The sequence below is a fragment of the Papaver somniferum genome, chromosome 9 (assembly GCF_003573695.1).
Source record: "Papaver somniferum cultivar HN1 chromosome 9, ASM357369v1, whole genome shotgun sequence".
In the NCBI taxonomy this organism is placed as follows: Eukaryota; Viridiplantae; Streptophyta; class Magnoliopsida; order Ranunculales; family Papaveraceae; genus Papaver; species Papaver somniferum.
Window position 1 is genome coordinate 194,331,964 of NC_039366.1, and position 72,089 is coordinate 194,404,052.

General features: G+C 38.2%; 1 protein-coding gene across 1 annotated transcript; it reads left to right on the forward strand.

The window, feature by feature from the left end:
* Positions 1-21,246: 21,246 nt before the first annotated feature.
* On the forward strand, positions 21,247-33,800 carry LOC113310274 (anaphase-promoting complex subunit 1-like). Its single transcript, XM_026558888.1, has 36 exons — positions 21,247-21,609; positions 21,703-21,766; positions 21,850-22,203; positions 22,557-22,662; positions 22,759-22,919; positions 23,318-23,505; positions 23,575-23,644; positions 24,107-24,277; positions 24,368-24,852; positions 25,260-25,719; positions 25,813-26,151; positions 26,231-26,314; positions 26,506-26,598; positions 26,739-26,798; positions 27,340-27,438; positions 27,521-27,661; positions 27,779-27,859; positions 28,312-28,383; positions 28,593-28,664; positions 28,989-29,082; positions 29,172-29,254; positions 29,440-29,496; positions 29,650-29,727; positions 29,828-29,949; positions 30,027-30,187; positions 30,441-30,517; positions 30,597-30,710; positions 30,789-30,890; positions 31,034-31,174; positions 31,321-31,494; positions 31,622-31,685; positions 31,791-31,930; positions 32,025-32,182; positions 32,538-32,616; positions 32,738-32,836; positions 33,012-33,800. Exons 1-36 carry the CDS (start codon positions 21,371-21,373, stop codon positions 33,396-33,398), a joined length of 5,469 nt encoding a protein of 1,822 aa, XP_026414673.1. The 5' UTR covers positions 21,247-21,370; the 3' UTR covers positions 33,399-33,800.
* The last annotated feature ends 38,289 nt before the right edge of the window (positions 33,801-72,089 follow it).

A 72,089-nucleotide genomic window follows, 5' to 3' on the forward strand; every position in this document is an offset into this window, starting at 1 on the left:
ATAATTGGATCAATATTCGATCAACTGAGCAAGTATTGCTCAATTCGACGAATTATTGATAAATTACTGAATATTGATAGTTGGATCAATATTCGAGCAACTGAGCAAGTATTGCTCAATTCGACAAATTAATTATTGGTGACGTGACCCAATAAAATATTAATTAAAATATTGATAGACTACCAAATATTATATAATTAATACAGATGTTGATTGTTGGGTCAACATAAATTTATTAGTGTTTGAACTTGCTCAGAATGATGATTTGTGGAGCGTTTGTTCAAAACCCTAATTTTTTGATCAATTGTTCGTCAATTGATGAATTGTTGAAAATAGGTCATGAGTGAGGGAGGAACCGACCACATGGGATGATGGACGACCATGTGGTGCCCAAGTGCTCGAGTCAGCGTGCACCAAGGTCCTTAGTTGACCGGTTGGTGAAAGAATGATGATAAAATGCAGGTTTCATCATTTATTAAAATAGTGCCCGTGTGAGCGTTAGGTGATAAAACCTAATTATGGAGAAGTGAGTGACCAACCAAGGGGTATGAAACCGTCCCTTGGTGGTCGTGGGACCACTAATGGTCGTTTGAGCAAATTCCAAGTTGTTGGAAAGAGTTTGGACCCAATATGAGCAATTGAGCAAATTAGGTCAAAATTATAAGAATGTGTGGGACCGGCTCCTTGCAAGCCTTAGGGACGGCCTTGGTCGGTCAAGGAAGCATGCCCGGGTTACCATAATTTTCGTGTCTCAGTCCTGAGAGTTTCGGTATTTTCTGGTGTGCGTTTGAGCAATATCTCGGATTTTCAGAAGAGTTTGATCTTTGACTGAAATTCTTTATTTTGCTCGAATGAGAAAGTAGGACTTTGCTCGTTTGATCAAAATTTGGAAAATAATAATGTTTTAATATTTGGCGTGAGTAGCCCGGTCGGTCATGTGACCATTTGAATTTTTGGCCTTTTCATGGTTTGAGCAATATTTGAGAAAATATGAAGAAACCATGATTTTTGCTCAAACGGAGGAGTTTCATGAGATGAGGGAAATAATAATTATGAAAACAAGGGATTGCAAGGTATTGGACCGGCCACGGCTAGGGCATGGCCGGACGGCTAGGTAGCTCGGTCCTACGACACCTTTCCCTATTTTATTATTTTTCATGAAACCGTGAAAATATGGAGAAACCGTGAGTTTTGTTCAAACAAGGAAAGTTGCTTGAATGAAGGAGTTTTCATGAGTTCATGAAAATAAATAAAATAAGAAAAATAAAAGAAAGAGGCATGGGGGACCGGCCACGACGACATGGCCGACCGGTGGGCCTGGTCCCTAGGCGCCTCTTTTCTACTTTTTATTATTATTTTCTCTCTCCTATTTTGTAGGATTCCTCATTTGTCCATATTTTCGAATGCTCGTTCGTGCATTTGGGTGCTCGTTCGTGCATCATTGTTGAGTACACTTGCACCATTTCATTGGGGCTTACTCGGTGATAGTCCAGATGCCCGATTATTGAGTAATTATTACTAATTCATGAAATTCAGCGGAGAATGATTCATGAAACAGAGCAATGATCATGAATTGTGCATCTATTACCAATCCATGAATCCAGCCAGGGAATTCAGGGAACAAGGCAATGAGATGAATTAGTTATCTATTACTAATCCATGGAGTCAGCCGAGGATTTAGGGAACAGAGTAATGAGATATAATAGATTATTTTCTAGGAATTCAGTGGAGAATGTCACGGTAGAATTAATCTATTGTAGAATCGAGATATGAGATATTTGAAGCATCATATTCGTTCTGAAAAGTGCATAGTCAAGGAACAATCGTGCAGCGTTGTTAACGTCCTGAAGGCGTTTAGCCCCCTCAACAAACAATTGTTTAGGAGAGCTGCCTGAATATACACACGGTCTCTCTACATAGTCAGGGAACAACGAGTGTCGCCGACGTCCTGAAGGCGTTAAGCCCTCTCAACAAACAATTATGTAGGAGGACCGCCCAATCGTTCTTCTATGTAGAGGTGGGTCTCTCTATGTAGTCAGGGAACAACGAGTGTCACCGACGTCCCGAAGGCGTTAAGCCTTCTCAACAAACAATTATGTGGGAGGACCGCCCAATCATGTTATTCTACATAGAGGTCATGATGAAATGCCCAACATCGAACGCTCAGCTAGTGGGAGGCCTTTCGAGAATCATATTCATCATGGCTCTGAGAGGAACTCGATCAGAGATCGTGAAACGGTTCACGAATCGTAAAATATGAACCGCCACATGCGTTCTTAAAGCCGGGTCAGAAACATGCAGTATCATGATTTTACGATTTTAACCTTTGTCGAAAATCCACCATCAACATTAAGTCCCCTGCTTAGTGAGGGGCAGTCATGTTCCGCAGTAAGCATTAGATGGTGATTTTCCAGTCGACGAGATAAGCAGTTGGACTCAGTCGTACAAAGGTATTTTCAGAATCCTCGATTTGTTCCAATGGTGTCATGTGCGAACAAATGCGCAGGTAAGGACCATGATAGCATGATAGAGCGTCATCCCGTGAGCACGGAGAGATGAGGCACTGCTGATTTGGTCGGTCGGACGTCCGTTTTTGGTCGGGTTAGCGTTTGCGGGCCCGATCCCAAAAAGAAAATCCATGTTTTATTAGGTTTTGGAAATAAAATTGATATAAAAGGGAAGAAGCCCTAAAAATTCTTTTTAATTAATTTTTTTGATTGACCGACCAAGCATCTCTTCTTCCTCACGTCCAAGCGAAGATTTTTTTTTTTTTGTGTACGCCGGAGCTTCCTATCACCGACTTCCGCCGGCCGATTTTCGGCGAACTCCGACGCCGACAAAAGGTACATGAAATTATTATTTTTTGTTTTTGCTGTGTGTTTTTCATGAGTTGTTCAAAAATAAAATTCCATGTATGTATGTATGCGTAGGTTTTATGAAAATTTGTTTTAGAAAACATACGCCCGTTCGTTCGTTAGTTTAAGAAACGAGCAATAATCCCTAATATGAAAGAGATACATGAATCCTTGAATATACATGATTTAGTTGCAGTAGATAAAATTTGTTTATGAGGTTTTATGAAAATCAAAATTTATTTTCAAAGCATGAACTTTCACACAAATACCTTTTAGAAACCTACGTCCGTTCGTAGTTAACGTAGTAAACAATGATCCCTAAAGTTAGAGAGATTTTTGAAAAGACCTGTACTTCATGATAAAATTTATTTATGAACTTTCAAAATTTTATTTGGAATATGTGGAGTTTTATAAAAATAGAAAAGACCATCGTTTCATAGATGAATGCTCGTTTGAGCAAAACAATTTCTTTTTTAAAATAACTCACTAAAAAAAAATTTTAGTGTGCGTGAGTTTAAAAAAGAATTTTGTTAAAGAAGCCAAATTTTGATTTTTTGAGTAATTTTTGAAAGCAAACAGTATTCCCATAAATTGTGATTTTATAGTGTATGTACACTCCGCAGAAAATCAGTGAATGTTCACATGAAGAGGTTATGTGAATTGTTCATAATTTCGTGAAAAGTCAGGTGTTGACTTTAAATAATGAATTTTGCTCGTCTTTGCAGGTTTGAAAGAGCGAGCAAGTTTTCGAAGTTTTACGTTATTATCACTAAGTTCGTGAAACCGTAAACAGGTAAGAGTTAAGGATTACCATTTTTGTAGACGCTGATGTGAGCATCATAATTATTCTGTTGCTTTAATTCCATTGTGTTGATGAAATTCGTGTATGGATGTCACAACAACTTCGCAAAGATGACTGATTCCCGTGGTAGCGCTTCCGAAGATGATATTTCTAGAGAGGAAACTTCCATAGAGGATGTTTCTACATACGCGTCTTCCAGAGATGATGATTCTTCCAGAAATGATGATTCTGGGACTTCCAAGGAGAAAAAGGAAACTACTTAAACCAAGAACATCCCGAATATTGATGATGAATTCTTCGTGTTTTTGTATAGACCCGAAAAGCGACCCTCAGGTTCCTCATTCCGGCTACTCATAAATCCCAAAAGTACTACTCAGAACAAGTTAGTATCTCCTCAAGCAATAATTAGGTTCTGTTTGAGTAGGAAACACTATTTGGGTTCACATGTGGAACTTAAGCTTTATCGAAATCCCCTGGCACATTTCTCTGGATGGGGAAGGCATATGTTGGGTCATAGTCATGTAAGGACCATGCTGGATCGTGCAGGTGACACGAGCTATTCAAGCTGCTTGGGATTTAGTCATTCATCACGACATACCAGGTATGGTGGCTTTGCTTGCTCGCTGGTGCGTTCCTACTCATACTTTCATATGCAAATGGGGAGAATTCACCATCACTTTAGAAGATGTAGTCGCTTTGTTGCATCTCCCAATTACTGGCAATTTCCCTGAAGAGCTCTAGGCAGAGGAGAATGTGATATCTGACGTGTTGGAAACTACAATGCATGAATTCAACAAGTCTCCCAAAACTTGCTATGCTCAATGGTTGAAACATTGGTGGACGATAGATGAGGTTCCTGAAGAACCTGTCGGTAGTCCCTTGACCATCGCTGCTTTTTTATGCTTGTGGATCTCTAAAGATATTTTTGAGGATAACGGACATTTGTGGAAACCATTTGTGATTCATTTTGCCATAAAGATAGCCAAAGGTGAAAAACTTCCTATAGGCAGTCTGTTTTTGGGTTCACTGTTTTCCAATTTAGACTCCTTAGTCATAGACTCCAGTATCTCCAACGGCTTCATGAAAATTGAAACATATGCTAATACTATGTTCCTCCAAGATTTGATGTGGGAGCACTTTGAGAAGTATTCACTGATTCCTCTTAGAATCTTGTAAGGGCCAAATGTCGACACTCGCCATGCTTTCCTTGAGAAAAATAATGTCAGGATCATGCGTTGGTCGACGAAGCAACCACAACATAGGATACGCCTCACCAGTGTTTTAGACATCGAGTCTGAGTTTGATTTTCGCCCTTGGGTGTCGTTTCCTCCGCTCTTCTCACAATTGATCACTTGAAGAAAATGTCATATTGAAGTCTGGTACCAGTCTGAGTGATGGAGAAAGATATTTTATACCGAGTCGCACTCCTGGCTATTTAATATCGGTAATGCACGGCAAGTTCCAGGTGGAAGAATATAATATTGACAGAGCAGCTCGACAAATGGGTCTTGATCAGTGTAACCCAGGTCATCGAATAAATAAGCCATCATTTCAATATCTAAAGGTTCATTTAGATTACACACATGTGGAAGGAAATAATTATTTGTTTCCTTGTTCTGACCTAGTTACTTACCCGACTCCGGGTTATGTAGACCTCTGGCGTCAGCAACTTGAGCGCTTGCATAAGTTTGCAATGGATGTTAAGTCTCTGGTACGAGAGTTTCCTCCTACTGATGTGATTTCTGATCGACCAAGGTTGAAGCATCTTTCTAGTGGTGAGAAAATAAAATCGCCTCCAGAATGTTCATAGGTTAGTATTTTTCTTACGATTTTGGTAAAGGCATGATGATCGCACCTTAATCGTTTCATTAACTTTATTGTAGGTTGGCCGTGCTGTGAGATCTCAGATTCATGTAGACTTCTCAGAAGTGCAAGAAAGTCCCTAGGGTGGAGAAAACAGAAGTAGGACGAATTATAGGATGATACCGAACAATGGGCAGTCCCCAGTCGCTTCTTTGGTAAGTTATCAATACCCTTTCTACCATGACTTTTTCTTTGACCGTATAATTAGGATCATGAAACTAATGCTTGTTGTTGTTCCAGAATTTTGCTCCATCAAGCATTGACGGTCTCCATCTTGCTCAGCCAACAACTCACGAATCCAGTAATGGAAATGAAGTTGATGTAAGTATTCCTTCGTATAATTAATCATGATACTTTTTGAATAAAATAATAATGATTGTTGTGGATATATCCAGGAGAAAATTGTCGTGGAAGATCAACACGGTCTTCGAATGGTGGTGAGAAAGAGAATCCTCAAGAATTGGGACCGAATGGAGAAAATGGTGCTCCCAATGCTAATGCCGACCATGTTAATCTTTCGAACGACTTGGAGACTCCTCAAGTAAGTATCCATTTTATATTCTCTTCATAAAATTATAATATTGCTGATTTGTTGATGAATAGATGAGAATCCTCATGAATAAGTGAAAAAATTTACTGAAATACGTCACCAGAAAATTCAGAACTCATCGTTTCAGCAAAAACGCCGTAAAATCTTCATCAGATGTCAGACTTTCGCGATCTTACCATGTATCCTTATGCCCAGGAAATTTACAAGATTTATCAGAGAAGCTTTTTAAGTTTTGAGCACGTTTAGGGGTCGAAATCAGTGAAACAGTAAACTTCCAGGAGACCTTCAGGAATTTTTCAACTGGCATGTAGTCCAATGTTTTGGCCACAACTCTTTACTCGTTTATCCAATTGATATGAAATTTTGATATGTTGTAGAAAACATCCATACGAAGAGAATGGTATATGACGCAACCTTATATTATTTAACAATTTCTCCCAGTTCATCGTCTTATACAGGGAGGTATAAAATCTCTTCAGACGAGCTTGTTGAAAACGTGGTTTATGACTTCTACACTATTTGCTCATGTCTTGGATGTATAATAAAGAGATTAGATAGTGTTAGTTCACTTACATGTTGGATTTTATGATTGACTTTGGTTCCCATGCATGAATTGCTCTAATTTTATGTAATCTTCGTATTAGGTACCAAATGCCGAAGTTGAGAATAATGGAGCGAATGATGATTCAAACCATATGGTGAATCGAGTTGATGATGTTACCATCTCTGCACCTCAATGACATGAGAATATTTCTACTGAAGTTATCGAGGAGAATGAAGCTCAAATCATCGTTACTTCAGAGATCGAAGCAACTGGACCCAGAATGGAAGAAACTGCTCAAGAGACTGCTCCCACAATTGCTGAAGCTGCTCCAATAATTGAGAACTGCATAATAGTGCATGAATATCCTAATGCACGGGTTATTTGTGATCCTCCATTCGGTGAGTCGCTCCCATATCACACATCCGTTGGTGTATTTAGTGTTCCCATAGGGTATGCTGATATGTACGAGAAGCTATGGAAGATGTATGGTCACATCGTCATTGAGAGAGATTATTTTCTGTGGCACATTTATGTTTTTTAATATAATATCTCCCTTTACTAACTTAAGGTATGAGAGACTAAATTCTAAGGAAAATACATCCAAGAGTTATATCTCAATTTCTCGAATCAATCTGCAATCGAACAGATAGAAATATGTGAGCCGAATTAATATGAGAAATAACTTGGACGGTACCAAAGACCAATATCCAAGTGTCAATCAATTTATAACCAAATGTTTGATTATCTAATTGATTGAACTACGCACAACCTGTGATATTTCAATTATATAAACAAATATAATGCGGAAAAGAAATAACACATGTTAGAGCACTGCTCGGTCGAACTCGCAAGTGTTGCTATCTCAAGCTTGTTGTCAAGTTTAGTTGCCAAAACTATAAGTTTTGATTTCTAGTCTAGTTAAAGCTAAGTCTCGGATTAGGATAGAGAGTGTAGTTGAGCTTTAGACTTCACGGAGCTCATCGATCAAAGACGAAGAACTACTAAGGGGAGCTTGTGGAACTTCATCAACAAAAGGTATGTGGAGACTTGAACTCATATATCACTCAAAAATCTATCTACTCTATATCCTATTTGAGACAAAAGTCGTATAGCTATACATACTTCGATTATACATATCTGATATTTCGAGCTGAGTTTAACTCGCTTACATATTTCTCGAAATATGTGTTGGTAAGCTTTGGCTTTAACCAAGTTCATCTTATATTCTTGAAGAAAGTCAAAAGATGATCATGTGAAAATCACCTGGTAACATCTTACATGATTTGTGTGAGATAGTCATTTGATGTAGACTCAGAATGTTCTGTATTGATTATTCGATAACTTGAAAATTGCTTTGAAGCTCATAGTTTGTGTGAGACAGCTATTGTCGTCTTCCGAGGATGTTTCAACGATTGAAATGGAGTTTAGAACGCTTAACCATGACTGGATAAAGCATAATATGCGTACTTGCATATATGTAATCCAAGTTCGGGAACCATAGTATGCATACCCATATACATACTAGTTGGTTTAGTGAAAGTCCGGGAACCTTGTACGCATACTGGAGTGAGGTTCAGTTCGGGAATTTCTGCTGAGTTTGGAAGGTATGCGTACCCGTTCGCATACTGGCGAACCCAAACCAAGTCCGGTCACTTAGGTATGCGTACCCGTCTGCATACTTGAGTAGGTTATGTTCTAAAATCGGTTTGTTCATGAACTAATACATTTATATAATAAGGAATGCAATCTTTTGCAAATCGTGGCTATAATGTTCATGAATTGATTCATGTGAATCAAAATCGATTTTGCTTCAATTGTTCCTTGCATACTTCTATGAGAATATAAACAATTGAACAACTCTAGAACTAGTTTCATTTGAGTCATTTGAACTAGTTATGGTTAAGATGATAAGCAGGTTGATATGAAAGTGTTCATATGGCTAACTTCCCTAAACTATTATTGATCCAACAAGGTGCACACGTTTAGGTACGGTTACTCATATCTAAATGAAGTCACTTTTAATTTGTGCGTAACAAGCTAAGTTCGAACTTACGGTTGAAAGATATTAGCTTGAGTCTAATCAGGTTTTCATCTAACGGTGAATATTGAATGCTTTGTTACCAAGGTAGCATTGATTTCTAACCCTGATTTGAAGACCATATAAGGGAGAACTCTATTAACTGGGAAACCTAATCCCCACACCTCCCGGTGTGATACTAGTTGCGACCAGAGTCGATTCTCCTATAACCTTAGGTTTTTCCAAAACCCTGTAAGTTGACGACTTGAAGACTTCATTGGTATTGTGAAGCCAGACCCAACTATTTTATCTGTAGTTGCGTATTCTGATCTTGCTGTTTTCTATCGTGATTGAGTACTATATTCTCTAAGATTTTCTCGAGATTTGATCTCCGATAGGCAAGATAAAAAGTAGTCATAAACATCTTCGTCTCATCGTTTATGATTCCACAATATCCTGTTTCGCTATCATACGATTAAGATTATTGTGAGGTGATTGATATTCTAGGATGTTCTTCGGGAATATAAGTCCGGTATATTAATTGGTTCATGTTCACCTTGATTTATCAAAATACGGAACAAAACTCATAGGTATATTTGTGGGAGACAGATTTATCTATACAATAGACTTTTCTGTATGAGACATATTGATTTATCAAGTCTTCGACTTTGGGTCATAGCAACTCTTAGTTCTGGGTGAGATCATCTAAGGTAATCAAGTGTTAGATTCATGTTGGGATTCAGAGACGTAAGGAACGCGACTGTACCTTGATCAGTGTGAGATTGGTTAGGGCTCAACTACATTCCAGTCCGAAGTTAACTTGGAGTAGGCTAGTGTCTGTGGCGGCTTAATACAGTATGTTGTTCAAATATGGATTAGGTTTTGAGGTTTTTCTGCATTTGCGATTTCTTCGTTAACAAAACTTCTGGTGTATGCGTTATTTATTTTCCGCATTATATTTTCTATATAATTGAAATATCACAGGTTGTGCGTAAGTTCAATCAATTGTGAAATCCAACATTTGGTTGTTGATTAAATTGATTGATATTTGGATATTAATTATCGATACCGTCCAAGTTATTTCTTATATTCAATCGGGATCGCAAATTCCTATTTATTTAATTGCGGATTGAATTGAGAAATAGAGATATAACTCTTTGATATACTTTTTTTTTTTAAGATTGAGTCTGACTGTCTAGTTGATTCTCTTGAAAGTATATTGGAGTTAGTCCATACAAATTGTTAAGCTAAATATTGGGTGTGGTTGTTTGACCCAGGCTTTTTCAATTGCTATCAGAGCAGGCAAACACATTTAAGACCTTATAAGTCAGTGTTTGTAGCGATCTGACTCTATGGATAGTGAAATCTCAATAAACGCTTCACCGGGATTTAATTATGATCTTAGAGAAAGTTCTGAAGAGCTGGTTATTCTCCAGAAGAAGTTGGATGAACAAATCCGGATCAACTATGATCTTATTGCAAAAATTGCAAAGTATAAGGATTTGAAATCTGTCAAAGTTCCTTTAATGGATTTGAATTATAACTCCTTTAATTCTTCTCTGAAGAATTGTCACAAATCAGGGGATAAGCGAGGTTTAGGCTTTGTGAAACCTGATGGGACTCAGAACTACTCAGATGAGATTAAAGATGTTGGTCCATGTATGTTCTATGATTCCCACAATCATTTTCAACATACATGTACATCCTTCAAGAAAAGTTTAAAGGTCGCGAGTAATCTTCATAAGAAAGTTGAACAACTGTTTACTTCTCTAAAAAGATTTACAATGCTAACAAGAAATCCAAAACGGGGTAGTAGTGTTAGTATGGGATCTTTTGCTCTAAAATCAACATCACCCTTTCAATGGTTTCTTGATAGTGGATGTAGCCGACTTATGACTGGAGATCTTTCGTGGTTTGTGAATTCAAGCGATTTTGAAGGAGGTCCTGTAACATTCGGAGATGGGAGTTGTTGCTACATAAGCAAGTAGGGTAGAATTAAACTTCCTGGCGTTCCTGAAATCCTTGATGTAGTATACGTTAAAGGTATGACTGCAAATCTTCTTTCTATTAGTCAAATTTGTGACAAAGGCCATAAATTTTTCTTCAATGCGAATGGATGTGACATTGTAGACAAAACTAGAAAAGTAATTTTTCAGGGAACTCGTGGTAAAAATAACTGTTATCTTCTTGATATTCACTTTAGTAATTGTTGCAATTTGACTAAGGTGGAATCTACACATCTTTGGCATGAGCGTTTGGTCACATGAATTATCGCCTTCTAACTAAGATCATTAGCAAAGAACTTGTTAGAGGTGTTCCCAAAATCAATGCAAAGATTGATGGTGTCTGTGGTGCCTGTCAAAAGGGTAAAAATATGAAAGTTCCACTTAAATCATCTCAAGACATTATCACTAAAGCTCCACCTGATTTAATTCATATGGATCTCTTTGGTCCTATTCAACAACCTACGGTTGCTGAGAAGAAGTATGCTTTAGTTATGGTAGATGATTACACCAGATTCACTTGGGTGGCATTTTTAGCTCATAAGATGAAACCCTTGGTGAATTCAAGATTATTGTTAATAGAATCCAGAATGAACAAGGTCGCAAGCTAAAGAAAATTAGAAGCGACCGTGGAACTGAATTCAAGGACACTAAGGTGTTTGAATTTTGTGACAAACTGGGGATTATTCAACAATACTCACCACCCATTACTCCCCAAGCTAATGGAGTTGCTGAAAGGAAGAATAGGAACATTCAGGAAATGTCCAGGGTAATGCTCCACAACAAAAGCCTACCGTTGAGGTTTTGGGGAGAAGCTGTGTTCACAACATGTTATTTGATCAACCGCGTTTAGCTACGGTCTAAAACCCCAAACACTCCTTATGAGTTGTGGTACAGTAGGAAGCCAACTTACATTATCCCAGAGTGTTTGGAAGTAAGTGCTACATTCTGAAAGATCGAGAACAGAAAGGGAAATTTGATTCTAAAAGCGATGAAGGCATCTTTCTTGGCTATGCTTCTGATAGTCTTTGTTTTCAAGTATTTAATCTCAGAACCCAAGTTATGATGGAATCTGCAAATTTCATCATTGATAATCTGAGCAATTTTCGTCATGATAGTCCTCCTACTGAATTGCCTCTAACCGAGACAATTGAGAAAGTCAAGGAAATCCCAGAGTCAGTTGAAGTTGTTCAAATAATTATTGATCCTGATATTTCCATTGACGAGGAGAAGAGCACTAATCAGGATATTCCTGTTGAACAAGAACGTGTTCCACCAAGACACCTCTGGGTTCAAAGGAATCATGATACTAACAGTATTATTGGAGGAAAAGATTCTACAGTTAAGAAAAGAGGGCAACTTATAAATATTTGCAATTTTGGTTGTTATCTTTCACAGGTAGAACCCAGAAATATTGATGAAGCTCTTAGCGATCCATTTTGGGTGAATGAAATGCATGAAGAGTTAAATCAATTTCAAAGACAAGATGTATGGGAGTTCGTACCTTGTCCCTCCAATATCAGTATTGTTGGTACCAAATGGATATTCAAGAACAAGTCTGATGAATTTGACATTATTATCAGAAACAAAGCTAGACTTGTCGCTCAAGGATATTCACAGATTGAGGGTATCGACTTTGACGAAACCTTTTCTCCTGTGGCACGCCTTGAGTCCATTCGGTTACTATTAGCTCATGCTTATTTTCTTAAGGTTAAGCTGTTTCAAATGGACATAAAATCCGCGTTCCTAAACCGAAATTTAATATAAGAGGTCAATGTTGCCCAACCAACGGGATTTGAAAATCTTGAATTCCCAGATCATGTCCTTAAACTCAAAAAGGCATTATATGGGTTAAAACAAGCACCTCGTGCCTAGTTCGAAAAACTAACGACTTCCCTACTCATAAAAGGTTTTTCGAGAGGTGGAGCTGATAAAACCTTGTTTACCAAGTGGAGTGGGAAAGATGTTGTTATTTCTCAAGTTTATGTAGACGATATCATCTATGGATCAACTTCTAAGAAACTTGCAAAAGATTTTCAAGTCTCTCTTGGTGAGGAGTTTGAAATGAGCAATGTTGGTGAATTAAAATTCTTTTTAGGATTACAGATTCAACAACATAAGGATGGAATTTACTTACCTCAAGAAAAATATGCTTAGGATCTTGTAACAAGGTTCGGTCTTGATAAGTCAACTCCAAAACTGACACCTATGCCTACTACTGGTAAACCGCATCAAGATGAGGAAGAAGTAAATGTGGATCAAAAGCTTTATCGATCTATCATTGGAAGCCTTTTATATCTTACATCTACTAGACCTGATATTGCTTTCAGTGTTGGTTGTTGTGCCAGATTTCAATCTAATCCAAAGGAATCTCATCTTGCAGCTGCAAAGAGGATCATGCGATATATCCAACACACTGTCGAGTATAGTCTATCCTATATTTTTGATACTAACACTGATCTTACTTCCTATTCAGATGCAGATTTGGCAGGATATGTGGAAGACAGAAAGTGTACTTCGGGGGGGGGGGGGGGGTTATTATGTTGGGTTGAATATTGTGTCTTGGCATAGAAAGAAACAAAACTCACAATCCCTGACTAAATGCGAAGCAGAATACATTGTTGCAGGTTCATGTTGTACTCAACTTCTATGGATGAAACAAATGCTTGCTGATTATAGAATTGACACTGGTGTAATGAAGATCTTTTGTGATAACTCAAGTGCGATTCTCATCACTGAGAATCCTGTTGATCACTCAAGAACTAAGCGCACATTGACATAAGGTACCATTTTATTAGAGATCTCTATGAAAATGGTATCATCAATATGGAATTTGTGTCTTCCGAACAACAATTGGCTGATATTCTCACCAAACCTTTATACACTGCTACGTTTCAAAACTTACGGCAGTCTATCGGTGTATTTTTGGTTCATTAGTTTTCTAGTTTTTTCCCCCTGGGATCATTCATATCTTTTGGGCAATCAAGGTTTAGAACGTCAGTGTAGTGTTGTTTCAATTTTGCATTTGTTTCTAAGTAGATAACAGTTCTGTTAGGTATCAAATTATTTTTATTTAAATCCTTCTTTTCTTGTGCACGTAAAGCCGCTCTTGTTGTTCTTTCGGGAATGACATTTTATGGGGGAGAGTTCTTTTTTTTGAACTTGTGTTTAATTGCCAAATCTTTGTGGGGAGTGCGGCTGTGGAATATTGTAGGAGTTTTCTTGTATCTTTATAAACTCCTTGATGAATACACTAGTTTCGATTATGTGAAAATCATTGAAACAAAGTTGATATGTTCTCTTTCGGTCATGAAGTATCTCTATGGAAATTTCATTAGGATCCCATTAGTTTCAATACCTTTGCCATTTTATTGGCAAAAAGGGGGAGAATTAATGTATAGTTCACACTACAAATATATATGTTTTATGGATCATTATGTAAGGGGGAGTGGTTTTCATGTGAGATGAAGTATTGACTAAGGGGGGTTGATACATATCACCATAATATTGTTGTCAAAGTTGTGATACAATTGGACTTTGATGCTGTGTAATAATACTATGACATTGTATAACAATGATTGAGAGCTATTGTTTTCTCATTGTTATAACTACGTATCTTCAACAACTATGATGCTGAGTTGAACACATTCAGAATCACATGAGTATTTGGAAGTGACGAAGATTTCGAATAATGTTGAAGAACCAAGGAAATCAAGCATTTGGATTGAGAGCTACAAAGTTTATTTATTTTGTATTCCATTTGTATTGATAGTTTTGTCATTAAAATTGACAAAGGGCAGATTGTTAGCGTACTGCTCGATCGAACTCGCAAGCGTTGCTATCTCGAGATTGTTGTCAAGTTTAGTTGCCAAAACTATAAGTCTTGATTTTTAGTCTACTTATAGCTAAGTCTCGGATTAGGATAGAAAGTATAGTTGAGATTTAGACTTCACGGCGTTCATCGATCAAAGACGAAGAACTATTAAGGGGAGCTTGTGTAACTTCATCAACAAAAGGTACGTGGAGACTTGAACTCATCTATCACTCAAAAGTCTATCTACTCTATCTCCTATTTGAGACAAAATTTGTATAGCTATATAGACTTCGATTATACACATTTGATATTTCGAGCTGAGTTTAACTCGCTTACATATTTCTCGAAATATGTGTTGGTAAGCTTTCGCTTTAACCAAGTTCATCTTACATTTTTGACGAAAGCCAAAAGGTGATCATGTGAAAATCACCTGGTAACATCTTACATGATTTGTGCGAGACAATCATTTGACGTAGACTCGAAATGTTTCTTATTGATCATTCGATCACTTGAAAATTACTTTGAAGCTAATAGTTTGTGTGAGACAGCTATTATCTTCTTCTATGAATGTTTCAATGATTGAAATGGGAGTTTAGAACAATTAACCATGATTGGATATAACACAGTATGCATACTTGCATATATGTAATCCAAGTCTGGGAACCATAGTATGCATACCCGTATGCGTACTGGTTGGTTTATTGAAAGTCCGGGAACCTTGTACGCATACTGGTACGCGTACTGGCGTGAGGTACAGTTCCTGGAATTTCTGCTGAGTTTTGAAGGTATGCGTACCAGTTCGCATACTGGAGAACTGGTACTAAGTCCGGCCACTTAGGTATGCGTACCAGTTTAGGTTGAGATGGATAAGGTTGATATGAAAGTGTTCATATGACTAACTTCCGTTAACTATTGTTGAGCAAACAAGGTGCACACGTTTAGGTCCGGTTAAGCTAAGTTCGATCTAACGGTTGAAAGATATTAGCTTGAGTCTAATCAGGTTTTCATCTAACGGTGAATATTGAATGCTTTGTTACCAAGGTAGCATTGATTGCTAACCCTGATTTGAAGACCATATAAGGGAGAACTCTATTAACTGGGAAACCTAATCTCCACACCTCCCGGTGTGATACTAGTTGCGACCAGAGTCGATTCTCCTTTAACCTTAGGTTTTTCCAAAACCCTGTAGGTTAACGACTTGAAGACTTCATTGAGATTGTGAAGCCAGACCCAACTATTTTCTCTGTAGTTGCGTGTTCTGATCTTGTTGTTTTCTATCGTGATTGAGTACTATCTTCTCTAAGATTTGCTCGAGATTTAATCTCCGACAGGCAAGGTAAAAAGTAGTCACAAACATCTTCGTATAATTTTTTGTAATTCCACAATATCTTTTTTCGCTACCATACGATTAAGATTATTGTGAGGTGATTGATATTTTTAGGCTGTTCTTCGGGAATATAAGTCCGGTATATCAATTGGTTCATGTTCACCTTGATTTATCAAAAGACGGAATAAAACTCATAGGTAAATTTGTGGGAGGCAGATGTATCTATACAATAGACTTTTCTGTGTGAGACATATTGGTTTATCAAGTCTCCGACTTTGATTCGTAGCAACTCTTAGTTGTGGGTGAGATCAGCTAAGGGAATCAAGTGCATAGAGTCCTGCCGGGATTCAGAGACGTAAGGAACGAGATTGTACCTTGATCAGTGTGAGACATTCCATTCCGAAGTTAACTTGGAGTAGGCTAGTTTATGTAGAGGCTTAATATAGCGTGGTGTTCAAATCTGGACTAGGTCCCGGGGTTTTTCTACATTTGCGGTTTCCTCATTAACAAAACTTCTGGTGACTGTGTTATTTATTTTCCGCATTATATTTTCTATATAATTGAAATATCACAGGCTGTGCGTAAGTTATGAATCCAACTTTTGGTTGTTGATTAAATTGATTGACACTTGGATATTGGTTTTTTATACCGTCCAAGTTATTTCTTATTCAACCGGGCTCGCAAATTCCTATTTATTTGATTGCGGATTGAATTGAGAAATATAGATATAACTCTTTGATATACTTTTCTTAAGATTGAGTATGATTGTCTAGTTGATTCTATTGAAAGTATATTGGAGTTAGTCCATACAAATTTCTAAGCGAAATATTGGGTGTGGTTGTTAGACCCCCGCTTTTTCAACACAAACACCAGAAATTTTGTTAACGAGGAAACCGCATATGCAGAAAAACCCCGGGACCTAGTCCAGATTTGAACACCATATTGTATTAAGCCTCTACAGACACTAGACTACTCCAAGTTAACTTCAGACTGGAATGTAGTTGAGCCCTAACCAATGTCACATTGATCAAGGTGCAATCGCGTTCCTTACGCCTCTGAATCCCAACAGGACTCTGTGCACTTGATTCCATTAGCTGATCTCACGCACAACTAAGAGTTGCTACGACCCAAAGTCGAAGACTTGATAAACCAATCTTCCTCACACAGAAAAGTCTATTGAATAGATAACTCTGTCTCCCATAGAAATACCTATGAGTTTTGTTCCGTCTTTTGATAAATCAAGGTGACTCAAGCTAATATCTTTCAACTGTAAGATCGAACTTAGATTGTTACACACAAATTAAAAGTGACTTCATTTAGATATGAGTAACCGTACCTAAACGTGTGCACCTTGTTGGATCAATAATAGTTAACCGAAGTTAGCCATATGAACACTTTCATATCAATCTGCTTATCATCTTAACCATAACTAGTTCAAATGAATCAAATGAAACTAGTTCTAGAGTTGTTCAATTGTTTATATTCTCATAGAAGTATACAAGACACAATTGAAGCAAAATCGATTTTTATTCACATGAATCAATTCATGAACATTATAGCCACGATTTGCAAAAGATTGCATTCCTTATTATATAAATGTATTAGTTCATGAACAAACCGATTTTAGAACATAACCTACTCAAGTATGCAGACGGGTACGCAAACCTAAGTGACCAGACTTGGTTTGGGTTCGCCAGTATGCGAACGGGTACGCATACTTTCCAAACTCAGCAGAAATTCCCAGAACTGAACCTCACCCCAGTACGCATACGGGTATGCATACTAAGTTCCCGGACTTTCATTAAACCAACCAATATGCATACGGGTATGCATACTATGGTTTCGGGACTTTTGGAATAACTCGCAACAGTTAGCATACAAGTACGCATACTGTGCTATATCCAATCATGGTTAATTGTTCTAAACTCCATTTCAATCATTGAAACATTCTTAGAAGAAGATAATAGATGCCTCACACAAACTATTAGCTTCAAAGCAATTTTCAAGTGATCGAATGATAAATAAGAAACATTATGAGTATACGTCAAATGACTGTCTCGCACAAATCATGTAAGATGTTACCAGGTGATTTTCACATAATCGCCTTTTGACTTTCGTCAAGAATATAAAATGAACTTGGTTAAAGCGAAAGCTTACCAACACATATTTTGAGAAATATGTAAGCGAGTTAAACTCAGCTCGAATATCAAATGTGTATAATCGAAGTCTATATAGCTATACGACTTTTGTCTCAAATAGGAGATATAGTAGGTAGACTTTTGAGTGATAGATTAGTCCAACTCTCCACATACATTTTGTTGGTGAAGTTCCACAATCTCCCTTTAGTAGTTCTTCGTATTCAATAGATGAATGCCGTGAATTCTAAAGCTCAACTACACTTTCTATCCTAATCCGAGACTTAGCTATAAGTAGACTAGAAATCAAGACTTATAGTTTTCGCAACTAAACTTGACAAACAAGCTTGAGATAGCAACGCTTGCGAGGTCAACCGAGCAGTACTCTAACACCCCATCAAACATGTTACACCATATTCGAGGAGTATTATTCGAAACTTCCTGAAATCATTAAGCCCTATGTGTTATCTACCGACGACGTGGATGCGGGTGGGAATTGTGGTTATCACGTTTCGTCAGAACAAATAGGCCATATAAGTTTGGCGGACGATGAGAACTTAACCCAATGCCAATATTTTAGAAAGATGATGGCCTTGCGCCTACAAGAAGACAAGGAATTTTACATATCGATGATGAAGGAATGAAAAACAAGAAAATACAAAGAAGTGAAATTTGATAAAATGGTTGCTAGAGTACAAGGGACAAAGGGGAATGGACCAATTACCCAAGCGTATTGGATGAGAATGCCTCTATGTGGTCATCTCTTGGCGGAAACGTGGAGTTGCGTTGTTCATTTATTTGGTAAGGGAACATATTTTACATACGCACCGAAATACACCATTTGGGATGAATCGCTTAAGGATCGGAGAATTGTTTTATTCAACCATAACAACATTCATAATATGGGTTTTAGACTATGTGAAGATTGTCCATTACCACCGGTGTGTAGGTTTCATGAGGACTCAGAGCTCACAAAGGAATGACTGAAAAAATACGAGCCCAACATGAGGCAGTGGGAGGAATTGGTCGTGCCGGATCAAAGGAAGGTTCTCCATGTGTTGGAATGAGTATTTTCCTTTTGTTAAGAACTTGAACTATCAGATGCTTATATTTTGTCGCTTTCATATATTCTATGTTGCAAACTGAACCAAGCTTAATTAATGAAAGTGATTTGTCTTTTTTGGGTAGTTAGATTCCTGAAATTTGTAACATAATTGGTCTTTTTATACGTTGTTAAAGTCCGATTTTGAAGGGTTTTTTTTCCTTTTCAGAATCGGTTTACAATGAAACTACTATAAACCGATTCTGAATTCAAATAGTAATCGGTTTACACTGGAGTTATTATAAACCGATTCTGAACAAAACTTGTCTGAGTTTCATTCAGAATCGGTCTATGTGGACGATAATTTAATCCGATTCTGGATAAAAAAAGTTACAGAAAAACAGACAATTTTTAATTCAATAATCGGACTACATATGGTCAAACATGATCCGATTGTGGACCATTCCCACTTTTCATAAACTCTTAAAATTTAAACTAGCACGGTTCTAGACTACCACATTGATCTTTTAACTGCATAAAATGAAAACTTTCTATTTCTTAGTGTGAGCTTCAACTATCAACGCGGCTTCGAAATGATAAAACGACTCTTTCCTCCACTCCATATAAGCATCCCGTGTCGCAAACCTGTCACCTCTGTGCCTAGCGAGAAACTCATTGTACTTGGTGCACAATTTTGTAACGTGAAGCGTCCTAGAACAAACGTGGGCTGCATTATATTGATAGCGTGGTGTTTTGCGCTTATCGCCCAACTTTGGAACGAAAGGACCCAAACCAACTTGAATCCAAAATATACTCTCATGTTGATGTTCTTCGGGAAGATCCTTGACTATGTAATAATTTTTAACCCATTCGGTCTATTCCTCAACATCCTTCAATCTTTCCCTTAGTTGGAATTGGTCTTCATCCCGTTTCTTTGCCTTGAGTATGTCTTCTTCTTTCGTCGCAGCAGTTGACGATGATATGGTAGTTCGTTTGCTTCTCTAATTATGTCTTCAGTTGAATTGGTAGTTGACGATGATAGAGTAGTTCGTTTGCATCTTCCAATTATGTGTTCGAATGAGTTGGTAGTCGATGATGATGAATTTGACATTTTCGAATGAAAAATGAACAATGCGAATAAATTTCTTTGAATAAGGTAGTGAATGACAGAGAATAGGCTATCCTATTTATATACACAAGGGACCAACGACAATAATTTTTTAAAAAATAAAGTCGTTAACGGTCACAATAGGATTATATAGACGCACGAATAGTCCGATTCTTTATTTCTCTACAATTTCGAACTTGAACCCAGAATCGGTTTATGTGAGCATTAGCGTAACCCGATTGCTTGTAACATCAACTACAATCGGACTAATCTAGTGCACACATAAATCGATTCTGAGTTGATTTTCAGAAAATTTGATGAGTGAATTCCAAAGATTTAGAGATGAATCATTGTTGAGTTCCTCTTAGAAGGAATGGATTTAACTCAATGACTTGAATTGTTTATTTTCGAGTTTTTTTTCAAAACCCAAAAAGAAATTAGAATTCAATTGTTGTTTGTGATTGATTAGGTTTTAGTTTTGATTTTGATGGAAATTGAAAAAAAGAAATTGAGTTTTGATTAATGATTTTTGTATTTGTTAATTAAGTGATTATGATTTCGTATTTGTATTTGTGTTAAAATAATTAAGGGTTTTTAGAGGTTAATTTAGCATTTTACTATCTTTTAGACACCCCATATCCTTCTCTTTAAGTTGGTTGAAAAAATTTATAGGACCCAAATATAGGCCCCAAACTAGCCGGACTAACTAATAACAAAAGAAATTAGGTGACTCTCCAAAAATTTCTATGGACTAACAATAAATTTGGAAACTTTTCCGAAATCATTTAAAATCACATTCAATTACCTCCCTGGTAGATTAGTTAATGATAATAATGTAATAAAACTAATACTCCCTCCGTCCAACTTTACTTGCCTAAATTGTGTTTTTTTTAACAAATTTGTACCAAACAATTAGTATATTTCCTATTAAAATTATCTAATTATCAGAAAAGAAACAAAAAATATGATATGAAAACTAATATTTTGAACAAATAATTTGAAAGATCGATGGTGTATGTGGAAATAATTTGAATTTCTTTCAAGTTTTTGCGAAATCCAAATTAAGCAAGTAAATTTGGTCGGAGGGGTAAAAGGAATGTATTAAGCCTCAATTATTTATGTTTCGGACGATTTAATCCTTTGCAACCCCAAGTGGTATGGAAAAGAAAAAAAAGAAGTTGCTAAAACCCAGTCAGTCATTAACTAGGGTTTAAACCCGTCTAAGAAATTTGCCCGCTCTTTCCCCCAAACTCAAAATCTCCAAAAGAGCGGGAGAGAGACGGAGAGAAAGTAAACTAGGGTTTGTTATCATGTCGATTAGAAGTAGGAATTTCACAGTTGTTGGTGAATTCAAACCATTTGGTTTGATAGCAGAAGCATTAGACGGAAAACAACCATTTGAAAGTGCCGCCAACAAACCAGAAAAGTACGATTACTTCCTTTTCAACCCTAAAATCACTCGTGAGAATGACAATTCATTCGATTACGATTCATCTGCTTCTTCTTCTTGTGATCAAAGTGATCACGAACTCTTCATTCGTGGAAATCGGTAAGTTTATATTTCCCAAGTAATTCCATTAATTTTCACATAATTTTGGTGTAATCAAAATTCGTTTTGATGGCGATTTTGTTATTATTATAGGATAATATGGAGCTCAGGTTCTCGTATTCAGAAGAGATATACATCTCCTTCTACCGTCTTAAAGGTAGTTGAGTTCTAGTTTAATCAGTACTTACTTTGAATTTGGGTGTGAAAATCTGTGCATTAATGAATTTGTTTGTAATTTAGGCATGTTGGTGTCGTTTGGGTGTCAATTCAGAATCAGTGCTATGTGTATTACAACGTGATACTTTGGCAATTTATAATACCTCTGGCGAAGTAGTGAGGGTTCCTCTCCCACATACAGTTGTGTCAATTTGGCCTGTTCCGTATGGGGTAATCCTTCAAAAAGGAACTGAGGGAAATCAACTACCTTATGTACCTTTTTCATCTTCTTCGAGTCCATTTGTTAGTGCACGTCCGAAAAGAGATCATGGGTATAGTCCACAATTGCATCCAAATACACGTAATTCATTTGATAAGGGACATATAACTAAGCAATCGTCGCATCTGGTTCTAAAAGATTTGCTGGAAGAACCTCAGGTACGAACTTTTAAATCCTCTTAGTGACATACTATTTTTCTTCTTCTCCTTTGTGAAAGACATTACTGGAATGTGTGGTAGATAGTCATTGTTTCCATACAGCGTACATCCACATCTATGAATAGCTTTCATGGCCTGTTGTTACACAGTTTGCGATATTTGTGTACACTAGATCTCAAAAGAGCCCAAGTTCCTCTTTGTGATCTTAAAACTCAAACTGCTCTTCTAACAATATATTGTTGTTACACTAGCTAACTGAACGCATGTCGCCTTTCAAACTGAGTTTTTTTTTATGTTTAAAGGTGTAACAATTTATTTGGTTTAAGTAAGTGTTGGGTACTTTACATTATCAGGCCACCTTTGTTGAAGAAAGGGGACATATGAACGTGATGAAAGATTTTGATGAAAGAACTATTTGGACTAGTGATGTTGTTCCTTTAATGGCAACATACCACAAAGGTTCGACATCCCTCTCCTCCCTCTATCTACTTATCAAAGCTAAGTTGAATTTGGTGGATGTTATTCAGATGCTTACCGTATTGATGCTTTGGACAGGAAAAATGCAACATTCCCTCTGGTCCATTGAAATTGTTGGTTCCAATCCTGGATCTGCCAGTGCAAATTCGTGTGAAGTGCTTCCCGACGGGATGTTAGTTAAACAATTCTTTTTCCGGAGAATATGGCAGGGAAAGGGTGCTCAGTTTGCTGCTAGTAAGGTGCTTGATTTAATTACAACGTGTTATTCCATTGGTAAAAGGATAGGAATATAATTTTGTATATATAATAATTGTCAGGTGAAGTCTTCTTTGATGCATGATTTCATTTTTGTATCACTTATATGCTCTTCAACGTGTATCCATCTGATCCCAATAGTTTCTAGATACTTGAGAAGTACATATCATTAGATGCGTTGACTGGTTATGTTTTGTGTCTTAACCTTGATAACTTATTTCTGTGTATGGATGCTGCAGAATGCAATTTCTTCTATCATGAAGTTGTGATGCTTTTATCTTTGGTTGTTATTATTTTGTTCTGTTCATTTTCCACTTGTTTTTAGATATTTAAAAGTTCGCCCTCTACATCTTGTATGGCCTTTTAATTTGATCTTCCTCAGGTTTTTCTGGCAACGGAAGTCGATGGGGTACCTATTATCTGTTTCCTTCTGCAACAACAAAAAATACTTCTCTGTTTACGACTCCAAACTGTAGAGATAAATAATGAAATTCTCTTTGATATCAAACCTGATATGAGCTGGAGTATCCCTGCAATTGATGCTGCTTGTGTGATTGTGACACGGCCAAGGTAATAAAACCTCTGTTTCTTTTCTAGTGCACCGTTCTTGCACATGCCCTCATTCAAGTTTTTCTGCAGAGTAAAAGATGGGTTGCTGCCATTTGGTGACATCATTGTCTTGGCTCCGGAAAACATCGTTCTTCTTTATGTAAGTTGTCTTTTTATTATGCTTATCTTGTTTGTAAATTATGTGGTTGAAAGCACGGTATTTATGGAAAGTTATGAAACTTAGATAGCATTGTTTCTCATTAAAGTTTGAAGGAAGTCATTTCGCACGAACAAATGTTCATCTAATTGCTTACATAAACATGTAGATATATTTGATACCATTTTTTCCCTTTAATATTCACCATTATGACAGTTGTGTTTTTGTTATTTTAAATGTTTAGCATGAGAGTTATTTTTACATTGGTGTCCATAGCAGCTGTTTCAACAAAAGCACTTCAAATGTTTAAATCATCCAATACAGATAATGTCGACATTCTTTGAAGACTCTTATCCTTAGGATTCCAACATATCTTATTGTGGTCATTTTATTATAGCTCGGATGATTGTTGCTTATACTTCTGTACAATAAATGATTGTGTCATTTCCATGTGTAAAACTGCAGTCTGGAAAGCAATGTCTGTGTATGTATTCACTACCATCTGGGCTGGGTAAAGGCATGCATTCATCTCATCCTAGCTCTTCAGCATCATCATCTTTTCGCAATGAGTTAAAAATTACAGGACTGGCTGAGGCTGTTGAAGGTCGAGTTAATGTAATTCTTAGTAATGGACAGGTGTGTTATTCCACTCCATTCTGTGGTTGGAAATCTGAATCACTGATGGGTATGTATTTGTAGATTGACTAGATCTGTAATAATCTGCAGGTGTTTAGATGTGCTTTAAGAAGAAGCCCTTCTTCTTCCTTGGCAAATGACTGCATCACGGCAATGGCACATGGGTTACATTCTAATTTCTATAATCACTTCCTGATTCTTCTTTGGGGCGATGGTGACTCTGCATATTTGTCAAATGCTGATTCTTGTGTCAATTCAGAGTGGGAGGCTTTTAGTAATATTATACTGCAAATGTGTAGAAAATTGAAGTTTATTCCTGAAAAGAGTTCTGGTGGTATGCTGCCTTCATCCTGGGAGTTTTTACTTAGCAGCAAATTTCACAAGAATTACTGCAACATTACTTCTTTAACTGGGACTTCTTCCTCAAAATATCTTGACTTTAAAGATAGTTCTAGACCAAACGTAGGGAATAAACAAATCCCCGAGAAGTCATTGTATGCACAGCTTCTGCTGGAGACGTTGGATGCCTTGCATGCTCTCTATGAGAGTTTGAAATTGGATAACCTTCGTAAAAGGTAAACTCTGGTTCAGTGTGTACTACTTTTGTGTGGTTGGCAAAGGTACTCCAGGCATTTGAGAAGCACACAACTATAGGAATAAAAACATGAAGCAACTAACTGAAATTTTAGAATTCAAAGCTTTTGTTCGTGTGTTGGTGCTAGCTGACTTCACATTTTCTTCATCAATTTCTCTTGGCGGTTTAGACCTTACTATCTGCAATATTTTCTCCATTTATTTTACCACACTACTAGCTAAATGTGGACATAATTGGCGGGACTCTTTATGAGTTGTTCCCTCAATGATTTTGTTTCTTCCTCTCATTTATCATTTATTTAATTAATTCTGGCACTTCTGGTAACTTAGGGCTCTTCTGCTATCCTTAGGCACATCTTTTGCTGAATATATATGCCTGTGGTTGCAGGGACTTAGGACTTCTGGTTGTTCTATTATCTGATGTAGCTGGTATTCTTGGTGAGGAAAGCTATGTAGACTACTACGTCCGTGATTTCCCTCACATGAGCCAAAAAGTGGGGACTGTCGAGACCCCTTGTTCACCTAGAACCCCTCCGAGCTTATTCAGATGGTTTGAGTGCTGTTTGCAGCGTGGTTGTCATTTGGCTAGCGTTAATGATCTTCCACCTTTAATCTGCAAAGATGGATGTTCCGTCGTGAGCTGGGCCAGAAAGATAGTTTCATTTTATAGCCTGTTATTAGGGGCTGAAAGGGTTGGCAAGAAGCTTTCGACTGGTGTTCATTGTGAAATTGCTACTGGAGCCTTCTGTACTTCTGAGGAGCTCACTATCTTGGCAATGGTTGCAGAAAAATTTGGGTTGCAACAACTAGACCTACTGCCTGCTGGTGTATCACTTCCTTTGCGACATGTGGGTTCCATTAGTCGTAATTCATAAACTGACCTTATGCATCTTCTAGTTAATCATCTAATTAAAGATACATCTCTTGTTTTGCATACATAGGCTCTGGACAAATGCAGAGAATCTCCCCCCACAGACTGGCCTGCAGCTGCTTATGTGCTTATTGGTCGAGAGGATTTAGCATTGTCATGTGCAGAACACTCAAGCAAATCCAAAGAGCTGGAATCCCAAACGAGCGTTAACTTAATTTCTGTTTCTACTCCGTACATGCTGCATTTACATCCGGTCACGACCCCTTCATCAGTTTCTGATGCAACGAGATTAGATGGTTTCACGATTGAAGATGCTGATTCTCTTGAGGGATCGACAGAAGATGGTATGGAGCATATCTTCAACTCTAGCACACAGCTGCGGTATGGGCGGGATCTGCGATTAAATGAGGTAACTGGAGCATTTTAGTCAGGCAATTTCTTTAGTTTGGCTGTAACTACATATTACATGTAACTTGTTGATTCCCCAGGTTAGGCGCCTTTTGTGCTCGGCAAGGCCTGTCTCGGTGCAAACGTCTGGGAGTCCTACTGCATCTGATCAAGACCAACAACAGGTAAATACTTTTAACTGACCTTGAAAATATTGTCATTGTGCTTGGGATCATTTACTTCTTGTAAAATGGTTAGGCTGTTAGATCAGAGACATGGGCATGTCTCTTCTTATTTCCATGAAGTTGTCATTATTTTGCAGTTTTTCTCATATATGTTCTTCAAATTTGTTTATTTTTGTTTTGTTACCTCGAAGGCTCAGCTATGGCAGCTCGCACAAAGGACTACTGCTATCCCATTCGGTCGTGGAGCATTTACTCTTGCTACAACCTGCACTCTTTTGACAGAGGTACCTCCATCTTGGTATTTGAAAATCATTATCAAGAAGAAATCTATGTCATTGTGAATTTTATAGTTTGCTTTAGTGTTAGAGGCTTTATGATGTATATATATGTTTTTTTGTTTCTAAACTTGTGTTGATATCTGTAGGCACTCGTGGTTCCAAAGCTTGTCTTGGCAGGTCGCTTGCCCGCTCAGCAAAATGCAACTGTACGTTCTTTCACATTTTCCATTTAATTATGACAGGCTTACATTTGGTCACGTAATTTAGCAGATACGATATATGTTAATGAGCGGAAAAGATTTGGCAGATAATAATATCAAGCATTTTATTGTTCCAAAAATCACCCTCTCAAGTAGATTATTAATTTTTTTAAAACTACTCTTTCAAGTAAACTTTTTAGTCTGCAATTATTAAATATGCTCCAATCTTTATACCGAGTTGAGAGGTTTTAATTATCTTTTCATGCTTCAGCTTCGACAAATAACCAAAATGTCATTTAAGTCCTGCAGATCATTGTATTATGTAAGGCTACATGATTGCCATCAAATCTTTACGGCTTTCCTGTGTTCTCTAGTTTCAGAATGTTACTAGACAATGCTGGCCTCTTAGTTTTATAGTTAGTCTATTGTATTTATTTTTACGGCTTTCCCGTGTTCTCTAGTTTCAGAATGTTACTAGACAATGCTGGCCTCTTAGTTTTATAGTTAGTCTATTGTATTTATATCAATCAGTTTTTCCCTCGAACAGGTAAATCTTGATCCAAGTATAAGAAATATACAGGAACTTAGAACTTGGCCCGAGTTTCATAATGCTGTTGCTGCTGGGTTAAGACTGTCACCTTTACAGGTTTGTCATTGTGTAATGTAATAAGAGATGTTTTGTAAATCGACGCTGGAACCACTAATGCATCTGGTACTGTTTTTGGCAGGGGAAAATCTCAAGAACATGGATAACATATAACAAACCCGAGGAGCCAAATGTTACCCACGCAGGACTGCTCCTTGCCATAGGATTGCATGGACAGTTGCGTGTTTTAACTGTCACTGACACTTATCAGTATTTCTCACAGGTGTAGTACTCCACTTAATTGTTTTGCCTTTAATTACAGATTCTAATATTTTCTGTTTTATTAAGAAATAAGTTCCATGCATAGAACATATAGAGTTTCTCATTTAAGAACTAACAGGAGCACGAAAGCACGACTGTAGGATTGATGCTTGGTTTGGCAGCATCCCATAGGGGAACTATGCAGCCAGCTGTATCTAAGGTAAAACTATGTTAAGCCTTTCGTATAGTCTCTTTATACTCGTGTTAATGTATGTTGGTTTCTATTCATAGCTTAATTGATAAGATTACTTCTCAGGAGAGTACATGATCTCTATATATTTTGCATCCTTACCTTTAGGGTATATTATTAAAAGTAGTCTTACTAATCCAGAAAAGGACTGCATGGATTCACATAAGTTTAAAGATTTACTGGATGGTAGAAGATGTGCCAGCATACAGATTTATAATTTTAGTGGTTTACGGTGTTTTGAAACTTGGTGCTCTTGATTGTTTTAAACTTTGGGCATATATTGGAATGGGTCCAAGGTGAAACTTTTAGTTCTCTTCCTAATATTTTAAACTTGCTCATGATTGATTCTAGAGCGGTCTTTTATGTTTCCAAGGTGAAAGTCCAGTTAATATTTTGCTGAACATGATACTGTCTCCTTGCAGGCTCTTTATTTTCATATTCCTTCTCGCCATCCATCTACCTTTCCAGAATTGGAATTGCCAACACTTTTGCAGGTAAAGAAGATCTCATGCTTGGCGTTACCACCACTCTTTACTTGTATACATCTATCACCAGGATCATGGGGTGCCCTTGGTTACAGAGAAGATACAAAAAAAATTCAATTGATTTCATGATATTTGTGTAGAGAATTTTTTTCAGATAAGCTTCTAATAGGTTTTGCCTCTTCTGAATCATTTTAAACTTCTTATTGTTTTTTCCTCAGTCAGCAGCTCTCATGGCTATTGGGATACTTTATGAAGGATCAGCGCATCCACAAACTCTACAAATTCTTCTGGTATTCTGTTCTGTGTCTGTAGCAGCCTTAAGTACCTCCACTGAAAAATATTTAGGTTCAAAGTTTTAATGAAATAGTTCTATTTTTTCCATTTAGTTCTTAAATATTCTGAGAAATGTATAATAGCTAGTCATTAAAGAGTAAGAAAAAAGAACTGAACGACATAACTGGTCAGTATGATTGATAGCTGCATCTGAAGACAAATAGCTTTTCAGTTTAATTCATAATTCTTAACATTGTATTCTTATAAGCTATAACTTGAATTTTGCTGCTCATGTTCTTTCTATATGACTCACTGGTATGTTTTTTCAACTGCTTGGAAAGGGGGAAATCGGGCGTAGAAGTGGAGGTGATAATGTACTTGAAAGAGAAGGCTATGCTGTTGCAGCAGGATCTGCACTGGGGCTCGTAGCTTTGGGTACGCGTCATTCTCGTCACAGTTAGTAAGTTACATGAATTTAGCACCAGTAGGCCATGCCTTCTGATGTGGTTTAACTTTTGATAAAGGTCGAGGGGAAGACGCATCTGGTTTCATGGACACTTTGGTGGACCGTCTATTCCAGTATATTGGTGGCAAAGAGCATCATAGTGTACGGCTGCTGGATTTGTTTCTTCAAACTTATGTAGCTTTATCAGCATTTATGTTTTGTCTGTACGATATTTGGTTAACTCAGCACATGGTTAAAATTTGTCCTTATACGTGTTGTCTAACAAGCTTTTCCTAGATTCTCATTTATTCTTTGATGATAACATCCAAATTCATTGTCTTTATCAGGATAGATCTTTTACCACACCACCATCTGTTGACGATCCCAACCGCTCTGCCGGGCAGGTACAGTAACTGTGCAGCCAGCCTTTAGTTTCCTTTTTGGGTCTGTTCGTGCATGTGAATTTATCTTTATACATCTTAGAGTAATTGCAGCAAGTATCTTGTATCGGTAGTGATGTTAATGGAATTGCCGTGTCACCCTCTTGGTATGGTTAGATGATGGATGTCACACCAGTCAATGTCGATGTAACTGCACCTGGTGCTATAATTGCTCTAGCTTTAATGTTTCTGAAGGTAAGATGTTGACAAGTAAAGTTTAAGTAGTTTCTTAGTGTTAGCAATCCAATCCCTGCAATATGTCCTTAATCATATCTTTTCACTTATCTTCCTACAGACAGAATCGGAGGTTACGGCTTCAAAGCTTTCTATCCCACAGACTCATTTTGACTTGCAATATGTAAGGCCTGATTTCATAATGCTGCGTGTCATTGCTCGGAACTTGATAATGTGGAGCAGGTATGGTACTATTATTTGGACCGACAATGAAGTACCCCTCGACGAATGTTTATTTAGTGTCGATTTGGTGCATGCAGAGTTCAGCCATCTGGAGAATGGATTCAATCCCAGATTCCTGAAATTGTGAAGATTGGGGTTGCAAACCTAGGAGATGAGAATGGAGAGACTGATGAAATCGATGTAGAAGCACTAGTTCAGGCGTATGTCAATATATTAGCTGGATCATGCGTTTCTCTCGGTAGGTTTCCTTTGTCATGTAAATTGCAGTTCATTTTGATGCTGCCATACTTTTTGTACTTGAATTCCTTATTTCTGGAGTTAGGTTTGTTCTTTTTCTTAATATCTCTTGTAAGTTCCGACATCTTTCTGCTATAGGTGTCCTTACCTGTTGTTTCCTTGAGATTGCACAGAAGATTATTTAGATAATTGTTCTTACAGTAATGTTATATTTGAATTTGTTTGTGTGATTTGTGTAAAGTGGTTGTTGGCAGGGTTGAGGTATGCTGGTACCAGAAATAGCAATGCACAGGAGTTGCTCTATAATTATGCTATCTACTTCTTAAATGAGGTTATTTTTTGCTCTGATGTGGCTCTACATCTTTGTTCCTTGAGATGATTAAACTTAATCAATCAATCTACCTCTGCAGATTAAGCCTGTGACTGGTGCAAGTGTGAGAACTTTGCCTAAAGGTTTATCACTATATGTAGATCGAGGCACATTGGAAATATGCTTGCACCTCATTGTTCTTTCCCTCTCAGTGGTAATTAGAAGATTGCTCTCTGATATGCTTAATCTGTTTATTGCTTCAAAATCTGACCAAGCTTCTGAACCTTGTTAGGTTATGGCGGGATCTGGCCATCTCCAAACTTTTCGTCTGTTAAGATTTCTTCGTTGTCGAAGCTCTTCAGATGGACATGCTAATTATGGTTTTCAAATGGCTGTATGTTTTATTTATTGTGTAAATACAATTATTTGGTATTTAGACATTACTTTTTTCCCTTATCCGTTATTCTTAAATTTACGTCATTCGGAGATATGATTTCTCTATCTCCAGCATGTTTATATTTTCAATATTTTTTTCAGGTTAGTTTAGCTATTGGTTTCTTGTTCCTTGGTGGAGGAATGCGGACCTTTTCAACTTCAAACAGTTCAATTGCTGCTTTGCTGATTACCCTCTATCCCCGCTTGCCTACTGGACCAAACGACAATCGATGCCACTTGCAGGTATAATAAGATATGAGTTTCCTTGTGTGTGGCATGTTTGCAGGACTAGCAGGGAGCTAGTCATATCATTTACTTGAAAAGATATATATCTCATTGTTTTATAGTAAGCCCGGTAGGTAACTTGCTGTACGGCGCATTTTGTACAGGCGTTCAGGCACTTGTATGTCCTTGCAACAGAAGCTCGCTGGGTGCAGACTGTTGATGTTGACACAGGTTTGCCAGTTTATGCACCTCTTGATGTCACCGTTGCAGAAACTGAACATTATTCAGAAACAAGCTTTTGTGAAGTTACACCTTGTATTCTACCAGAACGCTCCATTGTAAGTTGAATTACTCACTGTCGACCTACATTGGACTCATCTACCCAGAGCCTGTTAAACAAATGTCTACCTAAATGATAAGCACTAACTTCACTTCTAATCCAAGGTTACTTGTATCTTGTCATAGCTGAAAACTGTTAAAGTTTGTGGACCTAGGTATTGGCCTCAGGTGATAGAGCTAATTCCAGAAGGTACTGTATGTGTGTGGGACCCCTGCTGTTGTTCCATTCTGAATTTGTTATTAAAACAAGTATAGAATTGCTAATCCTGCTGCCATATTTTTATATTTCACACAGATAAACCCTGGTGGAGTTCAGGAGAGAAAAATGACCCCTTTAATGGTGGCATAATCTATATCAAACGGAAAGTTGGAGCTTGTTCATATGTGGATGACCCTGTTGGGTGCCAGTCACTGCTCTCACGAGCGATGCACAAGGTTAGTTGTATAGTTAACCTGATACCCTCGTATACATCAGAATCATCCTTGTAACATTCTATGCATGACATTTTTTTGTTTTTTTTTTGGACAGGTTTGTGATTTGGCAAGTTTACGATCTTGTGCTACCAGTGGCAATGGAAATAGTGAACTAGGTTTGTTTAAAGTTGATCAGCTGGTCAGCACGTTCTCATCAGATCCTAGCTTAATAGCTTTTGCGCAGCTTTGCTGCGACCCTTCTTGGAATAGCAGGCAAGTGTTATTCTGTTGTAGTTTTTGTTACGTGTTTGTTTTCTTATCATCTTGTTGCACCCTTTTGCTTGTATACTTGCCAAATCTCCCAGTTTCTTGCATGGATGAGTTTTGCAGGAACCAGGATAATTGAACTTTTTTTTTTAAGCTTAGCAAATAAATAATCTTAGAAGTTAAGAACCATATAAATTTTACACTAGTAGAACTAGAAGAACACCAACGACAGTGGATAACCAAAGGACCTAAACAAAATTAAAGTAACTAAAAGAGAAAACTAATAGATACAATCTTCAAGAACTAACAGCTATAATCTTCAGGAACTTGTTTTCTTATTCAATGAAGCATCTATTTGCAGATTGGACGTTGATTTCCAGGAATTCTGTTTACAAGTATTATTTGACTGTGTGAGCAAGGACAGACCAGCTTTGCTACAGGTAATTTGAGATTGCAGTCTTTGCTACAGGTAATATGTAAAATGGAAACATCACAATTTTTATGTATGTCCGCTGCTCTTATCTAAAACCTTGAATAATGACAATGCTGAAAATAACACAGGTATATCTTTCATTATACACAATTATCGGATCGATGGCTGAACGAGTGTCCAGCAGTAATGTCGTATTCAGTGACTCCATCTTCATCTCTAGTTTAAAGGTGATCATTAAATTTGCATTTCTGCAGGATTTATCCCCCTTCTCGTTATCAGAGTTGTTCACCTCCAGAATTTTACTTTATTATTTCTGCTGGCACTTGAATATCCTGAACCGAAATATGGACATAGAAGTGTTGCAGATAATTTGATGGAAGTAACCCTTTTATGAACATGCAGGTTGCACTTGCCTACAATGAGGCTTTGATCAGTGGGAAATTAACCAGTTCAAAGGGGGGTATAGTCCAGTCCACCTTCATTGCATCTCTCAGGAAGAGGGTTGAAGAAATCATTAACTATTCAAGAGCTAAGGATGACCTATATCACTATCTGAATGGGGCGAATTGGTCACAAGTCCAAGGAGACAAGAATGCAGTGCTTGCTTGGTATCTTCAGTGGTTCAGCGTCCCACCTCCTTTCGAGGTTAAGTCCGCGATAGGAAAACTTAGGCCCATAGTTGAGAAGTCATCATCGGTCCCTCTTATGCGTTTGCTGCTGCCTAGAACCCACATTACCGCCATTTCAGAGATTGATCAGCTGCAGAGTTCTCTAACAATCCCTTGTTGATTTTGCATGACAGAAGTTGTCAAACATGCATCTAATCAAACTTACCTCCAACAACAACGGCAGGCATCAAGACTGCTCTTATTTTCACAACTCAGGTGCAAAGAAGAAGAAAGGTATATTGTTCAACTAAAGATGACAGAGCAAAATAAACCTTGTATAACCTTCATCAAATCAGGATTCCATCCACAAACACAAACACTTGAAACAGTAACGGATTCTACAGCAGTAGCAGAATGACGTTTTTGCGGGTTTATTCTGTTCCATCAACTATAAGTACCAGCATTGTTAATCTATTTAGTTTAGTTGCGTAAATGTTGTACCATAATATAAGCTGCATGTAAATGAAAAATCCAAAATTGTGAACCCTATTTATATGTTTATTTCAGTAAAAGATTATAAGTACAGAAAAGTCATACAAACACCGAAATGCATTCGTTAACCCAAATTCATCAAACTCATACCTACATTCAATAATCCAAATAATGTCGAATCGTTTTTCTTCTGCCCGTCACCCTCTTAAACCGTTTTTCACTTTCTTTATCCCTCATGAAAAAGAACTTTAGAAACTGAAATACTAGAAAAAACCAGAATGCACCCCACGAAAAACTTCCGCCTAGAGAAAACCCTCCACCACCTCCACCACCACCACGATAATAAGGTGGAGGTTCCTTGCCACCACCGAGTCCTGACCCACCATCATCCAATATAGGATGTTTCCCCATAAAAGGAGACACCACAACGTTTGGTGTATCTACGGTTACAGTTTCACCCTGCGCAGCACCGCCTCCGCTCATTGAAAAACATTTGCTCAAGCATCTGGAAGATTTCATCAATGGTTGAATTGACATGTTAGGCGATTTTATAACCAGAGCAGATTTTGCAAACCCTTTGTTGATCGGGCTGAAAAAAAACCTTCCCAACCTTCCCCCGGAATATGTTGATCCTGCAACTCTTGTGGCTGTGGGGAATTTAAGACCAGGAGACAGGGTTTTCATCGGTGTGATAGATAAAGAAGCCATATCTGAATTCTTTCTTTCTTTGGATGAAAACAGAGAAAACGGGACGATCGTAGTGATTCTTTGGAAGAAGTTGATCGACGGAAATATTAGGGCAAATATTACAAGGAGTTTTAAAAGAAGCTCACAGTTCTTTCCCTTTCTCTCTAGAATGATCTTTTTATATCCAAGGGATCCAGTCCCGCCCGGTTACCAGTTTCTAAGTCTGAACCGGGACTGAGTTGGATTCAGTTTGTGATGATTTCAGTCGTCCACCCAGGAGTCTGCCAGTAGTAGTTTAGTATAGAGTGCCTAATAACTTATTTCAGTAGTTGAGTCCGTGGGATTAACGACATGCGTCGACCATCCTGTGAGTAATAGTTTATTGGCGCTGGAGTTGTTGATCAAGTTCGTCTAACGAAAGTTGTAATTCCAGTACTGGTAGTTTATGCGGGTAGGCGTACTCATCGGACGGCTCTAAGGCAACTGTCATTCTTTCTAGGTATCCGGGGGTAGACCTGCCAAATCCTGTAGTTTGATAGGTATCGAAGGGATGTTGTGCCGCGTACGTCCCGAGCTTCTGTCGTCGGCCCTTGTCATGAGACCACTATCTATGCATGTCTTTTCCGCCTGGACTCTCAATCTTTTGTGGATGACTCTAAGAGGAGGTTTCCCGTTGAAGGTCGCAAAAGAAGAAGTCCCGGATATATAATTAAAGGCCTTGTTCCGTAAGAAAAACCTCCCTCTCCACCCAGCTCTATCTGCAGGCCCCTTCTGCTGATTTTGATGTCTCTCATGGCCGAATTCTTGCGTTCTCTACCATAGAATTCTTTACCGCATCTTCCACCTAACTGCTTGTGAAAAATTAGGGTTCAAGTGATTTGCTATAGGGTACATTACTTTTTTTTTTTTTTGACGACAAAGAACAAAATTTATTTGAAAAGGGTTCTGAATCACTAAAAATGAGATAAAGAAACCCAAAATAAGTTACATGGATGTGCAAATAAATGCATCCCAATTACAAATAAGAGTGGACAGAATGAAACATTCGAAAATATCTGTATGCAATTTGTTAGAAGGTCTAATGAAACATTAGCAAAGTCCAATTGAACAACAATGACTTTACCTCTATAATAATCTGATTAGAAGGTCTACTGAAATTACGAACAATTTGTTATTTCTTTCCTTCCACATACTCCACCAAATGGAAAAAGGCAAATATCCCCACAAACGTTTCAGCTTCTTCTTACTTTTCTTGTTCTTCCATTCCCACAAAGTTCTTCTAATATCGCTTGCAAAAACCCAACTTATTCCAAAACTAGTCATAAAATAAGACCATACCTCAAAAGTTGTTTTGCAATGTAAGAATAAGTGAGCATTAGTTTCCTCATGAACACCGCACAACAAACAATTAGCATTATGGACCATTCCTGCATTGTATAATTGATCCAAAGTGGGGGCTCCACTATAACAAAGAGTCCAGGCAAAAAACGAGACTTTTAGAGGTACCTTTGGATTCCAAAGATGCTTATCTGGAAAAGAGATAAAGCCTTCAGTTTCAAGAACTGAGTATGCAGAAGCAACTGAAAATCCTTTCCCATTGCCGTATATCCACTGTCTATCATCTGTAGCAGCAATATCGAGAGTAGAAATAGGATCGCCTATCACCTGTAATAACTGAATTACTTCTTGCAGTTCTAATTCATTCAAAGCTCTGACGAACAGTAAATTCCAAACTCCCTGATCTGAAACCATCTCCCGCACAGTAAGTTTTTTACCTTTGGAAATTTTGAATAACGAAGGAAATTTCAATCTTAACGTCTGTTCACCTATCCACAAATCCTCCCACAAGTAAATACCAGCCCCATCCCTTATGATCAAAGTAGTACCAGATTTTATGAAATCTCTCGATTTAAGAATACCCATCCAAAGACTCCGACCAATAGTTCTATTAGACTGATTAGGAAGTAACACTTCATGAACTCCACCAAATTTTTGTGCTATAAGTCTTCTCCACAATGCATGTTTCTCACTGCCATAACGCCAAATCCATTTTGCATGAAGGGCCTTGTTTACTAACTGCAACTTCTTTATACCCACACCACCTCTGGCTTTCGGCAGATTAACTTTAGTCCATGAAACCCAACTCCTCTTCCTAACTGTTGAACTCGAGCCCCACAAAAAATTTCACATAATCCTATCAAGTTCTTTAACTACACTGCCTGGAATTTGAAACAAGTTCATGTAGTACACTGGAAGACTAGCTAACACGCTTTGAATCATCACTAACCTCTGCCCCTTTGATAAGTAAGTCCTTTTCCACCCTGCCAATTTTTGAATCACTTTATTCCAAACCAATCTGCACTTTGACTTACTTCCTAATTGAATGCCCAAATAATTCAGTGGTAAATTGGTAGAAGAACACCCAAAAATGTCAGCACATACCTCTCCGTTATGTAACTGACCAAGCCCAACAATTGTGCTTTTCATGTAATTTACTTTTAATCCAGAGATTGTTTCAAACGCTATAAGAATATTCTTCAAATGTTGCACCTGAACTTCATTATCATCTAGAAAAACTATTAGATCATCAACAAAATGAAGTTGTGTTGTCACTATACCTTGATCAGCTACTTTGAAACCAGAAATTAAACCTTGATTCGCCGCTGATTTAAACATCAAAGAAAGCACCTCCGCAACTAGAATGAACAAAAATGGTGAAATAGGATCACCTTGCCCGATTCCCTTCTGACTTCTAAATAATTTAGTTGCTTCACCCTTGAGAAGAACAACGAATCTAGGCGTTGTAATACACCATCTAATCCAACTCCTACATTTACAACCAAAGCCAAATCTTGCAAGCGCAGTATCCACACATCCCCAATTAACATTATCAAACGCTTTTTCGAAGTCCACCTTGCAAATGATACCGGTATATTACTTATTTCCTTAGACGTAAATCCAAATACTCCTTAGACAACTATTTTCACTAATGTCTAGTTGTTTGTGGGTAAAAATGGCCTGCGGGATTTCATGGTAAAATTGGTGGAGGAGTAAATGTTCGCTGAAGAAGGTGCTCGAAAGACTAATTTGTAACACCCTAGCCTAAATCAAAACAACGACTGTTCTACATTCAATTCAGTCACATGAGGAGGAGAAGGGTCCGTCTGTCGGGAGGGAAGCTGAGTTTCTGTGGAGATCAATGGAGATTGATTTGTTGGTGATATGATGTGTCGCAATGCTATGAAAATGATTCTCTATGTAGATGAGAGAAATCTTCTGAAAGTGTTTGGTAATTTGACTGCCGTATGTTTGCTTACGTTGACTCTTATTAATCTTATCAAAGCATATAGGTTTCAGAAACCTATTTACTAAAGCACATCAATCTCCTGTAAGTGGTGACAGTTGAAGGAAGCAGAAGAATGGGGAAGTGGGAGATCGTGCAGAAACCACTTCCACGTTGCATGAAAGACTTTGTTGATCGACCATCCATTATTCCATCTTCTCCCTTAACTGCCTGCACGAATTACCACAACTTTCATCGTGGATGTACCTCACATCACACGTGTTGTAGGCCGTCAGACCAAAACCCTAGTGATATCCCCCCATGTGACATGAATTGATGACTCATCTGTGAGTCTACTTTGCAGATGCATTTAATATGTGGTCAATCTTTGACCTAAGACTATGAGTCTTATGAACTGAATAAATGAAGTTCAAGGTTATGATGAAGCATGGAATGTTGGAACAACAACATGCTTTGCAGACCATGGACGTTGGATTAGGTCATCAATGACCGCGACACATTATTATGCTTATTGAAACAATAGTGATAGTCGAATAACTTTAATATGGTTTGATGAGATTGCTCGATCAATCATAAACTATTATGCTGGTGCACTGAGCACTTATGAAAATAATCATTGTCGAATGATCATAGAAGACCTTTCTTGTGTCAAGAGTTAGTTGAATAATGAGGAGAGATTATAATTTGAAATACTGGTCGACTGACGAACCAAATGTTGGTTGGTGAATCAATAAAATACTGAAAGCTTGAACGATATAAAATTATCAAATGTTGATAGCGGAATCAACATGAGAAATATTGAGACCCAAATATTGATAACGAAATCAATATGAGAAATATTTATTTGTAGAGCAATTAGATAGTTGAATCAATATTGCTAGAGATGGCGGTTATGAACCTTGTTGGGCGTACCCATTGCTAGATGAAGCAATTAGGGCATTGAAAATTCCTCATTTCTGCTTTAACTTCTAGGAATGTCCAAGGATGCATAAATCCTTTGACACAAAATCACTTGGCAAATCTAATTAACACTGAAAAACCTGAAATTATTTTCCTCTCAAAAACTAAAAACCAAAGACAGTTTGTTAAATCACTAATTTCCCCTTTTCCTAATTACCATATAGTTGAACCAATTGGCACACCAGAGAGAATGGCTATAGCTTAGATTGATGGTTTTCACTTTGAAATAGTTCAATGGAACATCAATATGATTACTTAGCTTTTGACAGCAAACAATGGTCTTTGACATGCTTTTGTGGTAGCCCCCATCCATTTAATTAAAAAATAGCTTGAGACTTTCTAGAGGAAATCAATATGCAAATAAATAGGAGAAACATTCCATGGGTGGTCCTAGGAGACTTTAACATGATCTTCAACCAATCTGAGAAATTGGGAGGCTTTCCCTTTAATAAATCTAATAGTAAGTATTATATCAACATTTTAGAAAGAGCTGGCTTATATGAATTGGGTTACTCTGGTCCAGACTTCACTTGGGTTAATCATAGAGAAGGTAACCAAAACATTCAGGAAAGGTTAGATATAGCAGTAATTAATGCTGATTGGCACCTTCAATTCCCTAATGCTTCCCTGAAACATCTTGTGGCCATTGGTTCTGATCGTTGCCCTATTCTACTTTATACTGATAACTTAGAAACTAAATAAGAATGAATATTTAAGTTCTATAACACTTGGTTAAAGGAAAGTTCATGCATTCAAGTTATCAAAGAAACATGGAAAGATCACAGTACATAAGACATTTCTCAAACTTTAGTCACAAATTTGTTTACTCTAGGAGTCAACCTGCTAGATTAGAAAAGAAATATCATTGGACCACCCTCTAAGAAAATAAAAAAACTCCTTAAAACATATTGACGGACTAAAAGCAAGTAGATATACTGAGTATCAACAGAAAAAATTAAAAGAAAAATTGATAAAATTAGATTTCATTTATGATACCCAGTAAGCCATAACAACAATCTACATATAATATTATTGAATTAGGAGAAAGAAATACTACACACTTTCGTACAATAACTTTGAGAAGAAGAAAATGGAACGACATAGAAAGTACGCTTAATACTCAAAATGTAGTAACTAGAAACAGAACCGAGATCAGTTCAATCCTTATTGACTATTTTCAAACTCTCTTTACAAAATCTTCCACTGATCAACCTTCTGATGATACTTTGTTTAATAATATAGTGCTAGTTCTCTCTATTCAAGACAATTCTAGTATTTTAGTCCCACATACTAGAGAGGAAATCTTCTTAGTTTTAAGAAACATGAAACCTAACAAATCTCCAGGACCTGATGGATTTCCAGTTAGTTTCTTCCTGCACAATTGGGACACAGTAGGTACATAAGTTACTATGATTATCCAAACTTTCTTTTTAAAATAAAAAAAGGAATCCTGATCTAAATAAAACACATCTCTTCCTAATTCTTAAAGTAAAACAACAAAAATAAACCCAGCCAATTTAGGCCAATAAGCTTATGTAATACAATATATAAAATTATTGCTAAGATTATAGCTAATAGGATTAAACTTTTTTTGGATAAAATAATATCCCCATTTCAGTCAGCCTTCCTTTCCTCTAGACAAATCTCTGACAACATTATAGTAGCTCATGAAATAATACACTATTTCAAAAACAAGAAAGCCATAACTGGTGGTCTAAGTATAATAATAGACATGTCTAAGGCCTTTGATAGGGTTAACTGGAAATTCCTCATTTCTGCTTTAACTTCTTTTGGTTTCAGCAAAGATGTTTGTCTGTTAATAGAACAATGTATTCCAACAACAACCATTTTGGTCCTTTTAAATGGCTGAAGCTTTCAACTCTTCTAAGGGTCTGCGCCAAGGAGACCCTCTGTCCCCATACCTATTCATCATATATATGGAGGTCTTTTCTAAACTTCTTCTTCAACAAGAGAATAAGAAGATACTTCATGGAGTTAAAATAACTCCTAAAAGTGAACCAATCTCTCATCTCTTCTTTGCAGATGATTGTATTTTTTTTTTGTTAAAGATGATTTGGTAGAGTGCAAGAACCTTCTTGACACTATAGAAATTTTTAGTAAAGCCTCTGGTCAACTCATTAATTTTGAAAAGTCAAGAGTTTTCTTTGGAAGAAAAGTAGCACCAAACATCAAAAAATGATGTCTAAACTTCTGAAGATAAAACATATAAGTCTTAAAGATCCATATCTAGGACCACCCCTATTTATGGACAGATCCAAAATAAAAACTTCTGTACCAATATTAGAAATAATGGAATCTAAATCCAAAGGATGGAAAGGATTAGTGCTTTCCCAACCTAGTAGATGAATAGAGCAGTCTTATCTAGTATCCCTACTTATCAGATGGGCTATTTTATACTTCCCGAAAAGATAACTAATAAAACCAATGCCATTCAGAGAGATTTTTGGTGGGGAATAGAAGCAGGAAGAAAAGTTTGAAGCCTGGCCAAGTCTTGGCAAGCCTATTTAGAAATGGCGTTTAGGTTTCAAGAGGCTCGTAAATTCAATCTAACAATGCATGCTAAATTAGCATGGAGCTAGTTAAGGAACCAGATGCCCTTTTGGGTCAAAACTACATGCTCTAGATATTTCATAAACAAAAAAACCCTGCGAGCTAAAGCAAAAACTAATGGTTCTTGGACATGGAACTGCATAAGCCAAGGTTTAGAACTTATTTATAAATATAGTATTTGGGAAGTTGGAAATAGGCATGATATTAATATATGGAATGACAAATGGATACCTGAACAAACTGAAACTTTTAGAAAATTATAGAACATCACAAAATAGTCATCTTATGTTAGTCTCTGACCTGATTGATTCTGACACCAACACTTGGAACCTTGACATCATAAACTCAAATTTTCCTAATAATATAGCGTCTCAGATTCAGAACGTTTATCTCTTTAATGATAAGAATCATATGCTTAAGAAAGATCAACTAAGATGGACACTTGCCAAATCAGGAGACTACACAGTGAAATCCATATACGACAAATTGAATGAAACTGGCACTGATATAGTTAGCTTGGATTTACCCGATTTTTTTCGGATTGCTTTATGGAAATTAGATATTTCTCAGAGATTTAAATTATTCACATGGAAATGTCTTCAGAATGCTTTATTTACTAACTCCAAACTGTTTGGAAAGGTAAAAGAAGTTGAACCTGTTAGAGCATAGCTCGGTTGAACCCACCAAGCGTTGGTATGTCAAGTTTGGTTGTCATATTTTGGTGAATCAAAACTCGAGTTAAGAGTTGCTTGATTATGTACTAGAGTCAACTTCGTATAGGTTAGCTTGAAAGTATTAGGATAATGAGACTTTACAAGTATTGCGAAGACTTGAAGATGTGAAGAAGCAAGGAGCTACAACGACAACAATCATCCTTCCACTTGAGGTTAGTGATATTTGACTTGAACTGTTTCACTCCCTAACATATCTTTCAAGTCATACATATTGAAAACAAAACTGCGAAGCATATTTGAACTCTAGATAAACATAGTATTAAGGAATACAATACGAGGTTTATTGCTTAACCATTAAACTTTATAGATAAGACATCGCCATAATCATTTGAATGCTATTATGATTATGTATGGGTATGAGGTGAGGATTTCATCCTAGGGAACAATGTTTTACATGTGTTCTAAGGAAGTAAGTTCATAAACTTGTTTGTGAACCGAAAATGAAATTGCCAGGTGTTATTGGTTTTGTTATTCATTGCTTATCTTATGAAAAACCAATATGTGTGATTGAGTATAACCATTCACGACTTATTTGTGTTATTGGTAGAACTATTTGAAAAGGCGAGGGTACCCAAATGTACCTCAATCTAAAACTTTTCCTACCTATAAGTCCTTTCCGAAAGTGATTGTCTATGGACTGAGTCGAGACAATACAACTAATCGGTTCACAGTTCGTGTGATTGTCTATGGATACGAGATCGAGACAATACAACAACGAAGTATGTTTACTTGATACAAAGGTTCAGACTTAACCAAACACAATAGGATTGATTATCAACTAATAGGAATTAATGTTTGTGTAATTTAGTTTAATTATAATAAAACAATTATAATACGGAAATATAAAGTAAATGAAACAACAAGATTTTGTTAACGAGGAAACCGCAAATGCCTAAAAACCCCGGGACCTTGTCCAGAATTGAATACTCTCAGGATTAAGCCGCTACACAAAATTACACCTAATTTCGTATAGTTGAGACCAAGCAACTAAACCTATAGTTCACCTAGTTCCGTCTGTATTCCCACACCTCCAACTTATAAATAAGTCACGTACTTCGAATAATTCATTTATTCGTATTCCAAGCAGTAAAGGAACAACAAATATTCTTGGTATCAACTCTATTCAACTAAGTGATATGAGTCGGACAAAGGATCTTCCGTTTATCTTACCATAAACTCCTTCGCCAGGTCCTTAGATCTATCTTATGTTCAATTACCGAAGTAATCGTTTAAGATTAAGGCAACAACACTCTTAATCCAAAGAATTGTGTTGATTCCGATCTACTCAATTAATCAATCCAATCTACCACAAGGATAAACCTATTATTAATTGGATCCTTTTTACCGAAACAAGTATTGTGCACACCAAAGATTATAAAACCCAAGTCAAATATCAATATCTTCTTTGTCTTCAAATCTACTTAAATCTTTAATAAAAACCTGTACACAATCACTTGAATCTCTTGTGATAATCACGTACAGAATGGAGTCTGTTAACAATGGATTATCACAAGATCGTCTTTAGAACTCACAACATTATAAAAATCCCTGTCGCAACTCTGAACTAGTTTGAGTGAATCTTATATCAGAAGAAAAGATTCTCAAGAATAAACAAACCAGGTGCAATCATATTTCACCACCGTTAGTCAATCAAATCAATCGAAAACAAAAGATAAACCGCAATTATCTGGTTTCCCACCAATGGTACGTGCTAGAGATTCTCAATCCCAAAGAAGACTTTAAAATGAGCGGCCGTAAGAGATTTCGCCTAATTAGGTTACCCTCCTTTTCGAATAGGAGGCTTCACCAGTAACAACAACAAAAGAGAAAGTCTATTGTTACGAAGGATTAGTTTGCTAAAAAGGTAAACTTCGGTATTTATAGACAAGGAAGTTTGGACACCAAGGAATTTCCAAAACCGAAAATATTCTCAAGATATTCATTAAAGCACAATTTCGTTTTCCATAATTCCTGGAAATGCTCTGTCCAAAAATAATGATCAAAATCTCTTGGAAAATCTAATTGGTAAATGCACATTACTAATTCTAGAACTTCCCTACAAAATAAAATTAATAACCTTAATTAAAAGATTCTTAACTCACTTATGTTTCGATCCTGGGATTATCTTCCCTTATCCGTTAAGGAATATCTTTGAACAATTAAAGAAATAAACATTCACAGCACGTGTTCAAAGTATGTCGACATCCTTACTTTGTAAGTTCTCTTTCACACTTACAACCTTGAAACCGATTTGCCACACTTCCAAACAAGTTTAGAATTGGTTTATCTGACTTTCAAGAATTATGTGATTGATCAAACCAACATTCAATCACAATCATGGGTTTAACAGTTCTACCAAAACAAGTTTCGGTTCTACCTCCATGTGAGTACTGTGGATAGTCACACTAGCTTTCCAAAATTCGGTTGACTAGGTACTAGGATCGGTTCCCCACATATATATGGTATCTAACTTATACGTGTTGCACATGTCCTTAGGATCGGTTCCCCTTTGCCTAAAAACGTGTTGCACATGTCCATAGGATCAGTTCCCCTTTCTGTTATAAACCTTGTTGCACCTTGTTGTAGTTTTGAAAGTGGTAGTAAAAGTTCGTTGCTCGGACTTGTAAAGATAATGGATTTTTAGATTTAAAAATATATATACAAAAATATTAACAATGGGTGCGAGAGGTAACCAAGACACTAGATTCCACTATTACGTAAAATTGATTTATAAATATTTCAAAACTCAATTCTATTCTTAAGTCCTCTTTTATCTTTAATTCACTATCAATCATACAAATTCTCAAATTTTATTTGTAAACTTTAAGCATAGATTATCAAGAGATATAACCAAGTATAACCTATCAAACTGAATAACAAATAATTAAGACAATCATTCAAATAATTTAAAACTCTGCAAAAGCAGCGATTAGGTGAATTATATAATTAAATGAAATAGTTACCCATTTATGTTGCGTGAATAGCTTCCTCCATTGCCTTGGTTACGAGGGAATTAGTCGCTCATCATATTGGAAAACCTCTCAAAGAATTTCATTAATGCTCAAAAGTGTTTTACAATGAAGAGAAAGATAAGTAAATAGTATAAAACAGGATTCTGCGACCCACAGAAGGCGTCCAGAATCAACGACACAGATATAGTGCTGTTGGTACAACGACTCAGTCGCGGAAAGGAGTGGAAAAGTGTCGCAATAAAGCGACAGTTTTTAACGACTTTCCTGCCTTGTCCAATGTTCTTCGTGTTCTTCAGTTCCAGCAGCAGCAGGAAATTCTTCACAGCGTCTGGTTCTTTGATTTTTACGTCTCTAACTCTCTCCCAACTCTCGACATCCTCTTCCCAATGACCGATACTTGTATTTATAGTGTTTTGGAGCAAGAAATCCGACCATTGATTGCGTATATTTTATCTTTAATTTGATTATTTTTTGCTGCCCAAAAATGAGAATACTTACCATTTATAGAATTTCCACACGTTAACTCGCTCCCAAAACGCTCCAAATTAGTTTCTTTATGCCTCAGAAGCTTTCCCGCACCTCCACATCACTCCATGCACAGCAGAAACACACTTGAGATCGCTTACATTGCGTGTTGCTCTGTTTTGGTTTGGTGAATCGAACCAGGAATTTTAGCCAAAATTGATCGATTTCGTCACCCATACTGTGTTCCTCAACCTATATCACATCTCTATACCAAAATTCAGCCATTGAATCGACCTAACACTACTTCATTTCTTCGATCGAAAATTCTCCTGTGTTGTGAACATTTTCCCCGCCAAAATCGATATTCAAATGAAGAAGAGGGGTGTCCCCCTATCCTGTCTTGGTGGACCCTTAGTAATTTGGGCTGGAATAGTAACTCTTGGGTTGAAATAGTAATTTTTATGGTTTCCTCCGGGACATTTCTGGGACGTTTCCGGGACATTTCTGGGGTGCCTAAACAAACATAAAAGGGTATTTTCTCCGGGGTGTAAATCATCACTTTTTGAGCAACCCTTTCCATACAAGGGTATTTTCTCCAAAAACACCTAAACAAACATAAAAACACCATAATGAGAACAAATGGGTACTAATAAAATACATAAAAGAGATCAAAATAGACACATAAATGCGTCTATCAAATACCCCCAAACTTATTATTTGCTAGTCCTCGAGCAAATTTTATTCTTGAAAAGAGACCGAGTTAATCTCGGGTGGGTTTATCAGAGGTGTACCCACAAAAACCAATACTCCAGACCCTAGCTATCTACGCAGAACCTTGGAAAGCACTAAAGAACCTCCTTGGTTGGCATACAATTATTGACTCTAAGAGGAAGAACCCTGATGCGAAATTCCAATTGTTGTACACGAGTTTGCACTCAAGCATACTAAAATTCATATAAGTGACAGAGCTCTACTAAGATAGTTTCACAATGGACATCATACTCGGAGTCAGACTAATCACATGAAAAGATTAAGAAGATGGAAAAAGAAAAATGTAGATGGTTGAAAAGTGAACGGTGTTTCCCATATCTGTCTGAAGGCCTCTGCCAAGATGAACCTAACCTAAATGACTGAGATACCAGTCTGACTAATATTAACACACTGGCATATACAAGGGAACCAGTGGTCGATAACTTAAATCTAGATCAACAAACTGGCAAATACAAGGGAACCAGCAGTTGACTACACATAACAATAACCATTTTTTTTTAACTTAACGGCATGAATAGATCTTTTTGATCCAAGCGCATGCTTCTTGTCAGCAGATTACACGATAGTTCCCACGGGTCCTGCATTCCACGCTTGCTTAGGCGACGGAAACAGGGAGAACACACGCATATTGTTATCCAAGTGTTAATACTTATTCCGATTGGTCTAACTGGTCCGGTCTAAATTTTTTTTTTTTTTTTTTTTTGAAAAGGTAAGTCAGTCACTCTATTTCACCCTAGCAAAGGTAACAACTTGAATCGTGTGCCCCACCAAATCACTTGAAATAAAAGAAAACTAAAAATAGAAAGTGAAAAGGACTCGACGAGATATGGCGAAACTATCATGTTATTTCTAACACCTAAGCTCTGTGCTTTTATGAATAGACTCTATAGATGTTTCCATCTAGTCAGATTGGTTCCTCAGCTCCTAAAACAAAAATGTTTCCATCCACTTAGATTGGTTAGTGCTATCCTTAATAGGTGTAAATTTCTAGGCTCTGGAGTTTATTTATTGCAACTTAAAACTAACAAAAAGTTTCTTCCCCACCCCCAAACTTAAATCTAACATTGTCCTCAATGTTCTAAAGATAAAATTAAAAGCATGAACAAGGAGAAACTGTTACCACTTGAAGAAAAAGAGTTAAGGAAAGATATTACCATGTTGCATGAGATTGGGTTACCTCCCAAGAAGTGCTAAGTTTAAAGTCTTCAGCCAGACTTAGAAAAGGATTGGTCAACTCGAACCATAAAGTAACAGTCGAAATAACTGTGGGTCTTCAAAACCAAAAAGAGCTGACCATAGGAAACTGCAGTGAACCAAGAAAATGGACAAGAAAAGCATGCCCTTACCTAGTTTCCTGAAAACTATCGCTAATTGCGGTTCAGGTTCAGGTTCTATGAAAGGGTCTAAATAGAATATTTTCATTGGCTGCGTTTCTTCATAGGTTGGATCCAAATTATTAGGTCCTAGAGTCTGGAAAAACTCAAATAAGAACTTGGAATCACAAAGTAATAACCTAAATAATTGCGGATCCTCTAAGTCAATCAGATATGACTTACAAAATTGACCACAATGAGAATAGTGGTCATTCTTAAGCAAATGTGTCGATTCTAATTTCCTAAGCATTTAGGTTAGTCTCACAACTTAATATTCGACACATTTGGAATATAAACGTTCCCACAGTTGGAAGAAAACTATTTGGTGGGAAAACAAAGTCAATCTGGGGATCATAGCCTGGGCAAACCACATCAACCAGAGGATGGGTTTCTAATAAACTGAACTTCCTGGACATCATTAGGTTCGGGAAAACGAGTATGAAGGTAATCTTGTAAAATGTGAGGCAGATATCAAGTCCTAAGTGAAGGGACTTTCTGAGAGTTAAAGGTAAGGCACTATGAAGGTGATAATCACCCCCAAACTTAGAGTTTTTAGTGTCTCTAGATAGACTAGTAACAATCTCCCTAATTTCTGGATCATTAGATTCTTGAAAATGGTCAATTGATTCTTCTAATTTATTATCACGTAGTGCATCTTTACTCATCTCTACGGGTCTATCTTCTTCTTCCAAGACTATTGTTTCTAAGTCGCTAGACTCTAAAACAGTATTTTCGAAATGAACCCGTTCCTCTAAACCACTATCGGCTCCGTAATCAAAAGGAAAAATTACATCGTCTAAAACGGTGGTATCCCTAATCAAATCCTCGTCCTTTTTAATAGGTGAATAATCATAAAAATTATTTGGATTTGAACTAGAAATAATATAATCATTATAAAGCTCAATTGGATTAATAGATTCCTGATCACTATGCCTACATATTTCAGATTCTTCATTACTACTATCCTCATCATCATAATAGTACAAAGATGATTGAACCTTATCTAAATAAGTAGTGTCTTTTATTCTAACCTCGTCCTCTAGATTGGGAAAATATTCACTATTGATATCAAGGGTATAATTGGAAACACTATTTTGGAAATTTAGATTATTTCGAGCAGCATTAGCTAACTGTTCATTTTCCGCCTCTAAACGTGCTTGAATTTCACTGAGCGTAACACTTATATGTTCACAAGTCTCATTGAATATCTTAGACCGTTGTGTACTCTCTTCTCTTGAACTAACTGCACGTTCATACCCCTTCGAATTTGTTGGTAGGTTTCTTCTAGAGATTGAACAGGTTTAGAAATGTCATAATCAGGACTATTTTTTAAGTAATTTTCCAAAAACGCATGACTACTACTATAATATTCCTGATTTCTTGCTCGTAAGACCAATTCGTGTGTGGATAGTAATTGGGCTCACTATGATATGAATCATAACCTTGAAAAGGTTGGCGTTCCCAACTACTATTCCCACCATGGTCATAAAACTGATGATGTCCATATTCAAATTCAGGTCGATACTCATTGTATTGGCTTCTATCGTACCAGTTCGACATTCTTAATTGCAAGGAAATTCTACACAACCACAAACAAGGCCGACTCGACTCCACCAAAACAAACCTAAAGATTTCTAGCAAATAAAAAGCATGATGGCTCCACTTAGATTGTTTCTAGACCAGCTTCTATCTTTCGAAAGGAAATTCGTTGAAATTTGAGCAAACCCCTTTGGAATCAATCTGAGTCAAAGTAAGTTGAATTGAGGCGAGGGAAGCTCAGTGGAGCTTTGATACCCAAGGCCTCACCGCTATCACAAGGCGGCGCAGTCACGCATTCAACTCACAGAAACCATCATGAACTTTGGAGTGTGCTTAAAGAGCAACCAATATTTTTCGAACGAGTTTCCTACTAAGCTCGTTACCCTATCGGTCTCGTTCTATTCCAAATTTTAAGCTTGGGTTCGCGTTAGGTTTCGTTTTCCTAAGGCGGGCAAGAAGGGAGCGGTGATGAAATCCGAACCCTTATCTTGTATTGGCCAGGCCTTGCCCTTTACTAGGAATTTAAAGACAGTCCGGTTCTTCCTCAAACAATTATCACCTTAAGGCAGACAGTAACCCGCTTGCAGGAGATTCGCGGGTGTTTCGATTGGACTTACCTCCCGTACCAGACGGGCGATGAACCGTTGTCGTCGACTCGGGCCACGACTCCTATGCCATGTGCGAACCCGAGGGGCCGAGAGGATATAGTAATCGTCGTCCTTCCCTGCACACAGTTTATATAATAATTTTTTTTAATAATAATACCCTTCCGTAGGGTTAAAAAAAAACAAAGTCCAATTGTTTAAAGTCCAAAGTCCAAAATAAATAAAAAAAAAATTACAGTTTTCCTCACACACTCTAAAAAAAATTACAAATTAAAAATTAAATCCTAAAATTGTCCTTTTTTTCTTCTCTTTTCGCTTTAAGATTTTTCCTCTCCAAGTCCTTAGTTTTCACTTTGAACCTGCAAAATAAAGACAAAAAGAAACGTAAAAAGGAACAAACAATTCTAAAGAAAAAAATAATAAACCTAAAAAATAAATAAATCAATCTATATACAAATCCGTGTCGGCGACGCCATTTTGTTGTAGTTTTGAAAGTGGTAGTAAAAGTTTGTTGCTCGGACTTGTAAAGATAATGGATTTTTAGATTTAAAAATATATATACAAAAATATTAACAATGGGTGCGAGAGGTAACCAAGACACTAGATTCCACTATTACGCAAAATTGATTTATAAATATTTCAAAACTCAATTCTATTCTTAAGTCCTCTTTTATCTTTAATTCACTATCAATCATACAAATTCTCAAATTTTATTTGTAAACTTTAAGCATAGATTATCAAGAGATATAACCAAGTATAACCTATCAAACTGAATAACAAATAATTAAGACAATCATTCAAATAATTTAAAACTCTGCAAAAGCAGCGATTAGGTGAATTATATAATTAAATGAAATAGTTACCCATTTATGTTGCGTGAATAGCTTCCTCCATTGCCTTGGTTACGAGGGAATTAGTCGCTCATCATATTGGAAAACCTCTCAAAGAATTTCATTGATGCTCAAAAGTGTTTTACAATGAAGAGAAAGATAAGTAAATAGTATAAAACAGGATTCTGCGACCCACAGAAGGCGTCCAGAATCAACGACACAGATATAGTGCTGTTGGTACAACGACACAGTCGCGGAAAGGAGTGGAAAAGTGTCGCAATAAAGCGACAGTTTTTAACGACTTTCCTGCCTTGTCCAATGTTCTTCGTGTTCTTCAGTTCCAGCAGCAGCAGGAACTTCTTCACAACGTCTGGTTCTTTGATTTTTACGTCTCTAACTCTCTCCCAACTCTCGACAGCCTCTTCCCAATGACCGATACTTGTATTTATAGTGTTTTGGAGCAAGAAATCCGACCATTGATTGCGTATATTTTCTCTTTAATTCGATTATTTTTTGCTGCCCAAAAATGAGAATACTTACCATTTATAGAATTTCCACACGTTAAATCGCTCCCAAAACGCTCCAAATTAGTTTCTTTATGCCTCAGAAGCTTTCCCGCACCTCCACATCACTCCATGCACAGCAGAAACACACTTGAGCTCGCTTACAGTGCGTGTTGCTCTGTTTTGGTTTGGTGAATCGAAACAGGAATTTTAGCCAAAATTGACCGATTCCGTCACCCATACTGTGTTCCTCAACCTATATCACATCTCTATACCAAAATTCAGCCATTGAATCGACCTAACACTACTTCATTTCTTCGATCGAAAATTCTCCTGTGCTGTGAACATTTTCCCCGCCAAAATCGATATTCAAATGAAGAAGAGGGGTGTCCCCCTATCATGTCTTGGTGTCCCCTTAGTAATTTGGGCTGAAATGTAATTCTTGGGTTGAAATAGTAATTTTTCTGGTTTCCTCCGGGACATTTCTGGGACGTTTCCGGGACATTTCTGGGGTGCCTTTAGTACTTTCTCCGGGGTGTAAATCATCACTTTTTGAGCAACTCTTTCCATACAAGGGTATTTTCTCCAAAAACACCTAAACAAACATAAAAACACCATAATGAGAACAAATGGGTACTAATAAAATAGATAAAAGAGATCAAAATAGACACATAAATGCGTCTATCACACCTCATGCAAGGATCGGTTCCCCTTGTGATGTATTGCACCTCTTACTAGGATAAGTTCCCCTCTCCCATATTTGGTCAGACAAAACACAAACCCGATCAAACCATCTCAGGTGATTACTTAAGATCAGTTTCACCAATAAAAGTCATACCAATACATAAGTTAAGCCTTTGTGAATAATTATACCAAGAACACAAAAAGGTTGTCAGCGGTTATACTCAATCACACATATTGGTTGTTCATAAGATATGCAATGAATAACAAAACCAATAACACCTTGACAATTTCCTTTTCGGTTCACAAACAAGTTTATAAACTTACTTCCTTAAAACACATGCAAACATTGTTCCATAGGATGAAATCCTCACCTCATACCCATACATAATCACAATAGCATTCGAATGATTATGGCGATGTATTATCTATAAATTTTAATGGTTAAGCAATAAACCTCGTATTGGATTCCTTAATACTATGTCTATCTAGAGTTCAAACATGCTTCGCAGTTTTGTTTCCAATATGTATGACTTGAAAGATATGTTAGGGAGTGAAACAGTTCAATTCAAATATCACTAACCTCAAGTGGAAGGATGATTGTTGTCGTTGTAGCTCCTTGCTTCTTCACATCTTCAAGACTTCGCAATACTTGTTGAAAAAGCGGGGGTCTAACACCACCACCCAATATTTGTCTTAGCAATCTGTATGGACTAACTCCGAAATACTTTGCTAGAGAATCAACTATACAGTCAGACTCAATCTAGATAAAAGTATCTCAAGGAGTTAATATCTCTCTCTTGATTTGATTTTTACTCAAGCTAAAAACAATAGCGAGTCTTTATCAAATACAAGGAATACTTGGACGGTACCAAAGACCAATGTCCAAGGATCAATCAATATCAATCAACAACCAAAGGTTGGATTTCCAATTGATGATCACGAAGGAACAACCTATATTATTTCAATTATATAAAATATAATGCAGAAAAGAAATAACACAGACCCCAAAAATTTTGTTAACAAGGAAACCACAAATGCAGAAAAACCCCGGGACCTAGTCCAGATTGAATACACATTGTATTAAGCCACTACAGACACTAGCCTACTGCAAACTAACTTCGGACTGGACTATAGTTGAACCCCAATCAGTCTCCCACCTATCCAAGGTACAGTTGTACTCCTACGCCTCTGATCCCAGCAGGATACTGCACACTTGATTCCCTTAGCTGATCTCACCCACAACCAAGAGTTGTTGTAACCCAAAATCATAGACTTGATAATAAACAGATCTGTCTCAGACGGAAAAGTCTATAAGAGGATAAATCTGTCTCCCACAAATAAACCCTAGGTTTTGTTCCGTTCGTTAGATATAAAATCAAGGTAACATGAACCAATTGATAATCCGGTCTTATATTCCCGAAGAACAGCCTAGATTAATCAATCACCTCTCTACAATCCTTCCCGACTGCACAAGCGGATTGTCGAGGAATCACAAACAGTGAGACGAAGATGTTTGTGACTTCTTTATCTTGCCTATCGGAGAACTCTCACTATTTCAAGTCAATCAATCGATTGTACTCGTACGATAAAAGATGCAAGATCAGATCACACAACTACGAGAAAGTAGTATCGGTCTGGCTTCACAATCCCAATGAAGTCTTTAAGTCGTTAACCTGATTTTAGAGAAGAAAATCAAAGGTTAATGGTGATCGACTATAGCAGGCGCACTAGTAGCACACAAACGTGTGGGGATTAGTTTTGCACAAATCTAGATGTCTCCTTTATATAACCTTCAAATCAGGGTTTTGCCTTAGTTACAAAGCAATCCTTATTCACCATAAGATGAAAAACTGATTTAGATTCAAGCTAATATTTCTCAACCGTTAGATCGAAAACGTAACTTGTCACACACACTTGGGTAGACGTTTACTGGGTTCGTGAAAACCATGCCCAAACATGTACGTGTATGTTGGTTCAACATAGTAACCCAAAAGGTTAACCATATGAGCATTTCATATTAACCTTGTTCTTCTTCACCATAACTAGTTCAATTGACTCAAATGAACTAGTTAGAGAGTTGTTCAATTGCTATGAGATCTTATGTAACTACACAAGACACAATTGAAACAAAGATGATTCGATTCGATTTGAATCGGCTCATGAACTTTACAGCCACGGTTTGCATATTGCATTCCTTAGTAATTTAATGTTTCATGTTTAGAGCACATCTTTAGATCATAACCTTTTAAGTTCACAAACAAGTTCGCGGACTTAAGTTAATCGGTTGAGTTTTCCAAACTCAGCAGAAATTCTCGGGATGAGAACTTCCGCCAGTTCGCGGACTGGGTTCGCAGACTGAGTTCGCGGACTTAGCACACAAACGAGTTTTGGAAAATCCCAGTAGAAATCTCGGTCTAGAACTTCCGAAAGTTCGCGAACTTGGCAAGCAAATTCAACAATCCTCCCGATTTCTCTTGATCAACAAAGTTCGAAAACTTCGGTTCAAGGAATACATGGTTATGTAATCTAAACTCTCATTTCAATCATTGAGACATTCTCAGAGGACGCTATGTAGCCGTTATTCACAGACCGATTCACGTCAGAGCAATTCTCAAAGTGATTGAAACTTTTCATGACTTTCGTCACTAGGTGAAGATAAACTTGATCAAAGCGAAACGCTTTACCAACACACGATTTCGAGATAAAAGATAAGCAATGAATGCTCAGCTCGAAATGTCAAATGTGTATGATCTAGTCTATATAGCATACGACTTTTGTCTCATAAGAAGTAGGAGATATAAGAGACAGACTTTTGAGTGATAGATAAGTTCAAGTCTCCACATAGCTTTTTGTTGATGAAGTTCCACGATTCCTTGTATAGATCTTCGTCGTTGTATGATGAAGCGCCATGAAGTCCTTGAGCTAAACTACACTTTTCTATCCTAGTCCAAGACTTAGCTATGTAGGCTAGAAATCAAGACTTATAGTTTTGATCACTAACATTGACAAACATGCTTGAATTAGCAACGCATGCGAGGTTGACCGAGCTATGCTCTAACAATCTCCCCCTTTGTCAATTTTAGTGACAAAACTATTAATACATATGGAATACGAAAAAGATAAACTTTACTGGCTCTTATTCCATAGTCTAATCTTCAACGTTCCTTGAAATCTTCGTCCTTCCAAGTACTCCAATGATCCCAAAGATTGTAAGTTTAGCACCATCGTTGTTGAAGATCCGTAGCTATAACAATGACAGAAATCGAGATTCTCGATCATTATTATACAGTGTCATAGTATTATTATATAACATCAAAGTCCAATTGTATCACGACTTTAACAATAATACTACGGTGATATGTATCACTCCCCGTTAGTTAATACTCCATCTCGATCATGGAAACCACTCCCCCTTACGCAATGATCCGAAAACCATATGTATTTGTAGTGTGAACTACAATATTTCTCCCCCTTTTTGTCAATAAAATTGGCAAAGGTACAAGAATGGGATCATAATGAAATTTCCACAAGAGACATTTCATGACCAAAAGAAAAATACATACCAACTTAATTTAGATGCAATCTAATAGCCGAAGCTAACAACATTCATCAAGGAGTTTTAAGATACAAGATAACCCCTATAAGATTCCACAGCCGCACTCCCCGCAAGATATTACCATTAAGCACAAGTTCAAAAGAACTCTCCCCCATTTGATGTCATTCCCGAGAGAACAACAAGAGCGACCTTAATTTCGAAAGAAAAGAAGGATTTTATATTGGACACCAAAAACCATAGGAATGATTTTCTATATCCAAAGCTCAACCTAATAAACCACAAGTAAACCCATGATTAATTCAATTGGAATACGCAACTAAATCAAACCATAAAAGTGATCAATTTAATTGAAAGTGCTCAACATAAGTAAACTCACGGAGCTACGACTAAGTCAATCACACGGAGATGACTAACTTAACCGTTCAAATACTCAACATAAGGAAAATCTTACGGAATATATGACTACAGTAACCAAAGAACATGATAGTGTATCCTTTCATATACTCAACACAAGAACTTGTGGAATATATGAAAACTCAACTAGATTAATTACAAGAGAACCTATAATTAATCTAATTGGAATACAAATAACCAAACTAATCACCGAAGTAATTAATTTAATTATTTTGGGCTCAACATAAGAGAACTTATGGAACCCCGACTAAGTTCATCATAGAATATGACAACCTTAACCGTACATGTACTCGACATAAGAAAGAAAACTTATGGAGTACAAACTAAATAACCAAACAGGTTGATTAATTTAGTTCATAATGCTCGACATATAACATCTTATGGAACAACCAACAAAGCCAAGGTAAATCGACTTAGTTGTAAGGTTCTCAACATGCGACACACAATGGAGCCTTCACGGTAAAACATAATAAAATGGATCAATGAAGATCAATACCGTGGATAACATACAAGGATCTATTTTATTTTCCATCATAACGACATAATAGACTTTATCCTTGTTGAACAAAAGATTTTATCCTATTTTCCATCAAATACATGATTGCATAGGCATAACTTTTGTATATGTCAAAAGTCCACTCGTCCTTTCATCCATACGAATACCGATTCATGAACGACTTTACTTTTGACTGCAATATGGGACCTTCAAGTTCACGGACGTAAACAATACATATCCCATAAAAATATTGCAATATCATAAACCATTAAAATACTGCAATAAACATCATCCTCCAAATATTTTTTGAATTTAATACCAATAAACCTAAAAAATAACATAAGAAGATGAAAACAAAAATAGCTATGTGTAGACACAATCATCGCTGTTCAAAGCACTAGTTATTCTTCCAACTAATCCAAAAAGAAGACTTACTAGGCATATAAGACTCAGTTTTCCTTGATGATTTCATACCTCTGAAATGGTCCATCAAAGTAGGAGTCACTGATATCCTTGACCCTGTTGACCGTAGAGACACCATGTTCAAGTTAGAACGTTAACTTTTCGATCAATAGTGCGAGCAAAATGACGAGCCTTTGCATAGTCAAGGATAACTTTCTTCTGATTTCTGATCAAGATATTCTGAGTACCAAGGATTTTCGCCTGTCCATCAATCAGCTGGTTTATCTGCAATTGAAGGTTAGTCAGTTCGTTCTTAACTTCATCCTGAACACGAATCAAATCCTTGACAGATTCACCAATCCAAGTGTTATACTCTTTTCTTTCAAGCATCTTCTTCCGTATAACTCTTGAACAGAATCACATCCTTTGAGATCATCCTCAACCATATGGTTAACTTATTCTTTGGGAACAGTTTCCGTAGAGCTCCTTTCTGAAGAAAAATGAGGCACCTATAAGATTTATGTATGTTCGTGAATGCCCTGGATAGAAACCCTAGATTTCCTTGAGGAGATACAGGCATTTGTGGCCGACCAAGAATGGCCCTAGAAAGAGATACTGTGCAGCTTCCAAAACGTCCACCATCCCAAAAGAGACGAAAGAAAAATGATACTAGAGAAGATTATTACAACAAGGGATATACAATCCTAGAGAAAATATGGTACAATACTTGAGCATCTCTCAAATCCTCATCCTTGTATCTCTCAAGTTAGACACAAGGATAGAACATTCTGCTTCTAGGTAGCAGAGGGAGACATAGTCTCACCATCATTTCTGAGAGAGTACCTATAAATTCTTCTAGGATATCTTATCTCAGCAATTCTTATCCTCTCACTTCAGCTTCCAGGAAGAAGGGTGTGTCTCGCAGTCCTTCTGGGAATCACAGGCGGGAAACCCTTCTGATGACAAAGTCTAGGACCTCTAGAAATAGGTTCTAGGGGATTTTCTGAAATTCGTCTCCACACACTAGACTTAGATTTATCATATATGTTCTTATAAGCATATGACGTACATTCGTTGGTAGTACGAGAATTTATAAATGTCATGTAATGATTTCTAGGAGAGAGATCATTCTTATAAGATACCTGGTTTCCTGTAAAAGGGACCTTCACTGTAGTAGTCGTTCGACTATTTACTCCATTGACAGTAGAAATAAGCAACTTGTGGAGTTCAGAAACACGTTTCTTTCTAGCAAAACAGTGGATAGCATAGTGATTTCCTTTTATACAGAAGGTACATATTCGTGGAGGAGAAGCAACAACTGGCACTTGTTTAAACTTCATAGCCACGGGAGAAGATTGTAAGTTATGAAAACTTTTCTTGACACAATCTTCTCTTAGAGAATATTTCATTCTGTACGGTAACTCGTGAGAATTAGTTTGTGCAGAAGAATTTTTCTTTAAAACAGAGTTTTCCTTTCCCAAGGATTTGCACTGTCCATGGGCTAAGACAAGCGATGCTTCAAGTTTCTACCTCTCAACACGAAGTATGTCTAGATCAGATGAATGCGTCTTGATCAAACAATTTTCTCTAATTGAACCTTCTTTGACCAGATTTTCAAGATCACAAATCTTTTCACGCTGTATATTATTTTCTTGAAGAAGTTTCTCAATTTCCTTAGAGAAAGACCCTATAATGTTATAGAGTACTTGTTCACGATCAATAGACTTTTCAAATTCATCAATGAGTTTACCATGATCATGTAGATTAATACACTCAGTAGAATTTTTTGAAATTCTGGTTAGCTCCAATACAGCTTTAGCCATTATATCCAATGTCTCATTGGAGGAAGAATGATTGAAACAAGATGAAACATTCTTCTTACCTCGGGATTCGGAAGAATCATCTAAGGAGTGACCCTTTAAGGAATTTCCGAGACAATTGACAAAGTTGACAACTTTAGGAGGCATTTTGGTATGCGTATGAGATTCTATCCACAGAGTCAGATCGCTACAAACACATACTGATGAGGTCTTAAACGTGTTTGCCTGCTCTGATACCAATTGAAAAAGCGGGGGTCTAACAACACCACCCAATATTTCGCTTAGCAATCTGTATGGACTAACTCCGTAATACTTTGCTAGAGAATCAACTAGACAGTCAGACTCAATCTAGATAAAAGTATCTCAAGGAGTTAATATCTCTCTCTTGATTTGATTTTTACTCAAGCTAAAAACAATAGCGAGTCTTTATCAAACACAAGGAATACTTGGACGGTACCAAAGACCAATGTCCAAGGATCAATCAATATCAATCAACAACTAAAGGTTGTATTTCCAATTGATGATCATGAACGCATAACCTATATTATTTAAATTATATAAAATATAATGCGGAAAAGAAATAACACAGACACCAGAAATTTTGTTAACGAGGGAACCGCAAATGCAGAAAAACCCCGGGACCTAGTCCAGATTGAATACACACTGTATTAAGCCGCTACAGACACTAGCCTACTACAAACTAACTTTAGACTGGACTATAGTTGAACCCCAATCAGTCTCCCACCGATCCAAGGTACAGTTGTGCTCCTACGCCTCTGATCCCATCAGGATACTGCACACTTGATTCCCTTAGCTAATCTCACCCACAACCAAGAGTTGTTGTAACCTAAAATCACAGACTTGATAATAAACAGATCTGTCTCACACAAAAAAGTCTATAAGAGGATAAATTTGTCTCCCACAGATAAACCCTAGGTTTTGTTCCGTCTTTAGATATAAAATCAAGGTAACATGAACAAATTGATAATCTGGTCTTATATTCCCGAAGAACAACCTATATTAATAAATCACCTCTCTACAATCCTTCCTGACTACACAAGCGGATTGTCGAGGAATCACAAACAGTGAGACGAAGATGTTTGTGACTTCTTTATCTTGCCTATCGGAGAACTCTCACGATCTCAAGTCAATCAATCGATTGTACTCGTACGATAGAAGATGCAAGATCATATCACACAACTACGATAAAGTAGTATCGGTCTGGCTTCACAATCCCAATGAAGTCTTTTAAGTCGTTAACCTGATTTTAGAGAAGAAAATCAAAGGTTAATGGAGATCGACTCTAGCGGGCGCACTAGTAGCACACATACGTGTGGGGATTAGTTTTGCACAATGCTAGATGTCTCCTTTATATTCACCGTTAGATGAAAACCTGATTTAGATTCAAGCTAATATTTCTCAACCGTTAGATCGAAAACTTAGCTTGTCACACACACTTGGGTAGACGTTTACTGGGTTCGTGAAAACCATGCCCAAACGTGTACGTGTATATTGGTTCAACATAGTAACCCAAAAGGTTAACCATATGAGCATTTCATATTAACCTTGTTCTTATTCACTATAACTAGTTCAATTGACTCAAATGAACTAGTTAAAGAGTTGTTCAATTGCTATGAGATCTTATGTAACTACACAAGACACAATTGAAACAAATATGATTCGATTCAATTGAATCGGCTCATGATGATTATAACCATGGTTTTCATAAAGCATTTCTTAGTAATTTAATATTTCATGTTCAGAGCACATCTTTAGATCATAACCTCTTAAGTTCACAAACAAGTTCGTGGACTTAAGTTAATCGGTTGAGTTTTCCAAACTCAGCAGAAATTCTCGGGATGAGAACTTCCGCCAGTTGGCGGACTGGGTTCGTGGACTGAGTTCACGGACTTAGCACACAAACGAGTTTTGGAAAATCCCAGCAGGAATTCTCGGTCGAGAACTTCCGACAGTTCACGGACTTGGCAAGCCAATTCCACAATCCTCCCGATTTCTCTTGATCAACAAAGTTCGAAAACTTCGGTTCAAGGAATACATGGTTATGTAATCTAAACTCTCATTTCAATCATTGAGACATTCTCAGAGGATGCTATGTAGCCGTTATTCACAGACCGATTCACGTCAGAGCAATTCTCAAAGTGATTGAAACTTTTCATGACTTTCGTCACTAGGTGAAGATAAACTTGATAAAAGAGAAACGCTTTACCAACACGCGATTTCGAGATAAAAGATAAGCAGTGAATGCTCAACTCGAAATGTCAAATGTTTATGATCTAGTCTATATAGCATACGACTTTTGTCTCATAAGAAGTATGAGATAGAAGAGATAGACTTTAGAGTGATAGATAAGTTCAAGTCTCCGCATACCTTTTTGTTGATGAAGTTCCACGGTTCCTTGTATAGATCTTCGTCGTTGTATGATGAATCGCCATGAAGTCCTTGAGCTCAACTACACTTTTATATCCTAGTTCGAGATTTAGCTATGTAGGCTAGAAATCAAGACTTATAATTTTGATCACTAACATTGAAAAACATGCTTGAGATAACAACGCATGCGAGGTTGACCGAGCTATGCTCTAATACTTGTAATGTCTCATATCCTAATACTTTCAAGCTAACCTATACGAAGTTGACTCTAGTACATAATCAAGCTACTTTTAACGTGAGTTTTGATTCACTAAAATATGATAACTAAACTTGACATACCAACGCTTGGTTGGTTCAACCGAGCAATGCTCTAACACTATTCACAAAGGCCTGACTTATGTATTGGTATGACCTTTATTAATGAAACCGATCTTAAGTAATCACCTGAGATGGTATGATCGGGTTTGTGATTTTATGACTGACCAAATATGGGAAAGGGGAACCAATCCTAGTAAGAGGTGTAGTACATCACAAAGGGAATCGATCCTTGTATGAGGTGCAACAAGGTTTATAACAGAAAGGGGAACCGATCCTATGAACATGTGCACCACCTTTTTAGGCAAAGGGGAATCGATCCTATGGACATGTGCAACACATATAAGTTAGATATCATATATATGTGGGGAACCGATCCTAGTACCTAGTCAACCGAAATTTGGAATAGTGTGACTATGCACAGTACTCACATGGAAGGTAGAACCAAAACTTGTTTTGGTAGAACCGTTAAACCCATGATTGTGATTGAATGTTATTTGATCAACCGCATAGTTCTTGAAAGTCAGACGAACCAATTATAAACTTGTTTAAAAGTGTGGAAAATCGGTTTCAAGGTTGTAAGTGTGAAAGAGAACTTACAAAGTAAGGATGTCGACATACTTTGGACACGAGCAGTAAAGTTTATTTATTTAATTGTTCAAAGTTATTCCTTAATAGCTAAGGGAAGAAAATCCTATGATGGAAACATAAGTAAGTTAAGAATCTTTGAATTAAGGTTATTAATTTCATTTTGTAGGAAAATATAAGGATTAGTAATGATGACCTTTATTAGGGACCTTAATAACTTTGTAAATCTGGATAGCTACTTAATATCAAAGCTTGACGTAATTCTCAGTCATGGTTACTTCATGGAAACACCAAATCAAATGGTTATGCCAAACATGAGGGTGTATATGGATACACCATTATATATTGATGCATCTTACATGTATACCCATCTATATCTAGGCTGGATAACTAGCTAGGGGGACTGAGGGAGAGAGTTGTAGTAGTATTATATATGATATCATTGTTCTGAAAAAAGACTAATATAGATAGGATCGTTACTGGCACCACAAAGATTTTTTAACCTTCACCTTAACCTAATCATGCTCCACTTAACTGTAACCACGCCGGGGTTGTATGCCTAAAAGTGGAAAAAACTAAACTTAGCATAAGTTAACAAAACTTGAATTCCGTTTCCAATATTTACTCGAAACTCTAACGAGTTTTATGAAAGGTAAACAATATCGGTGGAAGATAACTATTAATTGGATGGACACGACCATGAAGGAAGACCCAGAAAACCAAAAGGAGACAAATGCACTACTCGGAGAAAGGGTTTATTCGCGGGAGAACTTTATAAAAATGCGGGAAAATCACCGTTAGAGTTTTTTATATGTAAAGAAAACCTAGAGATTTTGGGAGAGAAAATAAAACGTCAAACAAAGGTATTGTTTCTTCAATTTTTCTGTTTATGTTATCGAGTGATTTTCTTTTGCAATTGCTGCAGTTGATTTTAAATATAGAGTCACTTTGGGTATCGAATATAGAGTCATAATAAAGGTATCGAAGAGGAGGCTAGAGAGATTCAAACTAAAAACTGTTATGTGAAAAAACTTTTGTATCCTGAAATAAAGTTATTTGTCGGCGTATTAGCTTAGATAACAGAAATACCAATATCATGTAAATCATGGTGCCAACGACAGAGGAGATTAAGATTATAATCGTAACTCTTAGTTTGAATCTCTCTAGCCTCCTCTTATTCTTGATGTTGCTTAGCTCTATCTTGTGTTGTAAAAGAGTTATATGGTCTGTTGGCGCTGACTAAAGTATATATTAGAGATATTGATTGATGGGAAAGTTTGCAAGTATTTTCGAAAGTCCTAATCTGTGTGGGATTAGTAACCCTTATTCATTACTATTGTGTACACATATATCTCACTACCAGACACGTGTATATAAAAAGGTACGTGGAAAGCATGCAGGCCAAAACATCAAAACATGATGCGTCACGAAACACCGAATAAACCCCGAGGAGCTACTTTATCTCATCCCCAAAAGAGGAGCTAAGATCAACGATGGAGAGAAAGTTAGCTGACACGGACTGACAGGGGCAGAAGACACTTGTCTGACACGAGCAGACCCCTCAACTACCCACATTAAACACTCTGAGCAGTGTACGTGTCGACCAACCTGTGGAACGAGCGAGGATGCCTCTGCGGGATCAAGGGGGAAACGCAGACCTCCGCGTGATGGACGCAAGGACACAAGAAGATAAGGTTCCAACGGTCTTCAGAGATGGGTCCCACGTTCCAACCTTATAAATACCCAATCTCCACAAAGAGGAAGGGGGATGGAAAACATCAGGAGGGGAAGGAGAGAGAGAGAGAGAGAGAAATAGTAAGGGTAAGTTAATCCCTTAGAGAAGAGAAACATGTAAACCCCAAAAGTCATTCAACTATTTGTGTGACCGTGAATAACATAGTAGAACAACAAACCCCGTGGATGTAGGCCTTAGTGCTGAACCACGTAAACCTTGGTCTTATTTACATTTCAGCACTTTACATTCATTTAGCTCCGCACGTGTTTGCTTATATGTTTTGTTTTCCTTAATACTTATATCCCATGCACAAACGCCACACACGGAGTTGTTGGAGGAGGCCATGATAAACCCGAAGGTTTTGAGCCAATGAATCAACACCAGGGTACCATCATCATAATCTCTTTAGATGTTAATGATTGATTGTGAGCGTTTGGACCCCCACGTGGTTCGTGTGCCCACAATTTGGCGCTAGAAACAGGGACTTCGTCCCGGTAAAAGATTTATCTTGTCCTGTGATTTCATTTTAATTTGGCATATGATTGCTCTGATTTTATCAGCTCGGACCGTATAGATCATTCGTCAACTGTATTATGTTCAAAAACCCACCTTTGGCCTTCGATAAGAGTTATTGTTCTAAGCGGGTTATTGTTCTAATCCATCGGATTTACAATTTTCGTAGTTTTTTATACTAAGGATCGCCTTTAATAAAACTCGAACCCGTATTTTATAGCCTGCGGGTATTAATTCCCTCTTGAAAAATTGTATTTCGCCAACTAACCCGCTTCACGCGGATATTCTCGTTTCTGTTGTTTGAAATAACTTATACAGAGAGAACGTGTTGTGAGTAAAGAAGGCAAGTTTACGCGAGATTTCATTATCAACAAAAGGGCACGTGATGGAGAAGACGCAGGAAGCAGGAAAATCCAAAGCTTTGTCAAAAGAAACACCCAGGACAACCCCGATCATCACCCGAAGCAAGCAGAAAGGAGATAAAGCTAAAATGACCAATCAAATGCAAGATACCGCAGAAATCACTTCACCCATGAACGCTACTTCTGTTGCAGCGGCGGCTCTCAGAGTAGCAACGATAAAGTACGGGGAGGCTGCGGTAGTCCCGAAGGCTTCAGAGGCTAGCAATACCTTCGCCATGAGTCAACTTAATCAACCAAGAGAAAGGGTGGATGAATCCAGAACATTCCAACCCGCGCACCTGCTAACCTTTGGAATGCCGCTAACAAATAATCAGAATCAAACCATACCGGCGGCTCTGGCACCGCAGAGGGGCGCTCACTCCAATTTGGAAACACCAGCAACCGAAGCTGAACCCCTGCCACCTTTAGTACAGACCATGGAGGAGGGCGGCACCACGGCTGTAGCGGCACGCGCTGGGACTCCCAATCAGGGGTCCAACCAATCACACCGACTAATGGCTGAGCTTGAGGAACTGAGGAAGAACCAACAGGTTTACGCAGAAGCTGTAGCTCTGTTGGCCATAGAAAATCAAGATTTAAAGGAGCGGATTGCTCTAAGCACGAAGACCAGCCAACAACTTGATGAAGCAAGCTCCAAAGCACCAGAGCCAAACCAAGACTGTAGAGTCGTCCTAGCGGCTAATGAAGACGCGACAAGGAGACATAGCGTATCCGACCCGGATTATGACGATGGAGAGTCAGACGGAAATGAGCTGAAGAATTTAGAGCACCAACGCGCAATGGAGGAACTACGAGATGAGATGATGGCAGAGATCAGGCAATTAAAAATAAAACAAGGTGGGGAAGGTTAGAAGAGGTCATGAGAGAAGCTAACTCCACGCCCCTAACGCATCGCTTGGCCAACCCCCTATTCCACTGAAATGCCCTGTCCCGACGTTCGAATGCTATGATGGTCCAGCGACCCTGCTGCACATGTTCGGTACTACAACCGTGTAGCTAGATGGGGACAGAACGACGCCGTACTCTGTAGATACTTCCCGTCAAGCTTGAAGGGATCGGCGTTATCATGGTTTGATAATCTGCCACCAAACTCCATCCACTCATACGACCAACTCGCAGAGAAATTTTAAGAACATACATGTACAACAAGACTGTAAACACCGGGATGGATAAGCTCTTTTCACTAGCATTGGCTACAAGGAAACCACGAGGGAGTACACAACAGATGGCATAAGATCTGCCAAGCCATAGGGAGCGTGGACCCAGTGGTAAGCATCAACTGCTATAAATGGGGCTTAGACCGAATGAGTCCCTATTTGTTGAAATTCACGGGAGCGTGCCCAAGACAGAAGGAGATATCCGAATAATTATCGAGAAGCACGCTCGACTTGAAGAAATTCAACGGAAAACCCGAGGGCATATCCGCAGAGGTCTCACCGCACCAATTCAGCAGAACAAACCAATGGGGCCAAAAGGGGTTGCTCAGATGAGAGACCTCACGAAGATAGGAAGGAACGGAGGGATGAACGAAGAACAGGCGACCGAAAATTCGAAGATCAAGTTTACACGAAACTCAACGCTAGCTGCTCGTATCCTACGAGAGATCAAAGGGAGGGAAAACTATAATGGCCATGGTCTAAGGGAAAGCAGCCCGAGATCCGAGAAGTCTAAAGATTACTGTGAGATCACTGTTTCAACGGACACCAGACCGAAAAATGCAAGAACCTTAAAATAATGATCCAAAAATTAATTGATGCGGGAGAGCTCAAACATTACATACGGAAGGAGGTTACCGAGGACAGATCCAAACGAACCAAACCAGTCCAACTTCCGGAAGAAAACCGAACAATCAACACCATCTCGTGTTCCGAAGCCACAGGACCCTCACTCACAGCACAGATTGGAAAAAAGGTTACGGAAGCAATTCGAAGACCGCTGCGAGTTATATAAGGTCGATGCTAGATGCAGGATTTATCAAGGAAGTCAAGTACCCTACCTGGATCTCCAACATGGTCATTGTTCCTAAGAAAAATGGAGGGGTTAGAATATGCATCGACTTTACTAATCTCAACAAGGCATGTCCAAAGGACAGCTATCCCCTGCCGAGCATAGATCAACTGGTTGAAGCAGTTGAAGGGTACGAGGAGCTGTCGTTTATGGACGGATATTCTGGTTACAACCAAGTAGCCCTGGCAGAAGAAGATCAGCCACACACAGCATTCTATACCCCACATGGCCTTTATTGCTATACCAGAATGCCTTTCGGGCTCCGAAACGCAGGGGAAACATACCAAAGGATGGTCGATGCTATCTTCAAACCATGGATTGGAGGAACCCTAGAAGTATACGTGGACGACATGCTTGTCAAAAGCAAGCTGCGTAAAAATAACCACCAGGACCTGAGAAATATCTTCGAAGCAATGAGACAGCATCACATGAAAGTGAATCAAGAGAAATGTACTTTCGGTGTCACCTCGGGGAAGTTCCTCGGGTATCTGGTGACGAAAAGGGGCATCGAGGTAGACCCAGCTAAGATTCAAGCCATAGTAGAGATGCCGTCACCAAGGAATCTAAAGGAAGTGCAAAAGCTCAATGGGTTCATAGCAGCATTGTGCAGATTTATTGCACGGTCTTCGGACAAATGCAAACATTTCTTCAATATTCTTAAAAAAGGGAGCAGGTTCGAATGGACCGCCGAATGCGAGGAAGCATTCCAAAGGATCAAAGAACATCTAGCTTCAATCCCTATCCTGCAGAAGCCAGACCCTGATGAAGTTTTGGCACTGTACATAGCAGCAACGGAGGACGCAGTCAGCGCGGTATTAGTCAAAACCAATACAAAGGTAGAACAGCCTATCTATTACGTCAGCAAGACACTCAATTACGAGGAAAGAAATTATACTAAGATTGAACAACTCATCCTCGCACTGTTATGGGCTACCCAAAAACTGAGAACCTACTTCTTAACTCACTTCGTCAGGGTACCATGCAAAGCACCATTGGAAGCAGTCCTCAAAAGCACGGGAAAAGTGGGCCGAATAGCCAAATGGAACACCCATCTGGACCAATTCAACATCATTCATGAAATTCAACATTCTCAGAAGTCCCAAGTGCTGGCAGATTTCTTAGCAGACCTCCCCCTAGACAACGACGAAGAGATTAAGGGAATACCAGAAGCCGAGGAAGAAATCAAGGATCCAATGGATATCCTCGAACCTGCGAGTCATAGACAATGGGAAGTCTTTGTCGACGGATCTAAAAATAAGGAAGGAGCAGGAATAGGTATTGTCATTATCACCCCAACTGGAGAAAGGATTATACAGGCACTTAGATTGGAATTCAAAGAGCATACCAATAACATTGTTGAATACGAAGCTGTCGTACATGCCCTACGTATAATAATAGAGATGGGGGTAACCGATGTAAGGCTGAAAAGTGATTCGCAGCTTGTCATACGACAAATTGGGCTCGAGTATAATGTGTACGATGACACCCTTTCAGCTTACATGGCCTTGGTCCAAACATTGGCATCACAAATCCCGAACATTAAGTTCCGGCACTTATGCAGAAGGAACCTCAGGCACGCGGATGCCCTAGCATATATATCATCCATGCTGAGGGATAAAAATACCGAAGGTATTAAAATAGCAAGGGTATACGAGCCTTCGATTGCATCTCAATTCTCCTTCGCTACCGATCAAGATGTGATGGAAGAATATATCGAAAACCAGGTAGGAGAAGACATCCATAATGACTTTGATGAAGAGGACAACCTGTCAAGAGAAAATCAAGACGAAGACTTCAGCAACGAAGATGACTGGAGGGTGACAATACATGCCTTCCTCGAAAAAGGAAGCTTACCTGCGGATCGGAAACAAGCTAGGAAGATGCTCTCCAAAGTGGGAAGATATGATCTTCGGGAGGGGGTCATGTATAGAAAATCCTTCCTTGGACCATTACTACGCTGCTTGTCCCGGAAAGAGGGGCATCGAATTCTAAATGATATCCATTATGGTGACGCAGGGAATCATAGCGGCATGAGATCACTAGCTGACAAGGAAAAAATGCAAGGATATTACTGGCCGACCATGATACAAGATGCTGCGAGGATGTCCCGACGATGTGAAGAATGTCAGCGCTTCGCGAAAAAAATCCACGCGCCGGCAACAATGTTAAACTCTGTCGATAGCTCGTGGCCATTTACAAAATGGGGCGTAGACATCGTCGGGCCTTTCATCGAAGGATCAGGGAAGAGACGATTTTTGATAGTAGCCACGGACTACTTCAGTAAATGGGTGGAGGCTAAGGCCTTGGCCAGGATCAGAGACGCGGATGTGTTCACTTTCATATTCCAGAACATCATTTGCAGATTTGGTATACCTGCTGAAATTGTATCTGATAACGGCAAGCAATTACAGGGAAAAAAATATAGACATGCTCTTCGACACCTTCAAAATAAGAAAGAACAAGTCCACCCCCTTATACCCTCAAAGCAACGGACAAGCGGAAGCTACCAACAAGACCCTCGCCCTTATACTCAAAAAATAATTAGACGAGCATAAGGGAAGATGGTGCGAACAACTGCACAATGTCTTATGGGCATAGAGGAAAACACGAAGATCCGCTACCGGGGAATCCCCGTTTATTCTTACTTATGGAGCTGAAGCAGTCATACCTACGGAAATCCTCATGCCAACCACGAAGACCGAAGCTTGGGAGAAAAACCTCACAACAGATATGATGTTAGAAAGGTTGGACGACTTGGAAGGAAGAAGGGAAGTAGCATTGCAAAAGATGGAAAATTATCAATGAAGACTAGCAAGGGAATACAACAAAAAGGTAAAGCTACGGAATTTTGTAGAGGGACAGTATGTGTTGAGAACAATCCCACGGTATCAGCAAGAAAAGAAATGGGGAAAGTTAGCACCTACATGGGGAGGACCGTTTATGATCCACGACATTGCGGGTAATGGTTCCTACTACCTTCGTAATCTAAAAGGCGAGGTCCTCCGGCATCCTTGGAATGCTAAATGGCTCAAACCATACTTCCCATAGAAGCAACGCAGATTTGAATATGCTTGGAGTATACCAGAAGAAGAAAGGAGCCTGACCGCTCCACATGTTTCTATCTCTGGAAGAGGAATTGCAGACCTCAACTTATCAATCAAACAAGCTTTCAAATTATCAAGTCAGTGGAATCTACCTACAATATTGGGGAAAGTAGTTAATCTACAATCTCTCAGGGCTCCCCCATCAGTGTCCATAAGTGTAGGACCAGGGGGAAGGCACCCAGCAGAAAGAGATACCCAACCAATCTTAAGGCAACGGGTCGACGGAATGGGTGCGTAAAGATTTTAAATCCCATATCCTAGAACGTTGCCCCGGCCCCCACCGTCTGGGAATCCTCTGGCCCAGGATTCGCCAGCGGGGTGACAGGTCTCAAGACGATCACGAAGGTACCTTCCTTCAGTATCGCACTCAAAAACACTTAAAAACTTTTGTTTTGATTTTTCACAAATACTTAAAATACAAACAAAACAACATTGTAGGTATATCAAGAAGAGGATTCATTTCATAAAGGGTGATTACAAGAAGTGAAAACCAAAGTCAAGGATACAAAAATCAAAAAATATTCTTTTTACAGGATCATCGGCAAAAAATATCCTTGTTACATGATTACAAAAAGTATAAGGATGCCGCGGATCCTAAAAAATGCTGCGATCTCTACCTAAGTGGCGGCCCCGTCGACAGGATTATTCCGAAGACTTGATGGGACCCTCCCACCAGAAGAGGGGCCCGAGGAGCTGGGCAAGGCAGAAGGAATGGGACGACGAGGATAGTTCTTCACGAGACCATGTTCATTCCTTAGGCCAAGTTCTATCCTCTCCAACATCTTGTTCGTCTCCTCAGCCAATTGACAACGAGCCTTGTGTTTAATAACTGTTGTCCGCTGTTGGGCTTGGGATAATAACGAAGATAGCCGATTCACTTCTCTAGAAGCAGCACCAACGGCCTCCTCGCGGGTTGCTGCTAAATTCTTGAAGTGATTGGTCTGTTCTTCCTGCTGCGCTAAGGAAGATTGAGCCTTTTCAAGTTTTTCATTTGTGACGCGAAGGCGTCCCTCGAGCTCTGAAAAAGACAACACCACGGAGTTAGCGTAGAAAAAAAAGACAAGGTCACACTCGATGAAATGGGATTATACCTTCGACACAAGCCGAAGCCTCTTCATACTCATTAACAACCGCATCTCGCGCTTCATCAAGATGATCATATTCCGCGGATAATTTCTTATAGTCTAGTTGAAGATTGGTGAGAGTAAATTGACAGGCATCTAATTCTACCTGCTTCATCGAGTCCATATGACGAAGGTGGTCGACCTCTTTATTTATCTCTGAGACCCCTTTGCTGAGTATGTACATGCACACTTCGAGATTCCTCTCAGACTCAGCATGACGAGCTACATCGGCACGAGACGCGGAAAGAGCATTGCTGAGAGCGTAGACTTCAGCACGAGCATCATCTCTTTCTCTGGCAAGACTGAGCATATTATCCTGGACCCCTGAAAGAGGAATGGATCGAGTCGTCTGTAATTCTTCTTCCAACAGCTGAATCCTAGATTCCAACAAGGAAGTGCGCTCACGGGCTTCCCGCAGATTATCACGGGTCCATAGCAGTGTGCCATTAAATAAAGCACGATCATGGTTGTACAGATTTTGCATGTCGACCATCTGAACATGCCGCGCGCGCCATACCTCAGCCCGAGCATCCCATTTCTTAGCTTCACTCTTAATTTTCTCAACCAAATCTCTAATACGAGATTTTTGCCGAACTCTTTCGGTTCGAAGCCATATCAGCTCGGGGACGCCACCCACTGGAGATAGGGTGGGGAGACTCAGACAGAACAACTAAGAGATAAAAGAACAACGACATACGGCGAGGGAAAAGAACCAAACCTGTGAAAGTGGAAACTTGGCTACGAGTTTGCTCCAAATCAGTGCGCACTGCAACAAGTTCTGAACGAAGATCAACCTCTGCTTCACCCAGCTTTTCTTTCTCCTTAAGGCTTTTCTTCAGCTCTTCTATTTCCACCTCAGCCGCAGATAATTCCTTTTCTCGGTGACGAAGCTTAGCCTCGAGCTTCAGAGATTTCGCTTTGAAGAACTGATACAGCACGTGGTTGCAATGCTCGCTCCTCATCATCTACACATCAAGATGACAAAACATTATTCACCGAAGCGTCCGATTGTCACGTAGAAGCATGTACGAAAATTTACCTCCAACACACACTGCTGCGGAAAGCCATATTGATACCCGTCGGCGATAGCCATCATATCGGCAACGGAAGTAGGAGGCTCCTGCACGAGGGTAGCTTCGGTAACAGTCAACCTTTTCCCCCAGGCTTCAGACACATGCGCCTTCGAAGACATCTCCATCATGCGACGGGTATACGCGGTTGATTCCTTTTCCCCAGCAACAACAGGAGCGGTATGGGAGACAAACAGAAGATTCTTCTCCTTAAACCAATTCATGATGGCGTCCTCACCCTCAGACATCGGCGACTGGGGAAGACTATCGGCGGGCGCGTCAACAACAGATTTTCCTTTCTCTGACTCGACCCCCTCAGCACGAATGTTGGCATGCTCCTCCGCGCCTACATGCACAGCAGGCTCCTCCGCACCAACATCTTCTACATTAGCATCCCCATTACCATCACCACCAAGAACATCCCAATC

Coding starts and splice junctions, on each gene's coding strand:
- LOC113310274 (XM_026558888.1), top strand. CDS start 21,371: ATGTCGATTAGAAGTAGGAATTTCACAGTTGTTGGTGAATTCAAACCA. Junction 27,439..27,520: donor TAAGACTGTCACCTTTACAG/GTTTGTCATTGT, acceptor TGTTTTTGGCAG/GGGAAAATCTCAAGAACATG. Junction 28,384..28,592: donor AATTGCCAACACTTTTGCAG/GTAAAGAAGATC, acceptor TTTTTTCCTCAG/TCAGCAGCTCTCATGGCTAT.